This window comes from Amphiura filiformis, unplaced genomic scaffold (genome assembly GCF_039555335.1).
Source record: "Amphiura filiformis unplaced genomic scaffold, Afil_fr2py scaffold_39, whole genome shotgun sequence".
Taxonomy (NCBI): domain Eukaryota; kingdom Metazoa; phylum Echinodermata; class Ophiuroidea; order Amphilepidida; family Amphiuridae; genus Amphiura; species Amphiura filiformis.
This window is the reverse complement of record NW_027305503.1, coordinates 308,446-380,534: the sequence shown is the minus strand read 5'-3', so window position 1 is coordinate 380,534 and position 72,089 is coordinate 308,446. Positions and strand designations below refer to the sequence as shown.

The following is a 72,089-nucleotide window of genomic DNA, read 5'->3' as shown; positions in this document are numbered from 1 at the left end:
CAAACCGTCCCAACACTTATGGCCAGCATTGTCTCTAAGGTACAAAAAATCAAATTTTAAAATGTGTGTTTTGGCCCATATCTCCTCAACCATAGCTTGGATTTTCATCAACTTTTACATGAAAACGGAGAAACTATTTATCTTTTCACTTATATAAAAATTATTGCATTTTCCTCATGTGATTTAGGGATACGGTCACGTTTTATACGCAATATCATGTATTTTACAGTGCGTTCTGAACATTATTAGCCTATGCCAACTACGTATTTTGCGTAAAATGACGTTTTATTTTGAAAGAGTAGTGATTTAATCGCCAGAAATACATGATATTTGTTGACAGGAATTGATTGAAGTCTTTTAAAAGAGTGATTTTGGGAAAAAAATACTTAAAATTTAAAAAAAAAAGCTAATTTTTAGAAAAAACAACAACAAACTTTAATCATTTTCATCGTTTGCATCAAAAACGTATGTGGTATTTGCAACGAGTATATCGTGTAAATATAATCATAGTCGGCAGGAGTAGGCTTAACTTACATTTTATGACTGAAATTTATTAAAGCGCTTTCAAAGAAACTTATAGTAAGTATAGAAAGTAAAATATAGGTAGACATACAGAAAAAAAAAAGAAGGACGGACATTGGCAAAATTAATAGAACGACGAATATAATATGATGAAGGATATTGTAAAATAATAACAAAAAGAAAGAAAAGAAATCTAAATAAATTCAGGGGCTCGAACCCGTGTCCACTGCGCCTGTGGCAGATGCCGTATCCATTGCGCCACAGAGCTGTATAACTTCAACAGGCATAAACTATAATATAATGCTATTCAACATGCATGTATATAAATATACGCACTACACACGATATACAGTCCAAAAATACATTTTTACGGCATTTGTTTCATTAACTGAATATTTATCATATAGCAGGTGTTGGTTGACATTGTGCTCCACATTTAGTTCAGTTTTTGTCCGGGATAAATGACTACGGGACAAAATCGGACGGTATACACGTCTTTAAAGAGTAAAGTATTTTAATATAATATTATTTTTTTTTTCTTTTTACAAACGTGTATATCGTTCGTTTTTGTCCCAAAATCATTTTACCCCGGCCCAAAAACTGAAATATATGTGGAGCACAAATGTCAGCCAACACCTGCTATATGATAAATATTCAGTTAATGAAACAAATGCCGTAAAAGTGCGATTTGTTTGACTGTTTATCGTCCGTAGAGCGTATATTTATATACATGCATCTTGTATAGCATTATATTACAGTTTAAGCCTGTTAACGTAATACAGCTCTGTGGTGCAATGGATACGGCATTCTGCCACAGGCACAGTGGACACGGGTTCGAGCCCTGAATTTATTTATATATCTTTTCTTTTCTTTTTGTTATTATTTTACAATATCCTTCATCATATTATATTCGTCGTTCTATTAATTTTGCCAATGTCCGTCCTTCTTTTTTCTGTATTTGTTGCTTCATTTGTGGTAGACTGCGGTAAATTGGGAAAACAAGTGTGCATGGGTTCGATTCCTTTATTTGTTTTTTGATCACGAGATGTTGTGATAACTTTTATTTTCTTCTATAGCTGTAATGTAACATTTTAATTGGTGGAAACAATAATTTTCCATTTTAAAACCCAAGTTTTTGACAGTTAAAGTGACGAATAGTGAACTTAGACAGGGCCAAAATATCGTTTTAAGACATTTTAAGTGACCAGTCCCTAAATGTCAAATTTAGCCATCCAAAATTTTTTTGGTAAAGCCACATGATAAGATCTCTAACTGCTCCAAATTTGGTGTCAATATCATATTTACTTTTTGAGTTATAAGCAAAAAACTGAAATTAGATGATTTTTTTTCAACTTTTCAAATACATTGTCTCTAAGGTACAAAAAAAATCAAATTTTAAAATGTGTGTTTTGGCCCATATCTCCTCAACCATAGCTTGGATTTTCATCAACTTTTACATGAAAACGGAGAAACTATTTATCTTTTCACTTATATAAAAATTATTGCATTTTCCTCATGTGATTTAGGGATACGGTCACGTTTTATACGCAATATCATGTATTTTACAGTGCGTTCTGAACATTATTAGCCTATGCCAACTACATATTTTGCGTAAAATGACGTTTTATTTTGAAAGAGTAGTGATTTAATCGCCAGAAATACATGATATTTGTTGACAGGAATTGATTAAAGTCTTTTAAAAGAGTGATTAAAAAAAAAAATACTTAAAATTTAAAAAAAAAGCTAATTTTTAGAAAAAAACAACAACAAACTTTAATCATTTTCATCGTTTGCATCAAAAACGTATGTGGTATTTGCAACGAGTATATCGTGTAAATATAATCATAGTCGGCAGGAGTAGGCTTAAATTACATTTTATGACTGAAATTTATTAAAGCGCTTTCAAAGAAACTTATAGTAAGTATAGAAAGTAAAATAAGTAAAATAAAGAAGGACGGACATGGCAAAATTAATAGAACGACGAAAAAAATGAAGGAAATTGGCAACCCGTGTCCATTAATGGCAGATGCCGTATCCATTGCGCCAGAGGCTGTGTAATCAACAGACTTAAACTATAATATAATGCTATTCAACATGTATATAAATATACGCTCTAACACGATATACAGAAAAAAAACGGCATTTGTTTCATTAATCTGAAATATATTCAGGTGTTGGCTGACATTGTGCCACATTTAGTTCAGTTTTTGTCCGGGATAATGACTACGGGACAAAATCGGACGGTATACACGGCTTTAAAGAGTAAAGAATTTTAATATAATATTACTTTCTTTTTCTTTTTTACAAACGTGTATATCGTTCGTTTTTTGTCCCAAAATCATTTTACCCCGGCCCAAAACTGAAATATATGTGGAGCACAAATGTCAGCCAACACCTGCTATATGATAAATATTCAGTTAATGAAACAAATGCCGTAAAAGTGCGATTTGTTTGACTGTTTATCGTCCGTAGAGCGTATATTTATATACATGCATCTTGTATAGCATTATATTACAGTTTAAGCCTGTTAAAGTAATACAGCTCTGTGGTGCAATGGATACGGCATCTGCCACAGGCACAGTGGACACGGGTTCGAGCCCTGAATTTATTTATATATCTTTTTTCTTTTCTTTTTGTTATTATTTTACAATATCCTTCATCATATTATATTCGTCGTTCTATTAATTTTTGCCAATGTCCGTCCTTCTTTTTTTTTGTATTTGTTGCTTCATTTGTGGTAGACTGCGGTAAATTGGGAAAACAAGTGTGCATGGGTTCGATTCCTTTATTTGTTTTTTGATCACGAGATGTTGTGATAACTTTTATTTTCTTCTATAGCTGTAATGTAACATTTTAATTGGTGGAAACAATAATTTTCCATTTTAAAACCCAAGTTTTTGACAGTTAAAGTGACGAATAGTGAACTTAGACAGGGCCAAAATATCGTTTTAAGACATTTTAAGTGACCAGTCCCTAAATGTCAAATTTAGCCATCCAAAATTTTTTGGTAAAGCCACATGATAAGATCTCTAACTGCTCCAAATTTGGTGTCAATATCATATTTACTTTTTGAGTTATAAGCAAAAAACTGAAATTAGATGATTTTTTTTCAACTTTTCAAATACAACCATGGCCAAAATGTGTTGGGACACTTATGGAAAACGTACACTATAGTATGACCTTATTTCCGTTATTATTAACGTGATAAAGTGGAGGTTTCTTTGGTGTCAAGCCTAAACACTTTCCTAACACCCCAACCCTCCCCCTCCCCACCAATCAATGTTGGGTGCCACAAGGCTCGTGTGACCAAAAAAGTCGAATTCAACATTGATCGGGGGAGTGGGGGGCTTATTTACTTTACCCTATCAAACCATCCCAACACTTATGGCCAGCATTGTAGATCAGACTATTTAGCTGTATTTTTAACTATTTGTCACACTGATATTGTGAAAGGTAATGGTTATTGGAAACTGAACAATACATGGTTACAACATGCTGATTATGACCATGCCACTAACAAACTTATTGATGAATGTGTTGTTTATTATGGTGATGTATTGTCCCCTAAACATTTCTGGGACTTATGTAAAACTAAGATCCGGTGTTTTACAATTGATTTTGCAAAAGGCTCACAAAAGCAGAGGCTGAGTGTGCTAAAGCAAATTGAATGTAAACCAGGGCTGTCAACTCTCACTCATTGGCCGTGAGTCTCACGCATTGGGTCACTTTCACGCGGTCTCACGCCAAGGGAGTATAATCTCACGCCTAGGTAGTAAATTTCACGCAAAAAAATGAAAAATTAGTAAAATCTCACGCATCGTCATGAATAATTTGTTCATCCTAGCCCCCCCCCCACACACCCCCCACACACACACCCCCCCACCCCGCCCGCTTTTCACATTCTCGAGCGCGGTGGCTCAATCAATGAATCATGGTACCAAAATGAACATTGGAGTCGGCAAGTCCCGGTACGCCTCTGTCTCACGCGAAGCAATTCTCGCTATTCGCAATAAGGGCGCCGCCAGCGGTTTGCGATGTTATCGTGATGTATCATGGGAAAAGGTCGACATCCAAGTCCGCGCAATACGAATATTACCATGCTATTACATAGGAACACGTGACAATATTTTTTAGTTTGTCAAAATAAAGGTGTTACACGCGAATCGATACTCAATAATGCTTAAAAATGTGATTTGAAATGTGCACAATTAATTTTTTCTCTATCGATTTGCGTGTAATACCGTTATATTGACAAACTAAAAAATATTGTCACGTGTTCCTATGTAATAGCATGGTAATATTCGTATTGCGCGGACTTGATGTCGGCCTTTTCCCATGATACATCACGATTTTCCCATGATACATCACGATTACATCGCAAACCGCTGGCGGCGCCCTTAATGCGAATAGCGAGAATTCCAAAAAGTTGACAGCCCTGTGTAAACTACAAAAGCTTTATGAAAATTGCATCAATCAGACGGATGATGAGAACCTGAAATTGCAGTATAATGCTTGTAAACTGGAGTATGAAGTTATGTACAGTCATTTTATGAAAGGGTTACAAATAAGATCTAAAGAGAAATGGATTGGAGAAGGTGAGAAATGTACTAAATATTTTCTGAATTTGGAGAAAAAAAAATGCTTCTAAGAAGTCGATCAACGAACTTCAGTGTAGTAATGGTGTGATGACAACTGATCAATCTATTTTTCTGATTTGTTTAAAAGCAAAGTTGATGTGTCTGAAATAGAATTGGATGAGTTTTTTCGAGATACAATTTTTCCGACTCTGACTAATGAACAGAGTGAAAGCTGTGAGGGTATCTTGACAGCAGAAGAATGTGTAGGCGCGCTCAATTATATGGCAAAAAATAAAAGCCCTGGCTATGATGGTATCACGGTAGAGTTCTATCAGCACTTTTGGCCAAAGATTGGTCCCATTGTTGTTACGGCGCTTAATGATGCGTATCTTTCTGGGTCACTTACCACCTGTCAGAATCGTGGCATAATCTCGCTCATTCAAAAAGGAAAAGGGCTTCACCAAGATTCCCTTAATAACTGGCGTCCAATTGCTTTGTTGAATATTGATTATAAGATTAAAAAACATTCTTCAGTCTGTTGTGAATACTGATCAGAATGGTTTTGTTAAGGGTAGAAGTATACACGAAAATATCCGTCTTATTGAAGATGTTTTAAGATATGTTGATAATAATAATTTACCTGGTGTTATGATGTGTATTGATTTTAAAAAAGCATTCGACAGTATGGAACGTGACTTTATATTGTATGCGCTCAGAAAATTGAATTTTGGTTCAATGTTCAGAAAATGGATTTCAGTTATTTTTTCCAATACTACTTATTGTATTATTAATAATGGTCACATCTCAAGTTCCTTTGATGTAAATTGTGGCCTGCGTCAGGGTTGTCCGATTTCGTCTTTGATCTTCGTCCTTAGTGTGGAGTTGCTCGCTTGTAAAATTCGTCAATCCAAGCAAATCCAGGGTATTACTTTACCATTTGAGAACTATGAGCGTAAAGAAATTCGCGTCTCTACTTTTGCAGATGATACCACCATTTTTGTAATAGACCCTGAATGTGTTAAAACGGTTATGGATGTATTTGGTAACTTTTCAAGATTATCTTGTCTTTCAGTAAATCATGCCAAAAGTGATGCCGTATGGATTGGGTCCTTGAAAAATAATAATTTCGGCATCGGAAATGTTAACTGGAAATTAGCGCCAAATAACACTGTTAAAATCCTTGGTGTGTATTTCTCCCAAGTATCTCAATAAATCATTTGTCTTGTAATTGGGAGGATAAAATGAATAAGATCGAGTGTTCAATCCGTGCATGGAAGATGCGAGGCCTATCAATGGTTGGTAGAAACTTGATCGTAAAAACATTGTTGGCTTCACAACTTTCATACATTGCTCCAGTTGTAGACCTTCCTGAGAGAGTTGTAAGGAAATTAAACACTATGTTTTTTAAATTTATTTGGAATAGAGTGGAAGCGGTGAAGCGGAACACCATTATTGCAGATTATGAAAGAGGTGGTATAAACATATTTCAGGTTGAGATGTTTTTCAATGCTTTAAAGATGTCTTGGATCAAAAAACTAAACACTTCTAGTCCTGCTTGCTGGAAGAACATTCCACTTTACTATGTCAACAAGTTTGGTTTGGGTATGAATGTGTTTAATTGTAATTGTAGCTTCAACCAAATCAACACTGTATGCAAGAATGTTATTGACACCTTTCCTGTTTTTGTTTTTTTATAACAACATGTTTAAAGTCTGGTTCAATACTAAATGTACTTCAAATAAAGCTGACATACATGATGCAGTCATGTCTACAGTAGAATTCATCTCGACCTTTGCAGGACTTAAAACCCATTAAAAGCTATTAAACCAAGATAACACTCATTGAAACAGCTCAACTGATTACATCGGATCTTCTCTGGTCTGTTTTATATGTGCGATATCGCTATGAGGTGCTATAATACAGCTTCAGTTGGGTAACTGATTATAAAGGAAACGCAAGGAAACAATGGTATGTGGACCTTTGTTCGCAAAATGAGACAATGGCCTGCTTTTTGTAAACCAGCATTCTTGAAAATGAGCAACATAATGATTGTTGACTTAACACGGTTTGGAAATAATTTCTTCATATTTTTGGTGTTATCTGTCGTTTACATATCCTTCCTAAAACACAAAAGTGCGACCCTCTCCAAACACCTAAACTAGCTAAAAATTTAGGACATGTTACAAAACTATATTTTCTAGAATTTCATAGAATAGTTTAAATGTAGCTTGTACCGTTTTTTGTGGCATCCTTCAGAACGGAGCGGTCCGTTACCAATATAGCTCAATATTTTCGGTCAAACCTCCATTCAATTAACACGAGGAGTTGGCTAGCTATGAGCTAGCTATGCTTTGCCCTCACTCATATTCTACGAAAGTGCGACTATTTCTGAACATCTAACCTAGCTGTAATGTTAGTCATGTTAGAGAAATATATTTGCTAGAAGTTTGGAGAATAGTTTAAATATTGGCCGGTTATTTTTCACACAGTGATGTTAACTTGGCAAATGCAATATACTTCTAACATACACTATTTGTAAAGGTCGCGCGTCAATGGCGAGAGCACTGTGTATTGTGTATAGGAAAACGGACAGTAACTGCAGTATGATCTGATTACTACAATCAAATCATTTGGAACAATGATGCTGTAACTGCTAACAAGAAAACACTTTTCTTTAGAGACTGGATTGAAGCTGGCTTTATTTTTATAAAAGATCGTTTTGATGATGATGGTTCAATCTACTCACTTGAGTATTTTAGGCACCGCATTCAGCGCAATGGCAACAGTCTCTTTCAGTACTTCGCTCTTTGCAATGCTCTGCCGAATGATTGGAAGAATGCACCAATTATAGACCAAATTAGGACTGAATCAATTGTCTTTAATGCAGTCCCTATAGAAGCCTGTTCTTCAAAGTTTTTCAGACATGCCATGCTTAATAAGACTTATGTTCCACCAATTTGTATGAACTATTGGTGTAGAAGATTCCCCAATTACAATTTTGACTGGGAAAAGATTTGGGGTTCAATACCATGTTGTACCAGAGAGGCCAGGTTTATTTCACTTAATTGGAAAATTATTCATAACATTTATCCTACAAAAGTTTTATTATGTAAAATGGGGAAAGAAGATACAAATGTGTGCAATTCCTGTAATGCTGTTGATCATCCAGAGCACTTCTTTTTTCATTGTAATAAGACCACTCCTATTTTGGATTTTGCTAACAGGGTTATTACACAAAGGCTTGGTAAGAACTTTAGGCTTTCTGTTGAAAATGTTTTATTTAATTATCATAATGACATTACCAGTGATCGTTCAAAATATATCAATTATGTTATATGTGTTGGCAAAATGTGAATTGGCAAATTAAGATACGGGGGTCATCCTTGTCTTCTGTTCCTCTTTAGGCAGGAACTTCGTATGAGAGGTTTGGTCTGCGAAGACTTTAGCTAGTTGATCGCAGATGAACAGTTACTTGGATGACTTCCGTGTCTGTTCTTTGCTCTGTCATTTTGCTTAAAGTAGTTGTTTGATTTTCTTATTATATACATGTATGTAAATTTGTTTTATAACATCTACTATTATATATGGATTATGTGCAGTGCAATAACTTTTGTTGTTATAATATTTATAGTGTATTTAATGTGAATAAAAGGCATTTTGCCTGACATACTATGTCAAAAGATAAAAAAAATAATATTATCATTGGCCGTAATAAGAAAAGTAAAATTCAAACTCAATTCACAAGTACACAAGTACACAAGGTCATGTGATCTCTGATCCTCAAATGATTTCCGACGAATTAAATGACTTTTTTTTACAAGCATTGGGCAAAAATTAGCATCCACAATAGTTACAGATTGGAAGAACTATTATGATTACTTGAAAACACCATCAAATAGTAGCATGTATATGAAACCAGTCCAGTTGTAAGAGGAAATTGTAAAGATTATACAGAAGTTCAACCAAAATAAAAGTGCCGGGCATGATGATATAGGCAATTTTGTTGTCAAAAGGATAGCAAACGAAATATCAATACCTCTAACTCTAATTTTTAATATTTCCATTCCTACTGGAAAAGTCCCTGATGAATTGAAGATTGCAAAAGTAATCCCTCTCTATAAGAACGATAGTCATGACGTGTTCTCCAACTATCGACCTGTCTCTGTTCTTCCATGTTTTTCAAAGATTCTTGAAAGACAAGTGTTCAACAGATGCACGAATTACATTAATAAATACAATATTTTAAATGAAAAACAATTTGGTTTTAGATCTAATCATTCTACATATATGGCAAATTTGGAATTAGTTGATAAAATCAGTACTTCAGTTGAAAATAATGAAACTACAGCAGGGATATTTTTAGATTTGTCTAAAGCCTTCGACACAATTGATCACAGCATTTTATTATACACGTTAGAGTATTATGGGCTCAGGGGAAATGTATTAAATTGGTTTACAGAGTATTTGTAAAATAGGAAACAATATGTATATTACAATGCATGTAAATCCAGCTATATGAGCATTTCATGTGGTGTATCTCAGGGGTCGATTTTAGGCCCATTACTATTCATAATGTAAGTTAATGATAATATAAATTAACTTTACCTCTGTTCTACTACTATTACCTATTCACACCCAGATATTATATCTAACTTTGATCTCATTAAAAGGAATTAGAAGAGGTCAATAATTGGTTTAAAGCAAATAAGAGCTGTCTGTAAATGCAAGCAAGACAAAGTACGTGCTACTCGGTACAAGTCGTAAAACATGTATTTATAATGATAGTGTTAACATTGTATTGGATAACACGAATTTGGAAAGAGTTAAAAATACAAAATTTCTAGGAAAAACAATGGACGAGAACCTGACATGGAAAAATCATATCGATAACATTGCAAAAAATATGTCTAAGGGTATAGGAATCATTAACAAAATTAAACACTTCGTACCTGAGCATATTCTGTTTCCATTATATTGTACACTGATACTTCCTTATGTTAATTACGGTATTATAGCATGGGGCAGCACTTGTAAAACATACTTAGACAAACTTTTCAAGTTCAAAAGAGGGCACTTCAAATTGTATCAAATAGTCATTACCTAAGTCATTCAGCTTTTCTCTTTCAGAACTATAAAGTACTTAATGTCCACGATACCTGAATTACTTGAATTAAGTACTTTTATGTATAAACATTTTACTAATCAACTTCCAGAAGCATTTCAAAAGTATTTTGTAAGGCAGAGTATTCTGCACAAGTACCATACGAAAAATAATGAAGATTACGAGGTTCCTAAATCTAAAACGAATTTCGCTCATAAAACCTTAAAAAAAAGCCGGCCCAATTAAGTGTAATTCACTTGAGAAACATATAAAGACTATAAAGACGATCAAGCATTTCAAAACCAAAGTGAAAGATACTATTATTATTTATTACATTCAGTATTTTATCCAATTTCCTTGTACGGCTTAAGGCGTGGGGTATGAGCGACCTTGAAGTACAGGTATCTGGAGAAGAGAAGCAACGAGTTACCCCAAATCACAGCGACAGGTAGTGACTTGGCCGCCGAGTGTTAATATATATTTATTTTGGATGGTTCGTGTTTGTTTTAAATTTTGGGGCGTTTTTCCAAAATTTGATATTTTTGGTGATATTTCAAAAAAGCGACATGCCAAAGACAAATCTTTTTGCACATACTTTGTTATTGCTAATACAACTCTTTTCAGCATACCTACGTTACAATTCGTTTTGGTGATTTAGTAATATTATAAATTTTGTGACTGCATTTTGGCGTTTTCGATGCGATTTTAGGCTTACCGTGATTTAACGTTGATATCTGGTCTTGCTCCTTTTATAATTTCACTTTGATCGTCGGCTTTTGTAAATAACAGAATGTAGATTGGCTCTGAATAAGTCTCGTAGTCCTCTTGGTGGGTTTTTTCATGATATATTTAGTTTGTATTTGCATGTAACAACCCAAAACCGACCTCTGATTTCAGGGTTGAAGGCTGTTTTTGGAATGCCCGTGGACTCAAACAAGTGCACGAGTGGCGACTATGGTTTTATACTTCCCGCATTGATGAGTGCGTCTACGCCTAACAATATACTTCTTTTTATATGTTGACTGTAGCTGGTATATCACTGGTATACAAAGAATTGGTTACATGTCAATGACGATTAACTTCAGGGATAGACCCTTCGATTATGTATGCGCCTTTCTATCATGCAGTATCTTTACCCGCAGACACGTGCCCGTGTCATGTGACAATATTGCGTAACGTTAAAGGTTAATACATTTCTTTGACTTCGAAGAAACTGTGTGATTCTATGGCCTAGCTGTCTAAGGCGTTGAGGTTTGTAAGTTGTTGTTCTTGGCGTCGCTTGTTCGAAACCGTGCGTCTGTCACTTTTCTTATGCTGCTTTATTTTTCCAACGTTAGGGCCCAGAAAAACTTATTTATAATTTATTTATATATTTATTTATTTATTTATTTATTTATTTATTTATTTATTTATTTATTTATTTATTTATTTATTTTATTTATTTATTTATTTAATGACGTTTTGGGGCTCGAGAGAACGGACACATTTATTTATTTATTTATTTATTTATTTATTTATTTATTTTTCGATTGATTATTTGATGATTGAGTGAGCATATTTATCGATTGCTACTTTAGTTGTGCGATTTCTATTTGATTTTGAATGACATCGTACATTAGTATTGATTTTTTCCGTTAAGCATTATCAAGAATTAATATCACAGGTTTTAGGGAAGATAGATTTTAGGGAAGATAGAAAGTTGGCTTAGTGATACTATACGTTGATTCAGAACCGGAAGGTGCCGGGTTCGATTCCCACCTATGCCTATTTTGTAAAGACTTGGACAATTTCTGCAGTAAGTTTATTTGGCGCGCGATATCATTTATTCATTTTCTGATGACTGTGACTCTTACAGACACCCTCCCTCTGGAATCCAAACCACGGTTCGTTCATTACACCTCCCTTAAAGTAATTTAATTGTGTATCGTATTATCTGTAATACGCTGGCAAAGTTACGTAATAAATCGGATTAACTACCATAGCAATAGGTGAAAACAATTTTGAATATATCGCGCTTTATACCGCTCTTTTCAAAAATACTAATCTTACAGGTGCGAGTTTCAGCATGACATGGTTCAATGCAGAGGTACCGCGTGAACGTACCAGTGCAGCGCGGTATATTCAAAAATTGTTTTCACCTAGTGCTATGGTAGGTAATCCGATTATTACATAACTTCGCCAGCGTATAGAGTTATTAGTTAATGTAGTATTGAATTTATCACGGTAATTTCTTGCATATTCTTGATCACAAAACAGGCTTTTTTGGTATCTGTTAGGGTAAATATTATGTGTGTGTGTGTGTGGGGGGGTTATGTATTGACATTTTGCGGTATATTATGGTGTTGTTGTTATTTTGAAACTTTTTTTTTGGTTCGGACAGGGGGTTCTTAATACAGGCCATCCGGCCTTCGGAGAACATCCTCATTCAATATATGTGTTTAATTGTTGTGCTGTTATATTTTATACTTGAATGAAATAAAGAAGATGAATGAATGAATGAATGAATGAATGAATGAATGAATGAATGAATGAATGAATGAATGAATGAATGAATGAATGAACGTATGAACAAATGAACGAATTAACGAATTAACGAATGAATGAATGAATGAATGAATGAATGAATGAATGAATGAATGAATGAATGAATGAATGAATGAATGAATGAATGAATGAATGAAATGAATGAATGAATGAATGAATGAATGAATGAACCGCAATTATATTTATGTCATTCCTTCTGCAGTGGATACAATATAGTTAAAGCAAATTTACCATGACAACCTGTTGCCATGGTTAGCACATGGAGATATGGATAAGTTATTTCGTACGTACATTGTAGCATTGGCCTGTGGTTGTAGTAAACGTGCTTATTGATCCGAGTCAAAGCGAGCTTTATGACGTTTTCATTAACGTTAATATTAATTATACTGTAATTTCGATACTAATTATAAACCATGAATTTCTAATATATACAGCGCTTATATTTCAACTTTGTACAAGTGCAATAAAATAATATGTATACACAAATGTCGGAATGGGATTATATGGAACTAAATGTATTATTAGGCTAAAGTGTAGTGCATGTATTTTGCGTATTCATGTCATGTATATTATTGTTATTAAAATGTTTTGAGAAACACAATAAAAATAACAATACTACAATAATACTCTTTTTCAAACGTTTCATTAACATAGACTGATGCTATTGTTTTGGTTTTATGTGGATATTTGTTAATATTCAATTATAATATTTTAGCTGAACTAACATTTTTGTCGGAAAGAGCGTATACTTTATTATTTCATGGTACACAAGATGTTTTGCCTCATACGAATTTTAAAATTAAGCAACAATATAAAATATAACGTCAATGCAAGCTCCAATAATAACTTTAACACTTTCTTTTTTGAAACACGTTTACACACACATTGTGGTTTCACGACCATATCACCCACTCGTCCATACACATCAGTACACATTCATAACCTCATTAATATACGCAGCAAGTGCGATCCAATTAGACAATAATAACTGCGCACCATCTATTTTGAGGTCATTGTGTGAAATTGGAGGGTTTTGTTTTGGGCCGAGGTATTTTCCGAGGCCGCGTCAGCGCCCGAAGAAAATACCGTTTTTTGTACAAAATCCTATCTTTCCTTCGTGTTATTTACTGGAAATTTTTCGAATATTTCAATTTATTTAGTCGTCATCCCTCACTAATAATGGGCGAATCCTGACTACATGACGTCATTGGCGTGGATACAGAGCATTTTTGCTATCCATATTCCGGGGGCCCCTTAATTAATTAATTAATTTGACCGTTGACTAGCGGTACTGTTGAATTTTGCTACAGAAATGTATTTTTACATGAAACTTTATTTTTATATCGTGACATTATCTGGAGAACTATAGCATATATACTGTTGAATATTTGGCTATCGTAATTATGCATGTATGAGACGTGTAGGCCCTACGTGTGTGAAATTCATGAATTGGACGCTCACTCTTGCCCAAGATGCAGATTTTCTGAATGCGTGAATGAGTTGCATCAATCATGATTCATGTCATGATTATTGCACGCCGAGTTTATATTCTCATGTTTACAAGTGGACCTGGATATATTGTATACTTGGATTTAAATGGATGAATAGTTCTACCATTAGGGTTTACACCCGGTAAGTAGGTTTTATAAATGTGATTACAATTTTATTGGCTTAAAATCAGAATTTTCTCTTGACCCACCAAAGGCTGCCAATGATACCGTACGTACCGGTGGATGACAGTAAAAATAAGAGCTCAAGTTTTCCTTGCACTGTATCTTCAAATCTGTAGGCCCTATTTTTCCATATTGGCCAGCATGCTTATAATTGATATCATCACGATTACTACGCTTTTTAGCCTGGCTTGAGCATTTTGTTAAAGTCTGGCACTGCTGGCCCAACCAAGCATCATGCCTGCCCGGCATCATGAGCGCGAGCATGCAAGTGTCTCTGCACGGCGCGACCGTTTACCGAGCATGCGAGGACCGTTTAAACAAACTTGCAGAATGATCTGAGAAAAATAGAATGGAATGATGCTCTAAAAATGAATTTAAAAAACAGTTCCAGATTTAAATTACCTAGTCCGAGGTAGCCTACTCACATCGTCACACCTCCGTCACTACGATGACTGACGTTCTATGGTGAGGAACAACAATTGCTAGGCCTAGCTAGCATGCTAGGCCCCCTGTGCCATGATGTTTCGGCTACGTGATATTTGTTAGGCCTACCATTTACAAAATGATTGTGAATAAATACCTGAAGAAATTAAAATTTATATTGTGAGGAACATGGGAAAGAACAACCAGCATGCCCGGCCAGCATAACTATTTATATGGCCATGAATGATATTTTGAGCTTCAAATTACTATACAAAATAACAAATAGGCCGCAGTAATTTTCTCATCTGGATGATAATAAAAATCAAGATTCAGATTTTGTTAGTGGTTTTAAAGCCGAAAGCCGGACGTGTAATTTATTTTACAAAGAAAATCTAAGCTTTATTTTCCAGTTTTGTCAATAGTCCACCATGCACCATACTGCTGTTTTCCTGTTTTTTGGTGTGTTTTTTTTGGGGGGGGGGGAGCCGTGTTCCCGCTCGTCCACATTTGCCCTGCACACAGTACGACGATACTCTCGAAGAGAGTAATGTACTCATCGGTAGAAGAAGAAATGTTTCATTTCAAAAATATCTAATTGGTAATTTTAATGACTAAATATCCTTCAAGTACGCAATAACAAATTTGTATTTTTACACCTTCACTGGGATGTTTTTGGGCCTTAAAATAATTTAATTGTAATATCGTTTGGTTCCTGTTGTTGTTGCTATTTCTTGTTGTTGTGACTCGTCTATTCTTTTGTTTTTTTCCTGTTTGGGATTCCCCAATTGTATTTGTTTTGAGTCACGTCATACGATGCAATCATAATTATTGAGAGCAATAGATGCCGGGATCGGGAGCAGCTGAGACCTAGACGCAGGTCGTAAAGCTCACTCCGGGAACTCACTCGATCAACGTAACACAGGGACAAACATATTAGGAAAAATTGTTTATATTTATTCAATAATTCATTCAAAACAGGACCCTATTTTGTTTAGAATGTGTGTGCATATTTATTGGTTTACCTGTTGTGATCGGGGCTGCTTTTATTATTTTTTTTTTGAAGGTAGTCGCCATTTGAATTGGACGCTGCAATTCGCAATGATGCCAATTCTTTATCCATGTTCGGGGCCCCGATCACCCCGTGTTTTGATTGCTACGTCAGACGCGGAAGTCATTGTTGCGCGTCCGGAGTCAATTGTGAGATATTAATGACCTCGAATTGCGTTCGCGTTTTCACAAATAATAAAATATAATTGGATCACACGCATCATGCATATTCATGAGGTTATGAATCACAGATAATAACTTTTAAATACGCGGATGCAAATGCAGGTCAATGAAAAAGTATAATGACCGCGGATCGTGACGTAGCTAAAAGTACGCTCTACAATGACATACTTTTTCACCTTAATATTCAGTTGAATACTAAATTCCATGATTATTTATTACCAATTTGGTATCAGTAATTATAGCACCTAAATAATTGTGTACTTTGTGTAATGCCATCTCATTAATTAGACTAACGAGCACACTTACAGTCTTGACCATGTCTTTCTCCATAGACTTATATGTAAAACAGTTAATATTTAGAATAATTGTAAGTAATTCGTCTAAAGTGACAACGAAAGAGATGTTGTATTCTTTCTGCTTTGGAATGATTATCTATGACTGAAAGCAGTTACTGGAAAGTATTTAATCAGCTATTTAGTACTGATTTTGATAATTAATTAGGTCTGAAAACGAAGCACGTTTTTATCACCCTGTTTACATTGAAGCAAGCATCGCACCCCTATTATAAAGTGTATATTTTCTGGTTTTTTTGTTGTTGTTGTTGTTGTTTTGTCTTTTTTGTTTTTGTTTTTTAAAGCTCAGATTGATTTTGAGGTCCTCAGATTGAAAAAAAAAATACTCCTGAAAAGAGATGTTCATTAAAAGGTTAATTGTTACACCCTGTATATCTTCTAGTACACCCTTAATACTGCCTGTATGGGATTCCGGTGAATGTGTGGAGAGGGGATGGGGATGTATGAATATGTTAGAAAAACACTTTTGTGCTAATGTTTTCAAATCAGAACGAGTCTCCGAGTATATGTACTGGGGCCCGGGCACTGATGAGGAATGTCTCTTCCATTGCGCATTCGGGGTCCAATACGCATTCAACTACGTGTAAACTACTAGTATAGCGCTCATCCGTTATTTGGGGTTTTTGTGTAGAAATCACTGGTTGTCCTAAAACTATGTAGACTTAACTTGGTATGTAAGTTATAAATAGTCACCCCTGTAATATTTAGCAAAACCTCGAGGATTTTAAAGCAGAAATAACAATATTGGCCTATATTTTGCGTATACTTTTCCGGGATTTTCCAATTTCACGGGGGCGCACTCACATTATTAAGCCATATCGATATCATGTGGGGGAATGTTTGTACTTATTTTGGTATCACTGGATATCACATACAGCTATACGTTGGTATAAAATATATATGGCCGTGTGTCCTGAACTCGCCACCCTTAGCATTACATTACAAATATTATGAATTTTTACACCATTCGAGTTTTTAATTTGATTATCTCCGCAATTATCTAGCAAAAGTATACATTTTCGAAAAGCTGAAGGCCTAAGCAATTCAAATATACACAACTCATTATACCGTCAAGTTATACAGGGTGGAATAAAAAAGATTCAGATAAAAAATGGGTTACTTAATGCATTGCTTATTACCAACTTGCAGTAATAAACTGGAAGTAAACAACATTCATTTGGTTAGAGGACAGGGGGAGCCTACTGACTTTGGAAGAAACCAAAATTACAGCTGTTTGGTAATCTTGGAATACAGGGTGTGCCAAAGTATGTTATGATTTTTTACAATTCAACATATTTTGATTCCTCATCAAATTTCCCTTCAGAAAATCTATACTTTGACTATGATCAGTCCGGTCCGACTGCCTGATCAGGAAGTACTGCCGAATCAGGCAGCATGTTGCCGAGTTAGGCAACACAGGCTTTGGTAACCCTTCCGAATTCGACAGACTAAAGACTAAATTGTTCATGGTGATTTTATAAAAGATCGGGGTAAATCTTACTTTGACACACATGAACTACATGTAAGTTGACAATTTTTCAAAAAAAAAAAAAAAATTCCACCGGGAGAAAAATAATTTAAATAACAAAACAATTTCTAACGGTTTAAAAAAAAATTGATTTAAATATACAAATTAACTTTATTTTAACTAAAATTGATGAAAAATTACTACCAATTGTACATTCATTCATAATTTTATATATTTTACCTACTTCTTTACTCTAAACCAAGAAATAACGGTATATTAAAAGATGCTCTATTTGAAATAGAGCATTGCATTGTGGGATACCATACTGCCTGACTCGGCAACATACTGCCTGATTCGGCAGCACTTCCTGATCAGGCAGTCGAACCGGACTGATGATAGGATAAGTAATTAAAATTGTACAGTAACTTTTAGATCTTGAAGACATCCGCATTACTTACTACAGTGTTTAATATGAAAACAGGTAGTTTAGTGTGGAAAAGTTTGTATTTTCTAGCCTAAACCAATAAAAAATTATTATAAACAATTATTAGAATTGTTTAGCTGTAAGGTCAGGAGTCTTTTAGATGCTAAATATAGTTAAAATCAAATTTGCAGCCTTTACAGAAGCAAATTATGCACTAAAAATATCAATCCCATAGAGTTTGTGTGTACCACATCCCCCACCTCCGCTACCCTGCCCATTCGGAATTCTATGAAACACAGTGTCAGTATTAAAAAAGGCTGAAGAATTTCTTTTTAAAGGGTTGAAAGTGCATTTTATTTAGCAATAAAATGAGACCACAAGCATCCCAATAACTTCTTGCTTGGCAGATATATCATCATTTCGTCACGTTGGAAAAACGTAACATCGCCACTTTTTTTTTTTTTTTTTTTTTTGGTGCCGAGTTCAGGACACACGGCCATATATAGGACATTTAATATCGAAAATTCGGGGTTTCCAACTATAGAATACTATGGATCAACCTGATCTAAGTATACGGTTCGTCTCTTTGCCGAATTTATTTATTGCACTTAGGCGCGATTCGTCCAAATGAAAATTTCAATATCTACGTCGGGAATAAGATTTACAATTAATTTTTGGTGGCAATAAAAAATCTCCTGAAATATAATCATAAGCATACAATAACTAAATTTACTCAAAATTCTCGATTCGTCACTCTGCCGAATTAATAACGATTTAATTCGACATTTAAATGTTGTTAAAATGCTTTAACCAAGACCAATACACGATACTAACGATTCCTACCTAATTTGATACGTTGAAAAAGAAAAAAGAAAAATAGAGGGCAAACAAGCATGTTACTGGTAAAATATCAATCAGACGATTTTCTTACAAAATGATACCGCTCGTGGAGGATATAGGGTGTGGGTGCGGTGCATGATGGGCTGTCGTAGCTCATGGACTATTTGTAATTTTGCACAAATGATATTTTTAACCAGGTGTATATACGGAAATTATAGCAGAATGTAATTATCAACGCTAGGCTTAAGTCGAATAAAGCTCGCTTGGACTCGGGCCATTGAACACATTAATTTACAACAATACTAATTAAGTATAGTCAAACCTCCTGTCCAACCATGGCAACAGGTTGCCATGGTACATTTGCTTTAAGAATCTTATATCGAAAAGAAAGAACGGCATCAATATATTATTATTGTCATATTATTTTTTTATTTTTTGTAAAGAAATCTAAATGTATTGAATTCAAATGAATTTACCGTATAATGATATAAAGACTAATTCCTAATTGTTTTGTTAACAATTGTAACATCACCACGAGTTTGTTTAAATCATGATTTACAACAATCAATGGACATTACCACTTCCAGTTCGCTTGGCTATTAGCTTAGAATGTACAGGGTGTCCCAAAAAAGGACGCCCCTTATTGCGCCCTCTTTTTCTCCTATTTTTGAAAAGTTGACCAAATATATTTTGGTATGTAAAGAAACCTTGAGTCGTTAGCTTTAATAAAACAATTATACCAATCGGCTCACAACTTTTGAAGATATGCTCTTTTAAAGACATGTACCCGTTTTGCACTCTGTCCACGGAGAAGGTTTAGCTACTTCAAAGATTGAAAAGGAGTACATATACCATGCATGAATATCAAACATTCCTCAATGATAACTTTATAAAATAACTTTATTTATGGAATGGGCTTTACCGGTGGGTTTATGGGCAATGGATTTTGTTAATAGTGTCATTAATTTGTGGGTAAAATGGATGCCGAATGGGACTTCTTTTGCTTTACTTGCAATTACTTATTTTTTCTTGGTTATTTATGGCTTTTTGTTTTATTATGTTCCTTACTTTCTTACTTTGTTGTTTCTTGCTTTCTTTTTATTTTTTATTTTATACAACATAAGTCATTTCTCTTTTCAGGAAAAAAGGTAACCCTAAAAGGCTGTTTGGTTTGTCTTTGGTTCTTCTGAAGTGAGTTTACTGTGCTGCTCTGCCCTCTACCTGGTTGCCTCTTTGGCGAATACAGGTTTCAGCCCTGGTCCTCATTGCATCAATTGCGTTGCGTACCAACCTTGTGCGCCGGATACTTTCGAATGTATTCAGTAATACGTTTGCGAAGATCTTGGATTTTGCCATAAAGGAAAACATCAAGTGGTGTGAGGTCTGGTGATCGTGCAGGCCACTCCACAGCATGAGCCGTCCCAACCATTCTGTTTGCTATCCGTGGACAGAGTGAAAAACTGGTACTTTTATTCAAAAGGGCATATCTTCAAAAGTTGTGAGCCGATTGAAATAATTGTTTTGGTTTATTAAAGCTAACGATTAAAGGTTTCTTTACATATCAAAATATATTTAATCAACTTCTCCGAAATAGGAGAAAAAGAGGGCGCAATGAGGGGCCTCTTTTTGGGGACACCCTGTATAAACAACAAGCTCATGTTAAATATACGCTTTTGACTTTTCTACGTGTACTCCGACATAATCAAATCTCACGTAAAATGCACTTTTCAAGCGCCGCCGCAACATCGGAACTACAGGGTGTATCAAAATGATTGGTACCGGGCTATGTGACATTTTCAAAAATGTATCAAAAATATGAAATTGCTAATTAATATAGTTTTTGTACTATAAATAGAAAGGGGCATATGATAACTTGTTGATCTATTAATCTGAAGTTGATAGGTTGATGCATCTGGGAGCTATTGTCATTTAAACGAAGATCGACGTAATCATGGTTTGACTTACACAACACAAGATTCGCTGCTTGAACCATTTATTGCATACATACTCTTCAATATCTCGCTTCAGTTGTAGTATACATAACATAAAATAATGCTTTACACATGCTTTTAGAAAGATAGTTCCTGAAGTCCCTGCCTTACGACGCTGGCAGTGTGAGGTGAAGCCCTTTCTTGAAAGAACTTAACACTTGAGATGGGTCCAATCTGTAACTGCCCACATCAAATTTTGAAGCATTGCAAGTTATAGCATGTTTGCATGAGATACGCCTTGTTCTTAGAAACTGTCTCCTAAATCTTCTCTGCACTTCTCCATAGCCTCGTGCCGACCAGTAATTCTTAACTATGAATGCACACTGAAGTGTGAAATACTGTGGAGCCATTCCAATAACTTTTACCAGGTCTATACTATTGTCTGTCCAATTAACTTAGACACCCAGTTTTTGTTACTTATTTGAAAAAATATCCACTTTCAAAGAAAGTCATGAAAGAAAAGTGTTAACATTTGCTGAGACCTAACGGGATTTTTGTGTTTCCAAAGCATTGAGTGAGAGTTTACCAGAAATTCTATTGAAATTGGAAGGTTTTTCTCAACACTTTAAAAATAATCCGGTAGAAGTTGGGTACCATTATTTTGGAAGGTCTTATTATACAGATTTGTAGGTATTGTGATTTTGGATAGTGAATGGATGAATAGTAAATTAGTTATACTGCTCACCAAAAACATTTTATAAAAATGAAAAATATAATTCAGTTCATAAAATGCAGACAGTGTTTCTAATTGGGATATTTATTCTTAGTGTATTAACTCAGTGATCCCAGCTGTCCCTCAACCAATTACAACAATTCGGCGCGGTATTTGAATCTTGTTCTGTGCATGCTTTTGACTTGGCCCAATTCCAAGAAAATACAAATTGTATACCCTATGAATGTTCTGATGTTATTGGTGAGGAGTATATTTCACAATACACTCCAGACGCATAGTAACTTGCCCTATCATTTGTTATAATGCACCAACTGTGACATCTGTTGAGTTATGCATGAAATTATTGATTGGCTCCAAACAAAGGATTTGAACCTGTGTCATTCACCGAAATCATGGCACAGTGCAGTCCATTCAATCAAATATTGTCATCAACCTTTTTGATCGTAGTGTATTTGTTATGCGTGTGAAACGACCTCACGCGGTAGATTGCAAACATGCTTTTGTTGAATGCATTTGAGTAGACCGCCATTATTGTGAATTAGTAAAAGGATCAAAGAAAAAAGGGTGGCATCACTGATCAATATACATGATTACAATGTTCAAACACCCCTTACTGTAAATAGATTATCCCATCAAATGTTTCAAGTCATTCGGAATATTCGGCTGGACCCAGATATATTGCTGTAAATCGGTCAAAATTGAATAAAGTAGACAAAGAGGGATATTTTTCATCACTTTACTAATAATTTCTGTTAGGTCTGACCGTGTTTAACAACTTTTCTTTCATGACTTTTTGCCAAAGTGAAAACTTTTCGAAATATATCCTAAAAACCGGGTGTCTAAGTTATTTGGACAGACAATAACCTACACTGTCTACAGTTAATAGCCATTCTGCCACACCATCTACTTAGTAATCACAATATATAATTCAATTTAAATTACCACCCTGGATGTTGTTGATACACAAACTTCTGCCACCCCACCTAAATTATTCAAGTCAATAATATTACTCTCAAGCAATAAATTTGATAATAACATTCATATATATTATGAATGAAGAAATAGGCAAGGAAAATATTAAACATTTTCATGATTTTCAACATATCATCCTCACAAGGTATTTGCAGTAAAATAGAGCTTTGAAAATGGTGCGCTACTGATCCAGCGTTACGATGAAAGTGTAAAAACACCTACTTTCCTTTAGAATCATGTAACTTCTGAATAGAATGTGCTATCTTTATGATCTAAAATTCTTAGAGAATATAAAACTACTCTAATTACACATGTTTAAACAATTAACCCCAAACTGGCACAAATAGTAAAAAAAATCGGCAAAAAATGAGAAGTCTTCGGTACCAATCATTTTGATACACCCTATATACCAACTATCGAAGAAGTGACACGCATTGGCGACATAGGCGCTGTAATTTAATAGCGATTATATTTTTTTTGTCTCTTTCGATGGCTCAATATTAAACGGGGACAAATATATCAGTGAAAACTACATTATGTGGAACATAAAATACAAATCTATTTCTTAATATGGAAATGTCACAATGTGGCTTTAAAATAGATGCACCTTTCTTTCAAATACCGCAAACGTTCTCCTAATTGCGCTAACTGGAATATCATAACTGGTTAGACACAAACTAAAATAACCCTCCCATAAAAAAAACCCACCAGCAAATAAGGGCACATACCCTTAATTCTTGTTGGAAAAGAGAGCTCTCTATTTGTACATGAAATTTACCTCAAGGCAAAGGAGCAGAGGTGCGCCACTAGGCGAACGTTTACGGTATTGCTGGTTTTCACTATCAGATATGGCCGCTTTAAATTTCGAGTCGAACAAAAGAGGTAAAACATACATAACGCCCACTCTGTATATCAATGCGTTGGCGAATAAAGTCGGGATCCCAGTTTCATTATTAAAAATATTAATTTTACTATAATTAAAGTATTTTAGACTTAGTCTTTCACAGAGTATTTAAGTACATCATAGGGTATTACAATCGTGCATAAAGAAGAAATTCAAGATGTTGCGGCGCCGCTTGTAAAGTAAATTTTACGTGAGATTTGAGTACATGTCGGAGTACACGTAGAAAAGTCAGAGGCGTAGAGTTAACATGTTTTAACATATATATACCTAATTAATGTTTTACTTGATGTCAAATTGGTTGGTTTATGTAGCAAACCACTATGTCCCTACGCAAACCTAGCAAATTATCTTTAAATTATACTATTATTTTTTCAACGTTGAAAATTTATTTTTATAGGTCAATGAGACTATTTCTGTCAAGTAAGCTTAAGTTGTACGGGGGGGGAGGCACTCCAACTTTGGAGGTGACGGGTATGTAGGGCTGTTAAGACCCCCTTTTTCAGCATCGCTGTCACCTAAAGACCCCATATTTTTTTTACAAACACATGTTCTGTCACCCGAAGACCCCTTAATTTTCCATTTGATATGTCACCCAAAGACCCTTACAAGTTCAATTTGAACAGCAACCTCCATGTATCACTGATTTTGTTACTTATTTTGAAAAAACAAAGAAATTTGAAGCCATTTAGAATTAGATTTTCAAGGTCTCTGTGGCGCTGTTTCGGCTCTCCCCTAAAGATTCTATTTATAAAAAAAGGTCGTGTTCTCACCCAATGACCCCATATTTTTTACATTTTGCTCTCACCGAATGCCAAAATCATGCTCTCACCCAATGACCCCATATTTTTTACATTTTGCTCTCACCGAATGCCCCTTAGTGCAAAAGTCCCAGCCCTATATCCATTTCATATTGAAGTGCCCCCCCCGGAAGTTGTATAACTAACTTTTTAAGCAACACTAAGTCTTGCTATATAGTTTCATTTGCAAACATCACCTTTTTAAACTACCGTGTTTACATTTTAGCATTTAATATATTATAATTAATTACTGGGGAAAATAACGGTGATCACTGAAGCGATGACATATACCATAGTAACTAATGTATGCCACCATAGCTACCAGTCAAAGATGGCTTAATTGCACGCCATAGGAACGATATCTTACATTCCTTTATAATTTCATAAGCATGCATTTGATGTGCCACGAGGGACTTAAAATTATCCTTGGAATATTTGGAATTTTTGTTTGAAACATAACACTGTAAAGTTGTGAAGAAGTTGGTAAGTATGTTGTTTTTTTAAATGTAAACATACCATATATTCTAGTTATGTTTTTGGAACAAGGATGGTGGGTATTTACCTTGAAAATATACCTAAAACAGCATGATTTCACCGACGATTGTTCTTGTCAAGCATGTCACACGTCAGTGGCACCCCAACACTTCAATGTAGTGTGCAAACCAAATGTACGAATTACTTTGCGGGTTTATGCTCGTGAAACGCGCAAAAATGTGCGATTTCAATGTTTTTTTTTAAATGGGTGAAGGAATACAATGCACGTGTTTGTTTTAAAACACACTAGGCCGTGTTATGCAAAGCCTTGAAACCAGCACAGACTAACTTTGAATGTGACTACTAGTCAGGGGCTATTTTAGAGGAAAAAAGTCACTGCACGTTAGCAAACGTAAAATCTAAAAGATCAGCTAGCGGAGACAAGCTTTAGGGGAAGGGGTTGCTGGCAGAGGGTTGTCTCCCCTCGAGTTCTGTAAACTTTTACAAATCACGCATTTTACCAGGTGGTGTATGACGTGCAGTCCCTAAATTCAGTAAATTTTCATCGTCAACCGTGTAATTGAATGGGATTATTTTGAAATTTTAAAACGCTTGAAATATCACAAACAAATAGGCCTATGTTGATAAATAATATAAATACAAGCTAAAACCGTTGGGGTTCGATAATGAACCCCACAACACTAACCGAGGATATGGAAAATGCCATACGGCCGGGCGCACAGTGGTCCAGAATCGCCTCAAAGTGTGCCAAAATTAGGAACGGAACACAATCGTCAGACAAACATGAACAGATCAATATATTAGGGGTTTTGGGCAAAGAGCTTTTAAATAGAAATAGAGTCGCAATAGATTATATAATCTTTTGTTCGTTTGATGCCGATTAGAAGTTGCGACAGGCTATTCATAAAAGTGGTACCATTGTTTCGAATAAAGGGGTTCCGCAATTAAATTGGTCACTGATCCGGCATCATATTAACGCTCTACACAACAGGCGAGTATCAATAAGTGACCACACTACAGTCATGTGTAAGGGCAGTCATGTGTAAAGTGGTACCATTGTACTCAATGTATCCCAAATGTGTGCTTGTGTGGGTCTGAAGACTATAAGGAGGATTTAGCTGTCGATGCAATCATCTTTACCACCCACATGACGATAGGTGTTTCATTTAAATAAATTGAATGCTCTTGGTGATCGATTACACATTAGAATGTATGAAGGCTGCCATTTCCAGTCCATATATCTATATTACACTATAAAGGCCGGTTTACACGATGCAATTTTCCATGCAATTGCCTGTTGCACAGACCTTGGAAAAAGATTGCACCGTGTATTTTTGATTTGCAAGGAATTAATCCCCAAGCATCAGGCAAATTAATCCCCCAAGCAACAGGAAAAAAGGTAGAGACATGCTCTACTTTTAAGGTTGTTGCATGCAATCTAACCTCCTTCAGCCAATCAGCTGAATGAACACCGGCTGGTCACTGCATTCATTTGGGAATGTGTAGGGACCATCTTGATTCACCATCCACAACATGATAAATGTGTGCACATGCTACATTATAATACACTTATGTAGGCCTATGTTGTTGTTGGTGGTGGTGTTTAGCCCTTTTGATATTAGTTTTCCTTAGCCTTTTATTTATGGAAAATTGTATAGATATACAGGAGAGGATGGCAATCTTTTGCTTTCAGGACAACACATGAGCCATTTTGATATTAATACGAAAATCATTAACCACTACTTTTTGAGTATATCCCAAACCTATGGCCACGCTCAAGGAATTGCAAGGCCGAACATTGCTTCGTCTATTTTGATCAATTGCACAGCTTCATGGTCAGTGAGCACATAATCTCACCCACTAAGTAATGGGCCTTGCAATGGAAATTTCATCGTGTAAAGCCACCTTAATGGTAATCGCTATACGTATACATGTAAGTATAAGTATAGGCCTATAAAGGTTGTTTTTAAGAAATGTCCATTTAATTTTATTTTAAGAAGGAGATTGGTAAAGAAATAGTGGCGTACCCAAAGAGGGGAGGGGGTTGGGGAGGGACAGATTCACCTCTGTGAGAAGTCTTGGGAGGGGGGGAGGGAGGAAGAGGGGGGAGGGGATATGGAGAATGAGAGAGGGCTGGAGGAAGGGATAATAAAGACAAGTAGATAAATAGAAATATAAGGAAAATGATGGGAATGAGAGAGGGAGGGTGAGAGGGGACAATGAGAGCGAGGGAGTGATAAAATGTAGGCCTAGGAAAGAATAAGTACAGAGAAGGGAAAAGAAAGGAATGATGAATACATTTAATAATAATTATTAGGCCTATATAATAACTAAACACATAACAGCACTGGGCAGCCATTCGACGATGTCAATGCCTTTATTCGTTACGTAATTAAAACGCCCAGTCAGATGTATTTCACACCTACCAAACACAACTCACTCAATTTCGCAAACTGGACGTTGAATGTACACTCTCGTGAATATTGATTGGCAACATTTTCCAATATGTCAGCGCTCTAATCGGAAACAATAGAACAATAGACCCTGCAGAGCGTTGGTTTTGGGGACCGCAGAATTCAATGAAGCCATTTTTGAAACCGTATGACGTCATCAAATTGCTGAATTTTGATTGGTCGGTTGAATTTTCAATGCTAATGTACAATCTATGTCTACATCGAAAGGCGAAATTTTAATTTTGGAGGTTTCTGGGCCCATATAATCTAATGAAAGTAATTTTTAAAATGTATGGCATCATCAAAATGCTTAATTTTGATTGGTTGGTTAAATTTTCAATACTTAAATATAAAACATGTATAATTTTGTTGAAAGTACGTATGACGTCATCAAAATTCTAAGTTTTGATTGGTTTGTTAAATTTACACTGACAAAAGTATATATGTCCGTTTATTGACTGTTTATTGAATGTCGACTTTAGCAAAGATTATGAGAAGGTTTTTTAAACAATTGCACTATCAATGAATGTCACTACAATGGTGCATGTCTAAATGTTATAATATAACACGTTTTCTGCCAAACATTACAAAAATGTTGTGGTATATACATCGTGTACAACGTTTAATGAAACCTTATTAAAAACATAGTTTTTAAATAAGGGTTCATTAATAAGAAACCTTATTAAAAACATTGTAAACATGTTATGAAAATGATATAACCTATACCTGAATCGACATTTTAGTGTTTTCTGACAACCTTTGTGAACGTCGAACCCTTTGGATCCCTTTAAAAACATTATGATGGATTTTCAACCCAATTTATTTTCAGCCAGCCAATCAAATTGCGGCATTATAATGACATTTTCACAACATTCTTACATTGTTTTCAGGAATAACAGCAGAATGACTTCTGCACCATAACCCTAAACCTAATACATTATACATACTGCTACACAGTTAACATTTTACAGATATATAATAAGCTCATGTAATTTAATCATAATGGAGACATGTTTAAAACCATCAAATTGGTTGGCGAGTCTTGCTACACAGTTAATATTTTACAGATATATAATAAGCTCATGTAATTTAATCATAATGGAGACATGTTTAAAACCATCAAATTGGTTGGCGAGTCTTTGCCTTGATCTATTTGGAGACAGACTCTCAATGTACAATCAATGAGAGCCATATGACATGTATGAAGTCCACATCCCATTATTTTTCCAAAACTCACTCTTTTTAGGTGTTTTTTTTTTTATTCCAGTATGATGGAATGTCACAAGGCAGTCCCGGTCGGTCGGGATTTTTTTTTTAATTTATTTTTTCTGGAGGCTGAAATGCCCTTAAAAGATATCACAAAAAGCTTGAAATTTGGCAAAAGTTTTTCAATCAAAATCAATCAATGTTGCCCCCCAAAATGGCTGATTTTGCACGATTTTAGCAAAAAGTAAAAACAAAATACAATTAAGAAGATGCGTCATTCAAACGTGTTTTAACATTCATCAGAGCATAGACATTTAAGGGTGATTTACATAGTTAATGCAAGAAGTATTCACATTTTTAAGGTGTTTGTAGACCCAGCATTAATCATTTTAGTTTTTTCTAATTGACACTTTTTGACATGATAATACACAATATGACTTGCAAATTTATCAACAGAAACAACATAATCAAGTACACGCTATAGTAGAGCTGATGTTTTAGTCGAATATCTTTACTGAATTGTGAATTTTATGATAAAGTTTCGGATGATTCTCATGTGATCTCACCGATCAAAAGAATTGAAAAAGGGGGAAATATTGTTTTCTGAAGATAGCAGTTTCAATTCAGGGGCACTTTAATAACTTGCTAATTTTCTTGGGATGTGTTTAATGATAAATTAGGTATTAAAGAGAGGTTTCAGGCTATTTCAGACCTTTTTAACAACATTGTTCACACAGTTGTTCAAGTTCATTATCATATTTAAGCCCATGTGGAAGCTTTTTAAATTTTGCATGTTTTTTTCGAGTAGTTTTTTTGAAGCCCCAGTTGAACATTTTACCCACTTTTTGAATGACACTTTGAGGTCACAGTGGATTTTAATTAGTATTTGAACAAATAGCAAAACACTTTGCATAATTTAGAATTACACATGTCACAGTTTCAGAAAATAAAACGCATATTTTAGCGTTTATCATATTTATAAACGTTTAAACAGCTATCTGTCTATTTAGGAATCTTCTGCTTCTAATGAGTCACTGTCAAAACTATGGTTCTTCAGTATGAAAATGATTCTCATTAAGAGTCACTGTCCGAGGAATCACTGTCCTGACTAACAGGGCTGTCTCTGAGCATTTCTATGACTTCACGTGGCAGAGGTTTGGGTTTAGGAGATTTTAGTGATATGCAACTTATGGCAATGTCTCCTGTAACCATGAGTCGATGGAAAACGTCACTCATAGTGTCGACTCTTGAAGTCTTTCTTGCATGTTTACGTCGATACATCTTGTTGTCTTTGTTCCGTGCTTCCTGAGCTTCTTCACTCATCATTCCAATGGGTAGTACCGAGCAAGAAAGAATGATAGATCCATGAATAAGCAGGACATGTACGCTTACAGGCATTTTATACCATGGGTAAATTTGAATAAGGATGTCTGCTGTTGTGCGACAGTATTCACCAAATTGATCAGGGTCCAGAGAAGATTTGCAGGATATTGCTACCAACACCATATGAAACCTGTGTACTAGGTTTACATCTAATCCGCAAATGTCAGCGAATGTTTCCTCCTCCTGGAAAGCTCTGCGTGCAGTGTTCCCGTCATTTGTATTCCCTGATCCTTGTTTCGGCTCATCTACCTTCAGTCCAAGTTCGTCTTTAAATCGATCTTGTATTTCCTTCTTCTTTGCAGCAACTACGTCTTTGTCATTTTCAGTTGAAACACGCCATTTTTGTATGGGTATTCTGTAGGCAATGTGTAGGAACATCTCAAAACACCTTATCCATTTGTGCAAAGGCGAGAGTCCATAGCTGCAAGATTCCTCATTCGGAGGGGGAAGTTTCTCTATATCATTGAATTGTTTGGGAGTAGCCCCACAAATAATAGCAACGCATTGACGACTTGGTTTCAGTCAAAGCATTCAAGACCTTCTGGTCGACCATGGTTAGGTGTAAATCATACTTTACTTGTATGTTTTCTTTCCTATTCTCTTCACATGCTAGTTCATAGTCAATGTCTAAAGTTGCATCCAATGGTTGCAATTTCTTTATTTCATCATGGACAGATTTGTTCACTTCTTGACATAACTCGGTTGATTCTTTCTTGAATAGAAGGTGAATCGGTCGGCAAAATCTTGTCGAGGACGGAACGGGATTTTGCCATAAGATATTGTCTTTGAACTTCAATTGCAAAGGAACAAGAGTAGTACAAAACATGCTGCTGTCATCCAATGTACCTGCAGATTTCTGTTTATATTCACTTTGACCTGAGGAGCCGTCAAAGCCCCATTTACACACTAAGTCACAATTTAATTGTTCATCTTCTTCCAGATTTTCAATTACTTGCGTGATCTTTTCCTTCTCCTGTTGAATGATTCGGAGTGTAGTATGATCAAGGAGGCTTTGTATGGGTACTTTTGCAGAGTCTTCCGTGACTGAAATGTTATCGGGATAACATGCTTTTTTAGCATCCAGAACGTCGTTGTAAGGTGGATAGATATCAGCATGTTTGCTTTTTGCAGCCAATCTGACAGTTTGGTATGACTGCTTTGTCATATCTGTTTCAATTAAAAGTGACAAGGCTTCTTCACTTGTGAACTTAACTGGTTCAGGGTTTTTTTTCTGATATCAGTTTCCTTATTTTTGTTGGTCTAGATGGCGTTAACATTGCAAATTTCAATACGTATTTCAAGTTTGCATTTTTCTTGTATACGCCTTTAGAGGCTGCATAAATAAGTTCTTTTGGGTCTCTGTCTTCAAGAAGATGGTGTGCTTTTCTTTTCTTAGAGCGATCTGAGAGGGAGTCCCAATCTTTAGCTGGACGTCCTACATTGAACTCTCCCTGTGACGTGCCTGGTACCTCTGAAGTTGGCGGATCAGTTACTGTGTTGCAGTCCGGAGCAAGAAATGTTTCAATTTCCGTATTAAATGATAATTCCTTGTCGAGCCATTCTTTGTTGTGTGTGTTGAAATATTCCAGGTTACGGCTACACTCAATCCATTTCTTTCGTAATCGATAGACGAAAGTTTTAATAGTAGTTGAAGTTTTTTTGTGAACTTCTTCCGAAATGTTTGACTTGTCTATATTATGATATTCACACAAGGCATTAATGCATGCTTCGCACGCCAGGTCAACTCCTTTAACAAACCCACCTGCATGGGCAGCTTCAAAAAGGCGCCTTCTTGGTATTGATGCCATCATCTGATTTCATCCAACTTAGTTTAATAACTGTAGACTCCAGATTATCACCAGTGTTAAAGAAAATACGAATCACAATCCTCTGCACTGTTCAACATGTCCAAGTACTACGGTCGTTTGCGGTTAAGTGATATGCGTATCATGCAATGTGATGAATAGGTTGTGTACGTGTACCACATAATCATTAAAAATGGGATATATAGGGCGCATAAAACGTGGTGCTGTATGCAGTGTCGCAAATAGTCGCAAATTTCTTTAGTATCAATGAAAAGGTGAGACTTTGGTCGAAATGACCATATTAAAATTTTGGCGGAAATCGGTGGAAATCCTAACTAACATGCTAGTTTTATCCAAGAAAATCATTTTTGAGCGTTTTCGGCCAAATTGACTGACCATAACTAAAAAAACACACCAAAAAGCAAAATTTAAAATTCATATTCTAATTTGGTTACTTATGTGTAAGAATCGTATGAAGTAAGAAGTTGGCTGCATTCTCCTTGATAAAGTTACAATTCGTTTTTCAAAACTGCCACTTTGATCACTTTAAGAGCAGAATTCGCACTTTTTCATGTTCACGGAGGTAAATGACAATACCAGAAATCACAAAAAATTAAATAATGGCAGAAAAATATTCTTCATGATGTTTTCTTCTCCATACAAGTTAAAAAAGTTAAAAAATTTACATTCACCAATTAGGACTTTTGGCACACTTTGACTTTGCCCTGAACCACTGTGGGGCGGTTTCACGAGTTGCCGGCTCGATCATGTCATCCGCCGCCTGCATTTTACTGACTCATTTTTGACGTTAAGGGCTGAGAGCTGAGAGCACATCACTCAGACATACCAAATTGCATTCTGAATACGAGGAATAGCCTTAACTGATATCAAATAATTTTAAATTTTTGAAATTTGCGATATAATACAAATTTTATGACAACAAATTATATTTAAAAAAGACTTTTTTGACATCAACAATCCCCGAAGTAAAGTTTATCAATCTAATGATATGCACTTAAAGTTGAAAATTGATTCATGTCTGGTTCACTAATTCATTTCATTTTTAATTACCTACAGCTCCATGAAAGTACGCACTAGGATCATAAATGTTATTAAGTTTATGGTATTGATGGTATTGATATGCAAAAACGAATACAATCTCTGCAAAAATAAATAAAATGCGCACAGGTGCCTACAATTGCACAAATTAATATCTGTAAAATATAAAAATAATATAAAAATCCTTTTGATTTACTTAGAAAGGCAATAGGTTTCATTTAAAATGTCATTCCATTTAATTGAATTGTCATTATTGAAAACTCCATAAAAGTACACAGAACCTCTTTATTAAATGTTGAATGAAATGCACACGTGTCCCTACCATCTTTTAACCTGTCACACAGTAGCGTGAAGTTCTCAAAATGTGAATGTGATAAGATTTCTGCAACTTAAGTGATGCAAATATGCATAAGTTGTCGGCAAATTGCATAAAAAAGTTGAATACAAATTCATTACAAAAGATTAAGGGGTATAATACCCTGATTTTCATCAGTACCCCTCTTCTTTTTTTTCTTGCAAATTTATGAAGTACATTTATATGTTCATCATCTCATGTCCTCAGTGAACTTATAACATATCTCTACCTACAAAGTGTTTTTAAACCATTTTAGTATATCATTTTTGCCCTATATACTTTTTTGTTTACCTGTTACTATGGGATTATAGTAACTCAGTATGTGTGCATCACTCATAACAAAACATAATTTATTCTATTCAAGTAGTACTTGAATAGAACAAATTATATCCTTTGTTATACCATCTTCAGACTGTGATCAACTAGGCATGCTATATCTCTTCCTCAATGAATGGATGGTATAGCAAATTTAATACTATATAGCCTCTATCATGTGTTGTTTGAAAAAGAGATTCTATAAGGTTATAGGTCATCATAGGTCAGGTTATAATCACCTGGTTGGGGTCAAATTTAGGCATCCATTTTGAAATACATGTGATATATCAACATAGCTGTAATGAGGCATCAATTTTGATATTTGGTCTAGTTTGTCTTTTTACTGGATATATAATGCTATGATGGACAGAATAACATTTCTTGGGAATGGATGTAAATGGTGAGCACAATTTAGATTGTCTAGCTGAAATGGATTGGACAAACCAATCCATTTTAGGTACCAAAATCACTAAAACGAAGCTTACGAAAAACAACCTAATCTGATGGTATAGGTGAAGAGAAATGCAATTTTTTTCAACATAACTGTAGTTTGGTTGTGGAAACTTTTTACCTATGGCTTAATTAGGTTTCAGTGAAATAATGTCGCTAGTTAAAAATACAAAATATAGCTTAACATTGAAAATAGAAGCATTTTAACCAGTTCGTTTGTTGATAGGTGTGGAGCACTAAAAATCACAAAGTTCATGAAGTCATCAAGAACCACTTATTCCCATTTTACATATCAACATTATTTCTCTAATGAGTTAGCAACATGTATCCAAAATTTTAACGAAATCCGTTTATAGTAAGCTTTCCAAAATGAAGTGAATTTAAAACATCGGTGATGTACCACCTTTTGGCTTCTACCTGTAAAAGCATGTAAGCTACACATTAGACGGAGGCGCCGTATTTAGCGTTAGCTTTAAATATTTAATTATTTTCTTTATTTGTCACCCGTGTAAGTCGGGTGGAAAATAAAGAAAATAAATAAATGTCCAAAGCTAACGCTAAATAAAGCGCCTCCACCTAATGATTGATACCGATGCCACTCAATAGAACGAGAAGATTTGCCCCTTCATTTTGCATACAACTTTGTCCAATTTTATTTTCTCATTTCTTCACAAAATGCAAAAAAAATGTAAAAATAATGCAATGGGTGTAGTACCCCCTTAAACACACTCTTCATGAACTAAATGTCTATAGTGCTCAACTTAAAACACTAGATGCTCAGTCCATATTAACAGGGTGTTTATTTTCTACAAGCAATATACAGGGTGAGTCCAAAAAGTGCAAAGACTCCATCTTTATTTTATAACCAGATTGAACTTTTAGGATTTAAAACACATGATATACAGGCTGAGTCAAAAAGAAGTAAACTCATGTTTGAGGGCTGTAACTCGAGATCTGTAAGGAATATGCTAAAAATGAAAATGCCGCTGGAAAGAGCAAATTCTTTACGTCTAAATGAAAAAAGAATTGTTGCAATTGCTCACAGCAAACTCAAGTTATACTCATTTGAATACAACCACCCATTTTTGTAGCTGCACACGGATTCACTTCCCAAGTAGGGGCCTACCTATTATATTGATTGGTAAGGCGCGAAATTCAAATGCAAATAAAGTTCTGTGGCAGGTGTGGTTTCCATCAATAATTTCTCCATGTTATAGGGCTCTTTTCAATATGAATTTTACCTCATTGCACTACATTATAATAAAACGGGCCAATGACAACATGGCACCACAATTTACAGCATGGAAGCGCACGTTTCTGTCGACGAAGTATCATGAAACTAAGAGTCCCGCTGAAGTTCAGCGTCTTTTTCGTTTCCAATTTCCTACAGCTAACCGGGTTTCATGTAAGGGAGCAGTATATAAGAATGTGAACAAGCTCCATGTGCATGGGACACTAAGGAACAGACAGCCGGAAGCTTCAGGAAGACCACGAACTGCTAGATCACAAGTGAACATTGCTAGAGTTAGACATGCGTTACAGCAAGACCAAAGATCCGCTCAATCCTTTACCCAACATTCCCCAATCAAGCTCCTGCCGGATCGTTCGTAAAGACTTGAATTGGTATCCCCACAAACTATAGTACCGTCATGGACTTTTTTGAATATTGATTAAAAGCAAAAGTTGTCTTTTCAACAAAAAATCCTGTTAGCACTTTGCTGATTCGTCGAAATTGAAATGGATGAAAATCAACCAGCCGTGTGCAGCTACAAAAATGGGTGGTTGTATTCAAATGAGTATAACTTTAGTTTGCTGTGAGCAATTGCAACATTTTTTCTTTATTTAGACGTGTAGAATTCGCTCTTTGCAGTGGTATTTTTATTTTTAGCAGATTTCTTGCAGATCTCGAGTTACAGCCCCTCAAACATGAGTTTACTTCTTTTTGACTCAGCCTGTATATATTCATTAGTGGCCTTGTGTGAAAAAACGAAGTAATTAGTACTTGCCGTTATGTTTTTATGACACATTTTACAGCGATACCCAATTTTAATGCTTGTCCACGAGACATCTAAACTTTGAATGTCAGCACACTATACTATTATACTATTAGGAACAACTGCCATTTTCTTAACCTCATTGGCACTGAAGTAAAATGGAGCACCCAAAGTTTTATTGTCCCTGGTCTTGTATAAGTAGAGGAAACATTGCTTTTATTTGTTGTTATTTTCCTATTTACCCTTACATTAAAAATGTTCATTCTCTATAAAAGAAACATAAAAATATATGGGCGGGTTTTTCAAATGTCGAAAGGAATGTGTGCAAATTGAAGTGGTGTGAAAAATTGGAGTTGGAGTTAAGTGAGGTATGAAGGACTTAAGCAATATTAAAAAGTTAGTTTGAACCGAAAAAGGGAATTGAAAGAACACAAACAACAACCTTGTTTTAAGTTAAGCCTTATTTCGCAATGTGTGCTCTCATTCAAATTATGGTGCCTCGTTAGTTAAAATGGGTATCGCCGTAAAATGACTCATAAAAGTTTAAGGGTTCTCTTGCTTTTTTTTACAAGTGGTGTATACAGAGTGTGGTATTTTCAATAATGGGAAAGTTCAACATGGTTCTTACGTGAATATTGATTCGTTGACCTTTTTACTCACCCTGTATATACGTTTAATACCAAAATGATTTGATGTGTTCATCATTAAGTGTCTAGTTTAGCGTTGAAAGTGTTCAATTTAGTATTTACATCTATACGTTTACCTTGTAAGCACATAGAAGAGTTTAAACCGGCTGATATCACATGCATTTGAAAAACAATCAATTTTTAAATAATTATCATATGGTTAAGCAGTGCTTTTTTTACTGATCTGGACTCCTCTCTCCTAATATATCGCAAACAGGCCCATAACCAGGATTTATTTGGGGGGGGGGGGCTGGGCTGATTTTGAAAAAGTGGACCTTTTTTCAAAATTTGCACCTTTTTGGACTAGGACGAATTTTGAAAAAGTGGATTTTTTCCAAAATGTGGACATTTTTTGACCAAGAAGGCTTAAAAGATTTTCGCTTGCTACGCTCGCAAACGGGAATTTTGGGTTAAAAACGGGGATTTTTTTGGAAATTTTGGGATGGGGGCGTGTGTTATGGGCCTGATTGCAAATAAATAAATTATATGGTCTTTAAAGGTTTCCTTGGCCATAAGTATTGTAAATTTTGATTAGAAAAACTCCCGATATTGAGTTAGAGGGATTATCAAGCTGCCCCCGATACGAGGTCTGCTTGCCGTATAGGCTGCGCACTTGCTTTTTTTTTTATTGGTGTCCCCGGTGGCATATCAGCGGTGAGAGGCGATGAAAATGTTCCTGATGGTCATAATTTTTGGTCTGTTTTATTGGGACAATTGCGCACGAAGCGCGCAAAACCTTTCCATTTTACACTATTTTAGCACAAACAAAGGTGATATGTTGTGGTAATTTGCAACATTACACTATTTTGCCCCAAATTAAGGTGTTTACCGGTCTAAAGAAGAGAAGATGCACAGGGCAATTCTGGACAATTTCTGTCCGGTATATGGAGCTGCCCTACCCCTGTTGCGGATTTTCTCGTCCAGTGGCTTTGCACCACGGTGACCACAAAATTGGGAGGAGAGGGCGTTACCAGAGGCGTTGTTCTTGATTTCCCCTGCCAATTGAATGTTTGACTGATCGCCACAAACTATACAATATAGGATTTCCCGACTAGATCAGACTTACTTTGTGGAGGAACTTCTTTAATTTCTTAGTCATTTTTCGGGCTGAAACTAGTATAGAACTATTTTAAGCACGGATTTTTTATTCTCACTGCACGGATTTCTATTATCACTGCACGAACGTGCCAGGAGGCACGTTAAAATAGCCCCTGCTACTAGTAGTGTTATATTGCAATTTGGATTTGGGATACACCCCGTTAGTCCGAAACCCCGTCATTCCGAAACCCCGTCATTCCGAACCACCGCTAATCCGAATTTTAAGCTTATCTAACGATAACGCTAACGCTAACCTAATGCATAACTCTAACCCTAACCCTAACCCTAAACCTAACCCTAACCCTTACCCTAGCCTTAACCCTAAAAAATCGGACTAGCGGTGGTTCGGACTGACGGTCTTTCGGACTGACGGGGAGACCCCTGGATTTGCACGCAAATCTCCTACTGTTAATGACAATGATTAGCACCCTGAGCATGTCCCACACTTTAAGTATATTGGCGATTATTTTGACCAGCATTTGATTTACCGTATCAGAAGATGTTTAACTATTGATACCCTGAAGTTGTTATACAAGGTGTCCCATAAAAAGGTTACATGTAGAAAATGAACCGCATTTTGTTATGGTACAACATTTTTCACATACTATTTAATCATCCTTCTTGTAATTGTTTGCTAAGTTTCAACTCCGTATCTTAAAAGCAACTTAAATTATGGACGGATGATGACAGGGATGTCAAGAGTTCATCACCATCAAAATACCGTACAACGAAAGTTGAATAAAAGCACACTAGTCTTTTGTTTTCGTATTTTTTTTTCTGTATTACTTTTGATTTTCCCTTATCTTTTTTAATGATTGAACTTATTGCACAAAATAAACATATTGAATTAAATATTGATATTGTACACTGAAAATAAATCAGTTATAGAGCTTCTTGACCTTGCCGCTGAAGTTTTAATCGAACGCGACTTCGCAAACTGAATTTATGTACGTCATGATCACACACAAAAGTACGTACGAAGCTTGACGTTTGGAACAAAATAATATTTTAATCTAATTCAATCACTAACTTTCAACCACATGTGGTGTGTTTTTTACCCAAACCAAATTAGATTTCCAATAATATTGGTATTTAACTAGGTCTTTCATAACGGGTTATTTTTACAATCAATGAGGAAAGGTAGAAAGACTGTTCTTAAGGTTATTAATTATTTTAAACTGTTGTGATTTGGTAGTTCACAGCATCTTACGAATGGTAGTGAGCTTTGGCAAAAAATTGCATTGCTCAATTCATAGCGAGCGCGTAGAAGAATTAAAATATCACAGGTATACTTTTATAGGTGCTGCGGTTCTTGAGTTACGTTGTGAAGAGGGCTGAAACAACAACACTTTTGTAAAACGTACATAATTAATTAAAAACAATACATTAAAGGAGTGTTTCGTGATCCTAGCATCCTCTTTATATGACATTTTTCAGTACATATCCACGGAAAAAGCCTATTCCCAAAATTTCAGTTGATTCCGATTTTGCGTTTGCGAGTTATGCATGATTATGTGTATTACACTGCTCCATAGACAATGCGTTGTAATTTCGTTCTGGTGCACCAGAACGAAATTCAAATTTCACGATATCTTTGCAAAACGAATTAATCTGCAAGAAATATTTTGTGCATAAACACTATGTAGCCAGAGGTTTCCAGTGATATAAAAATCTCAACTTTTTTTGAGAAAAGTGGGGGGATGAGGCTGTGGATCACGAAATGCCTCTTTAAGCAAGTTTGCAGAGTATACGATTTGTAGAATGGAATTTTGCAAAACATCAAGGTGTTAATTTTGAATAACATATTGAACTAGATAATGAAAATCGATTTTTAGGTTGCTTCGACCAACAATACCTCGTCTACCCTTAAATTGGCGTATTTTCGTTTATAATATACTGCTCACTATAGATTTTCGCGTACACTTTGTCTTCTCGAGGCTTTCATGACATAGTGGTTTTGAATAGATAATCCTCTATTATTCTCTAGGTGTTGAAGTTTGTGCTTCTGAACTGCATTTCGCACACTCTCTATTGATACATTCATGTCGTTATCTACATCTCTTCAAGATTTTTCAGATGAGTCTCGCCATCTATGAGGTGCACGTCGTATATATGACAAATAATGTCAAGTAGTGGTAAAAAGGTGCATTTATCCGCCCACAATCCCTCATTTCAAATCTTTAGTTTTGGTTTCTCTTTTGTTCAGAAACCAAAAATCAAGGGATTAAAAAGTAGAGCAGATCTGGTCTGCGTTCATAACACTGTTATGCTGGGAGGACACAGTATAGGGTATATAACCAGAAGTATACAATAGCCTATTGTGCTAACATAATTATTATCATGATTACACAGCGAATTTGCAAATTCGCTGTGTTCTGTCTTTTGCCAATTCTTCTTCTTCTTTCTTTCTTTACCTAGCTGGGGGGGGGGTTTTCAACCCCCCGAGCTAGGTACTGTTTTGCCATCGGATTTTCTTTCTTTCTTCTTTCTGGCAATACATTTGAAAATGCTTCTCCTCCTACATGTTACACCCTACAATTACGTAACTTGCACATATGTATTGGCTATATCCAGCGCCCATAGGGTCCAAACAGAATTGGGGTAAATGGTCATTAAGGGGGCATTTCCTGTATTTAACCAAATACCTTCAAAATGCTTCTTCTGCCACATATTATAAAGTACAATGATGTCATTTGCATATATGCATCGACTATACCCCACGCCTAGAACTTGCTTACAGAATTGGGGTCAAAGGTCATTAAAGGGGCAAAATCTTACAATTGCATTATCTGGACATGTGTAAGGGGTATGGGGCTCAAACTCGGTGACAACAAATCTCATGACCAGGGGAACAATTTGCACGGGTCAGGTCAAAGGTCATGCAGAGGTCAAATTTTAGAAATGAATTTCCTGGACATCTGTAAGGGGTACAGGGCTCAGACTTGGTGACAACAAACTTAATGATCAGGGGGACATTTTGGAACACTTTGCAGGAGTCAGGTCAAAGGTTATCTGGGGTCAAATTTTATAATTTCATTTTCTGGATATCTGTAAGGGTTATGGGGCCCAAACTCTGTGACAGCATATCTCATGATCAGGGGAACATTTTGCAGGGGTCAGGTCAAAGGTCATACAGAGGTCAAATCTTATAAATGTATTTTCTGTACATCTGTAAGGGGTACGGGGCTCAAACTCGGTGACAACAAACTTGATGACCAGGGGAACATATTTGGAACATTTTGCAGGGGTCAGGTCAAAGGTAATCTGGGGTCAAATATCAAAATTGCATTTTCTGGACATCTGTAAGGAATACGGGACTCAAACTCGGTGACAACAAACCTCATGACCAGGGGAACATTTTTGGAACATTTTGCAGGGGTCAGATACCTCAACAACACCAACACGCCCCAGCTAAGTTTGTGGTCTATGACCACCATTTGCCACTAGTTCTTACACAGCGAATTTGCAAATTCGCTGTGTTCTGTCTTTTGCCAATTCTTTCTTTCTTTACAAGCCGACGACAAAGTCGGCTTGTTCTGTATTACGCCAATTCTTTCTTTCTTTCTGGCAACCAGCCTCTTCTACAAACAAAATGTGCTGAAGCTCTTATTAATGCATGCTAGTCAGTACTGGCATGTGTATTAAGGGTGTTCACAGCTTGACCATTGCTTGACCTTTGACCCTGTATACAATACAAACTAAATTTGAACAACAAGATATGTCAAGTCATAGTGCTGCATATGATAGACCTTAGTGGGACAAAACAAAAAGTCAATGGTGACCTCCTTGTACAATGTTTACTTTGGGGTCAAAAGGTCAAAATGTGTATAATTTGAAACAACACGGTATGGCAAATTTGAGTGCTGCATATGATAGACCTTAGTGAGACAAAACAAAAAGTCAATAGTGACCTCTTTGTACAATACTTACTTTGGGGTCAAAAGGTCAAAATGTGTAAAATTTGAAACAACGAGGTATGGCAAATCTGAGTGCTGCATATGATAGACCTTAGTGAGACAAAACAAAAAGTCAATGGTGACGGTCAAAGTTTAGGGGTCGAAGGTCAAATTTTGAAGTTGGTCAAAATTGACCCATTAATGTTATATTTACTGCCGGCGGCTTGTACTCAGAATCTATTGACTGCGCCGTCTTGTCCTGTCTTGCTTGGGATTTTACACAGCCGTGACGTTACATTTGCTCTAGCACTCACATGCTTACATCGATTTTGACCTAACTTAGTCACAATGATCATTGTCCATGCCCCTACATGTCACATGAAACTCGTGGGGTCAAAGGTCACGCAGGGGTCACAGGGGTCAAAAACGTGATTTCAACTAAAAATGCATCTTCTCCCACAATTTACGTAGGACAGCGACCCCACTTGCACACATGCATTGTTATTACCCAGTATCTATGTGGTGTACACATATTTGGGGTCAAAGGTCATTAAGGGGTCACTTCCGGTATAAAACGAAAAACCTTCAAAATTTTTTATTAGCTAAGTAAAACATAGCACAGTAACGGTATGTTCACATATGATCTGCAGTCATCCAATGTATATGTGGTATTTTTTTTTTTGTTTGGGGTCAAATCTTATTAAGGGGTCACTTCCGGTATAAAAAGAAATACCTTTAAAATGCATTTTCTTCCACAAATTATGTGGGACAGAGACGCCACTTGCACACATGCATTGTTATTACCCAGTGTCTATGGGGTGTACACAGATTTGGGGTCAAAGGTCATTAAGGGGTCACTTCCGGTATAAAAAGATATACCTTCAAAATGCCCCTTCTGCCACAAAAAGCAGAGCAAAGTGATGCCACGTGGACACGTGCATTGACATTAGCCAATGTCTATGGGGTTTTCATATATTTTGGGGTCGAATGTGATTAAGGGGTCACAACACGGCTGTGTTTGTGGTCTTAGACCACAGCTAAGTCTAGTTCTTTCTTCTTTCTTCTGTCAACCATTACATTTGCTCTAGCACTCACATGCTTACATCGAGTTTGACCTAACTTGGTCACAATGATCATTGGCCGTGCCCCTACATGTCGCATGAAACTCGTGGGGTCAAAGGTCACGCAGGGGTCACAGGGGTCAAAAACGTGATTTCAACTCAAAATGCATTTTCTCCTACAAATTACGTAGGACAGTGACGCCACTTGCACACATGCATTGTAATCACCCAGTGTCTATAGGTGTACACAGATTTGGGGTCAAAGGTCATTAAGGGGTCACTTCTGGCATAAAACGGAATACCTTCAAATTTTTTTATTAGCTAAGGAAAACATAGGACAGTAACAGTATGTTCACATATGAGTTGCAGTTAGCCAATGTATATGTGGTATTTTTTTTATTTGGGGTCAAAAGGTCATTCAAGGGTCACTTCCGGTATAAAACGAAATACCTTTAAAATGCATCTTCTCCCACAAATTACGTAGGACAGTGACACCACTTGCACACATGCATTGTTATTACCCAGTGTCAATGTGGTGTACACATATTTTGGGTCAAAGGTCATTAAGGGGTCACTTCCGGTATAAATCGAAATATCTTCAAAAAAATTTATTACCTAAGAAAAACATAGTAGAGTGTTGTTATGTTCACACATGAATTGTGTTTACCCAATGTATATATGGTATTTTTTTATTTGGGGTCATAGGTCATTAAGGGGTCATTTCCGGTATAAAGCGAAATACCTTAAAATGCATCTTCTCCCACAAATTACGTAGGACAGTAATGCCACTTACACACATGCATTGTTATTACCCAGTGTCTATGGGGTGTACACAGATTTGGGGTCAAAGGTCATTAAGGTGTCACTTCCGGTATAAATCGAAATATCTTCAAAATTTTTATTAGCTAAGAAAAACAGGAGAGTGATGGTATGTTCACACATGAATTGTGTTTACCCAATGTATATATGGTATTTTTATTTGGGGTCAAAGGTCATTAAGGGGTCATTTCCGGTATAAAACGAAATACCTTTAAAATGCATCTTCTCCCACAAATAACGTAGGACAGTGATGCCACTTGCACACATGCATTGTTATTACCCAGTGTCTATGGGGTGTACACAGATTTGGGGTCAAAGGTCATTAAGGGGTCACTTCCGGTATAAAACGAAATAACTTCAAAAAACTTTATCAGCCAAGAAAAATATAGCACAGAGACGGTAAATTCACACATGAATTGATTTTACTCAGTGTATACGTGGTATTTTTTATTTGGGGTAAAAGGTCATTAAGGGGTCACTTCCGGTCTGAGACAGAAACCTTCAAAATGCACCTTCTGCCACAAATAACATGGCAAAGTGATGCCACGCGTACACATACATTGGCATTAGCCAATGTCTATGGGGTTTTCATATATTTTGGGGTCAAATGCCATTAAGGGGTCACAACACGGCTGTGTTCGTGGTCTTAGACCACAGCTAAGTCTAGTTCTTTCTTCGTCTTCTTTCTGTCAACCACGTTCGTGCCTATAGCTCAGTCGTTGGTTAATGGATTGTGACTAAACTTGGTAAGGATAACCACTTACCTTGCCCGCACAGGTCATATGACTTTGACTTGCATCTGACCTTTGACCTAGCTACAATGGTCAAAAACGTGATTTTTTTGCTTTTTCTTAGCAAAACGTGACATTTTGCGTGATTTGCCACGTTTCGCCCTGGCTCTGCTATGCTTTGACCGATTTTGATCATACTTGGTCACAAACATTACTGACCATGTCCCCACATGTTACATGACATTGAACTCCATTTGACCTTTGACCTGCTCACAATGGCTAAAATGTCTATAGGGTGTTCACAGATAAGGGGTCAAAGGTCATTAAGGGGGTCATTTCCGGTCTGAAATCTAAAAATATTCAAAAAATCACTGGTTTAAAAATTACATAGCAGAGTGTTGTCATTAGCACACATGCATTGCTACATTGCCAGGATCTTTGTGGTGTCTACAGTTTTGGGGTCAAAGATCATTAAGGGGTCGCTTCCGGTCAAAAACCAAAAATCATCAAATATTTTTTTTTATCTCAAAACGTAGAGTGACATAAACTTCACATATGCATTATGTTACCTGATGTATGTACGGTATTTTTATTTTTTGGTCAAAGGCCATTTAGACGTCATTTCCGGTTTTAAGCTAAATAACTTCAAGAATTTTTATCTCCATAACTTAGCATAGTAGATTTTTTTAATTTAAACTGTAACAATGCATTTTCTCGGTGTATATGAGGGTTTTTTTTTATATTGGGGTCAAAGGTCATTAAGGAGGTCAAAACGTCAAATTTGCAAAAAAATGTTTAGAATTGGCCCAATCGAGCTCAAATTCAACAGGAACGATTCTTACGACATTCTAAACATGTTGAAATTATTTATGACCCCAAAGGTCAATGTTTACTTTGGGGTCAAATGGTCAAAATATGGTTGGCAGATAGCTATTCGCTGTGTACCCAGATTCTATTGACCCTAGTTGATATCGGAAATCTATCCCGCGGACGACAGTTTATGCTCTCTGTCGAAGGTGGCATATTACACTCACGAGTTCTAGGCCTAGAGATCATATACGCGCGCGTATATTGAAGAATGGGTGGGGTGGGGGCTTGGTTTGTTTGTTTGTTTGTATGAAACATAAATGATGCATGGATATGATTTGATTATGAATTAGTTTATTATCAACGGTAAGCACAACCCATTAAGAGGGGCTCCCCTCTCCCCCACCTATATAACCACCTCTTCCCTAAGTAGCCCCCTCCTCCCCTACATTCGATATCTCCTCTATCTCGATCTCTACTCCCCCTTCCCTTTTCACTTCCAATTAATGCTCTCTCCCATCTGTTTCACTTTCTCCCTGTCCTTAGCCCTTATCTCCCCCCACACACTCCCCCACACACACACCACTCACAATCTCTTCTCCCCTCTCACTACGAACTTTCACACTATACCGCTGTATCTAAATACTCGACAGCTTTGTAAGGTCAAACTTTTCACTGTGAGGTTACCGCGCTTGCGCGGAAGCTGTTTTGTGTGATCTTTATGCTAATTCAGTGACCCGTGTTCACTCACGCTTCCCTGCACTTCCCGCCGTGAATCAAATCATCCTCCAGACACGCTCCATAAGATATCACGGTTGTTTGATGGGATCATTTATTAGTTTTTCAAACAAAACATCATATACAACCAAATTTTAGGCTTAAACAGCTAAAAGTGATATCATGCTAATGTATACAGATGCTTTTGAGTCAGTCTCAACTTTAATTTCCCCCTCTTTTACAAATTTATTCACTTTATAAGTATGTTTTTAATGTTTTTAAAGCTTTTTCGGATATAAAATGTAAAAATAACAAAATTGGTGGCGCTATTTAGTTACTGGAAATTACTCTTGTAAGCTTTTAATACAAATAATTCCTTTTATTGTTTGATAGAATATGTTTATAAAATATCCTATTCCAACTGTTTCAATGGCAGTATTAATCACCAAACCCTTGCAAATAAAGAAATATGATTTAGGATAAATAGCGCCATCTATAGTTTGCATTTAGTTAATAATGAAGCCAATTCTATATACATCAAACAACCGTGATATGCTAATGCATGGAGTACAAAGAATTACTTTGATCAATACCAGTTAAACAGGTGATTGGTATTGTACTCCATGCATCTGTATGTCTTCTGGAGCGTGTCTGGGGGATGATTTGGCCGAGTAAAAATAAAAACATGTTTCTCGTCCGGGTTTTAAAAAAGGAGGAAGAGGGGCTTGGGGCCCTTCTTATTTTATTGTTCTGGTAGGTATGCCACAGCTAGTGATCACAGAACCATCCAGAATTGTTTCTTGCATATAGGCAAGGCTATAGAAAACATCTCAACTTCCAAGAAATCTTTCTTCAAAAGTTTGACTGAATTTGAAAAAAACTGAAAATAAATTTGAAGCGGCCTCAAAAAAGGAAGCGGGAGGGAATGAGAAACTTGTTTTATTTTCATTCGGCCTTATGATCTTCCGTGCAGTAGAAACGGGAAAATCCGAAATGTTACTCAAATTTGGTCCAACTTTGGCCTAAATGTAACACAAAACTCGAAAATGTAACACGTTAAAACTTGCACAGTGTTATACTGTGTAGTTTTCCGATGATGAAAAAAATCAAAGTATTCATCGAAAAAATGCAAGAAATTGTGAATCTTGCGATGAAATTTATACTTCAAAATGTTCCAGAATTGTCAACTTGCCTAAAAATTCCGAAGATCAAAAACATGTGCGCTGAAAAATGTCATTATTTTCCTTATCTCTTCACCGATTTTCAAGGTTTAAAAAACTTCGTGTAGATTGCCATTTTGTCTAAATGCGAGTAGAAAGTTGTCAGATTCAAAACATCATTCAGTCCTCAAAGACCTTTCTAAAATCCCCGTGCCGAACACACGAAGATTAAAAGTTCGGCAGGTCATTCGGCAAACATCGGCAGGATCTCGCTGAGTCGACTGTGATTGGTCCAGTGACTGGAGCATGCGCGAGTAATTTAACAAGCATTTGGATACGGTAATATTTGTAGTGCCTCTATCTTCTACTTTTTGCAGTAAAAATTGCTTCAGTAAAAGTCATTAGGTTATTAGAGGTCATATAATGGCCTCCCGTCGATTCTGGTACATGGGATTAAGGACATGAATCGATTTTGTTTATAGCACCTATACAATTACAATAGTGGCCCTTTTGTAATGTCGAATGCAAATATTTCGATGGTCTATATTTTTCACAGGTGAAATAGCTTAGGCTTATTCGGTTTTGTAAACCACGTCTTTCAATGTAGATTACCATGCTCGATTTCTCTCCTCGTGAATATTGCACTGCGAAATTAAAACATTTCTTTTGTATACTTAGAGAGTAGGTAACTTCAAATCAAATCACTATTATTAGGGGAGAAGAGATTGTGTGGTGTGTGTGTGGGGGGGAGGGGGTGGTTGGAGGGCAAGGGGGATATGGGCCGGGAGAGAGAGAAACAGATGAGAGAGAGCATTGGAAGTGAAAGGGAAGGGGGAGGAGAGCTCGAGATGAAGATATCGAATGTAGGGGAGGAGGGTAGAAGGGGTAATTTAGGGAAGAGGTGGTTAAAGAGGGGCTCAAATCATCTCCATGCATCGTTTATGTTTCATACAAACAAACAAATCCCCCACCCCGCCCCATCCTTCAATATACGCGCATGTATATGATTTCTAGGCCTAGAACTCGTGAGTGTAATATGCCACCTACCTTCGGCAGAGAGCATCAACTGTCGTCCGCGGGATAGATTTCCGATATCAATCATGATAATAATTATGTTAGCACAATAGGCTATTGTATACTTCTGGTTATATACCCTATACTGTGTCCTCCCAGCATAATAGTGTTATGATTGCAGACCAGATCATATCTATTTAATCCCTTGATTTTTGGTTTCTGAACAAAAGAGAAACCAAAACTTAAGATTTGAAATGAGGGACTGTCTTCATATTGACTATTTCTTTGACCAGCTGTTCATCCATGCCTCCGTTGAGGTAATTATGCATAGTCCCATACACATCTAACGAGTAGCTTGGCCTGTTCGTACCATTCTTGATACGTAGGATTATCTTCCAGCTCATCTACCTATCTCTCCAGGTTCAGAGTTACATTCTGTCACGGTTGTTTGATCATGAATTCGGCAGAGTGACAAATCGAGAATTTTGAGTAAATTGAGTTATTGTATGCCTATGGTTATGTTTCAGGTGATCTTTTATCTCCACCAAAAAATAATGGTAAATCTTACTCCCTGACATACCAACATTTTGATTTGCACGAATCGCGCCTGAGTGCGATTAATGAATTGGACCAAAAGACGAATCGTATACTTAGCTGTACAAATCAGGTTGATCAATAGTATTGTATAGCTAGAAACCCCGAATTTTCTATATAAAATGGCGTATACTATTATACTGCCCACCCATGACAAAAGGAAGTATGGGACACATTGATGTTATTGAGATATGGCGCAAAACAATTTTCTTAAAACAATGATTAATTATGTATATAAAATCATCACAATGTTCTAATTGTATGTCCCATACTTCATTTTGTGGTGGTTTTTCGCCAAATGCCCCATACAGGGTGTCCCAGAAACTTGTATTTGATTCGGTTGATTGGTTGCGAAGAAGTTAACGATTACATAATACACGCATCAATGCATTTCATTCCAAGTTTGATCAACAGGCGGTTTTTTTCATACTCGTTCACCGCTTCCTAAAGTTTGTGTATTTCATTAAATTTAGTCTAGATTATCTATTTTATAATCCGACGGTGTTATGTTATTCATGCTTTCACTGAAGATGAATAACAGTTTGTCCGATAAATCTTTGATTTCTGCGATTGGAAGCTTTCCAACTTTACTTCTTTAGGTTGTGCAAATATTTCAACTTTCCAAAGAACATTTGAGTCAAGAATGACAATGATCAAGTGCTTACAGCTTTACGTGTGATTTTGATACCCTGCAACGTTAATGTTGAAGTTTTAATAGATCTAAACTTTGCATTACGATTTCTTGGAAATATTCTAAAAACATTATTTTTTAAGCCAGCTGAAATTCTTTATGCAATTATTATTTACGCAAAATTTATATCTATATTAACAAAAAAGGAAATTTACAAGTACCGAGCATCATCTTACATGCAAGCTTTCAAATTTGAACAAAACCCAATTAAATGTTTTGTAAAAAACAGATTGTGAAGAACAAAAAGGATTTCACCAAACAAAATATAAAGCATGAACATTATATGGAATTAAGATTAAAATTTGTTCAAAATATAAAGCACATTAACAGTTAACCACTAGTGCACATTGTCTTGAATGATCTTTCTTTCAAACTTGGAATGAAGTGAATTGACGCATGCGTTATGTAATCGCTCATTTCTTGGCAATCATTCAACCGATTCCAGTCAAATTGGCGTATAAGATGCAAGATAAGATGAGCTACACGCTGATCATGCGGTTGTTTAGATTTTTGGATTCTGATGTCTATTTCTCGACTTACGTCCAAATTCATTTGCCCGGTAATATTTTCTGGGACATCCTGTATTTTATGTGTACACATCTGAGGAAGCAAGTATTATTTTTGCGATTTACCTACTTTTTGAAGATATAACTTATAAACAGTTAATTTAAGCCAAAAATGGCGTTTTGAAAAAATTGTCCCATACTTTTGTCATGGGCGAGCAGTATATTACATCTAGTGATACCAATATTATAAGTACAAACATTCCCCACATGGTATGGCTTAATAGTGTGAGTGCGCCCTCGTGAAATCCCAAAAATTATACGCAAAATATAGATCAATATTGTTATTTCAGCTTTAAAATCCTAGATGTTTCGCTAAATATTACAGGGATGACTATTTATAACTTAAAGGAGTATTTCGTGATCCTAACATCCTCTTTTTAGGACATTTTTCGGTAGATATCCACGAAAAAAGCTTATTTTCAAAATTTCAGTTGATTCCGATTTTGCGTTTGCGAGTTATATATGCATGATTATGTGTATTACATTACTCCATAGACAATGTGTTGTAATTTCGTTCTGGTGCACCAGAACGATATTCAAATTTCACGATATCTTTGCTAAACGAATTATTCTGCAACAACTTTTTTGAACATAAACAGTATGTAGCCAGAGGTTTCTAGTGATATAAACATCAACTTTTTTTGTTGAGGAAAGTGGGGGCTGATGCTATGGATCACGAAATTCCCTTTTAAATATCAAATTTAAAGTCTACAGCCTTAGGACAGCCAGTATTATTTTTACACAGATCAAGAATGCGTGATATGGCTTACACGTAGTTTAATGCGTATTCGACCTCGTATACAACTCTGTGCGCAGCGATAGAGACATTTTGGATTTAACATAAAGCCGAATAGCTTTAAATACCCGTTTTGAAGGATGATATCGATTGTTTCAGACATACAAGTATTACAAATAAGTCGTGCACATTCACTTCTAAAATATATACATTTCAAATGAGTGCTCAAGAATGTTCTCAATTTTTAGAAGGACCAAAGGAATGGTAGCAAGATTTTCAAACACCGTTCAAGTTACTCAGAACAGCAATTTTACGTATTCGGCACTCTGCCGTATTCATAACGATTTATTAATGTTTCTAACAAAAAGTTACATCATTCTCAATTCTATAAACTGTATATTTGTGTTCAAATTGATGGCGTTATTTACATATATTTTAAATTAAATTTAGCCCAAAACTATGCGTTATTTCTTTCATTTCATGATAAAAAGTAGTTTGAAAACATGCTATATGTTACTCATTATTAATAAAAATGATGTTTAATGCCAATATACAAACGTTTGTAAAGATGACCTAGATACAAACAAGATTTAAGATAAATAGCGCCATCCGTGTTCAACTTTGTTTTAGAAACAATTGCCAGCACCACTGAGAGCATTCTGGGTGCACTACACTAAATCGTTCCGCATTTGGTCCTTCATAGTTCCGGTAAAAAATAGCGCATATGCGAAATATATCGGCGTCCGAGGGAACCAAATTTGAGTGACTCTTGGTTGTTTTGATAAAAACAATAGAATAGGAGCTCAACATTACATATCTGTTCAGAAAATTTTCTGAATCGAATGTGTATGGGTAATAGGCCCTCGGAACAATATCATGGCCGGAACTGGTAAGGAGGCGAGCGTGTCGGCTGAAATTTGGGATGGCGCTGTTCAGGAGTTCGTATCTCTCAAATTTGTCTTAACTTGTCCTAAAAAATTAAATTTAAATAAAAGTTTAATCTTTATTTGAGACATTGGTTTGATCAAAATATTAAAAATGTTGTTACATGGGGTAGAAAAACAAACTTACTTTCTTGTATTTTCCCGTGTATTTCAATGGGACGATTATTTAGTGGTGTGTGCCCTTCGAAGACTCATTTTTAAATGCTATGGACATGATTAATACCTGATTTTAAGTGCCAAAATGTTGAGATTTTTGACTGAAACTGATGTCTTTGCAAAGAAAAAAAGTATGTTTTTCTATTTCCGTCTACAAATACGCGATTTCATTCTTAAACGCACGAGAAGTTTGCTTCAAAACGCAAGTTCCCGTCGAATTGACAATTTAAGACCGTGCTTGAAATTGAGCTATTTTGGCCCCAATATCATAGAAGTGGTCACTTTTGGTTATCTCGGTGCTGAAAAAATAAAACATCTTTGGAATTATTTTGATGCAAAATGTAATTATAAGATCAAAACTCAATTATAACCGTTTTGAAAATAATCACTGAACCTTTAATTGGGTCTCAATAGACTAAAAGTCAAAGCATACTATATTATGACCTAATAATGACAAAATAACGGCATTTTTATCTCATGACCAAATGTTCAATTCCCAAGAGAGAAATGTATCAATTAATTCTAATGATAGGGTTTCTTAATTTTAGATCTTGCAAAAATAATACACGCAACTTGGAAATTTAACATTTTAGAGTGTCAAATTGACGTTCTATCTACCCATAACACCCCCAACTTAAGGCATATGCCTATTTACACGTCCTTATATTGTGCATGATCTAAGAGTGGAGGGGGGGAATGATCACATGTCGCTTTTCGGTCATGTTAAATTTGTGATTGTACATATATTTTTGTAAACAAAGTCACTTTCCTGATGTTAATGGGATTATAAATACAGTTTAACATGGTCAAAATGTTGCTCTGGCCCTTGAATGCTGAAAATTGCGAAAAGTATCATATTTTCACTCAGTCCGAGCTTGTTTGGAGCCCTGTTTTATAACTTTGGAGTGACTAGCGACAAAAAGCAATCACACTTTTTTAGGATGTTGACCACTGATGCCAAAAATAAAGAATATCTATTTTTTTTTTCTTATAAGGGTGCACTACATTAAATCATTCCGCGTTTGGTGTAACCCTTCATAGTTCCGGTAAAAAATAGCGCCTCTGCGAAATATATCGGCGTCCCGAGGGAACCAAATTTGAGTGACTCTTGATTGTTTTGATAAAAACAATAGAATAGGAGCTCAACATTACATATCTGTTCAGAAAATGTTCTGAATCGAATGTGTATGGGTTATAGGCCCTCGGAACAATATCATGGCCGGAACTGGTAAGGAGGCGAGCGTGTCGGCTGAAATTTGGGATGGCGCTGTTCAGGAGTTCGTATCTATCAAGTTTGTCCCAAAAAATTAAATTTAATTAAAAGTTTAATCTTTATTTAAGACATTGGTTTGATCAAAATATTAAAAATGTTGTTACATGGGGTAGAAAAACAAACTTACTTTCTTGTATTTTCCCGTGTATTTCAATGGGATATATATACCCGAATATTTCCATCTCAACAGCAACGAGTCGTCTATCAATGATTTTCGAGGCTTCTTTTGGCACTCACCCAAAGACAACATTAAAAAAAAGTCATATTCTCACCCAATGCCTTCCTAATTTAGATCCAAGCGGTCCCTCTCTCACCCAATGACCCCATATTTTGTACACTGATTTTTACTCTCACAGAATGCCAAAAATCATGCTCTCGGTCTTGCAATGACCCGGGGCTGAAATGTAATCGTTTGGATATTTTTTTTGAAACAATAATGTAACATTAGCATAGTAAGCAAAGAACGATTAGGAAAAGTAAAGCATATTTATTGCAGTGAAAGAGTTGTAAAATCGTACTGCATGGGATGGAAGAGGTTGGTTGCAAATAAAAAGGAATAAAGATCTTACCATTTCGGTTACTATTGTTAGGAAATCATGTTATGGAGGGTTGTTGGAGCTGAATTATTTTATTTAGAATACATACAGGTTTGCTTCTTAAGGATTGCTTTCCATATTATGATATAACTGTCGGTTGTAATACCTGACAATTATTGCATGCCTGGTTATTGAATTAACGGAAAGTCGCCGCGGATAATTTAAGGGCATTCGAACTCATGATCCAAACATCGGTGGCTCATTTGTTGTCATGCAGGTTCCTAGTCTTTAATACAGACTGCATCAGTTTGGACTTGAGTTCACAACGTTGAAAACAGCTCGGCCATTATATAGAAGCCCATACTATCTGGCTACTGCAGCACATTCATTTTTTTTACTCATATTTCCTTCAGAGAAGACGATACCAAGGTTGACGATAACAATGTTGGAACAGCAAAGCAACTACGAATTGGATCGTATTGGAATTAATAAGTTAGGCATTGACGAGCTGTTACTCATCTTCAATTTACTTACTCTGTACGAGAGACTTATTGCTATGAGGTAAGCTAATTATCCATTCTCCATGTGCATGATATGCACTATAAATTACTATTCAAAGCATTTGAGTAGACCATGATACCTTACCATAAAATGAAGATAGACTTCGAGTAACCAGGCAATAACTAGAGGTCATTGAACTTTGTACAGGGGTCAAACTCCAAATTTGCTTTCTCTCTCTCTGGGTCAGATGGCGCAGGATTGCGCTGCTGTGGTCTTCACAAGTCACAAGAGTCACAAGAGTACGCCATCTACTTCCATCAAAAGCCAAACGTGTTGCACCATACATTCCGTGTGATGAAACGTTCTTCACATCTTTTTTCCCATGATGTTGATGAACGTCCCCTTCCACGATGGCCTTCCACATCTCCCTGAAGAATATTCTTCTCAACTCCACCATCCTTTCTTACAATGTGGCCAAAGTAGCGCAATTTCCTCTCAATGATGGACTTTCTGATGTTTAAGTCTGTGCCAATCTTATTCAGGACCCAGATATTTGTCTTCGAATTGTCTTTCCAAGATACTCCCAACAGCCTCCTATAGCACCACATCTCAAATGCATCTATCTTCTTCCTGTCATTCTTTGTCATTGCCCAGGATTCGCACCCGCATGTAGCAATTGAGAAGAGTGTTGCACGGAGTAACCGTACCTTGAGGTTGATTGATAAACCACGACTCTTTCAGATCTTTGACATACTCTGAGTTGTTGTCCTTGCCATAGCTAATCTTCTTTTGATCTCAGATGTGCTATCACCTTTGTTGTCTATCATTGAGCCCAGGTATTCAAATTGTTTAACCTCCTTGATCTTTTGACCATCTATCACAAAGTCCTCTCCAGTTCTATTTCTATCAATAACCATTACTTTAGTCTTCTTGGCATTTAGCACAAGGCCTTTCTCCTCACTGGCTTCCTTGATGCATTTCAAAAGGGCCAGCAGTTCCTCTCTACTGCTGCATATTAGGGTGGTATCATCAGCATAGCGTAGATTTGTGATACGGCTACCGACAAATTTGACTCCACCAGTAAACCCGTCCAAAGCTTCTCTCATGATGTCCTCTGAATAAATGTTAAACAGGTTTGATGACAATATGAAGCCCTGTCTCAGCCCCCTTCCAATTTTGAGCCATTCAGTTACTCCATTACTTGTCCTGACTGCAGATTCCTGGTCCTCATATAGTTGACTAATAAGGCAAAAAAAAATTGTTGTGTTGCCCTCAACCGTCCTACCCTAAATCCTGAAAAATCAGGGTCGCAATTTTTTTTTTTTTTTTTTTTGAATGACGATTTTTACAGATTTGTTCAAATGTTTTTCACTTAAAATTAATATTTTATTGAAAGACTAGTCATTAATTGATGTCTAACAGGTATCCAGAAGTCAAAATTGACAAATGTCCCCTAATTGAAGAAGCGTTATTTAATATTTGAGGGGATTTTTAAAACTGAAGGTTTAAAAAACAAAACAAAAAAAGAGAAATCCGACCATCCGACGACCCAAATTTCCCATTTTCCCACTTGAGGGCAACACAACAATTTTTTTAGGCCTAAGATCAATAATGTGACCAGGGAATCCCATCCTTCTCGTTGTTTTCCACAATTGGGGATGGCTGACACAATCAAAGGCCTAGATTTGCTCCAAAGCCAACCTATTTTCCATCCAATTGAAAGAAAAAATGAAAAACCATGCCATATGCCCTCTGACACTAATAGTAAAGACCAACTGCAGCCTTGCGGCTCGGTGAGTGGACTTTCGCGGTTGGTGGGTTTTGCAGACCAATATCGCAGGTAGACAGTGATCTTTACTTCATAGTGGTCCTACTACATAGTGGTCCTACTTACTTGTTGGTGACTTTATAGTGAAGCTTGCCTTCGGCAAGCTCTGTACATGTACATGTACTGCTGGGAGTGGTATTATTTTTTTACAGAATGGTCTAAACCAGGCAGGGATTGGCCTATATACATTTTCTTTACTAATACTAGTCACTTGCTTGGGTTTATTTTACTTGAGATCACTGGATCTTCTAAGGTACTGCGAGGGCTCTGATCAAGAGCTATCAAAGGCCTTGCTGTAGTCAATGAAGCACATATAAAGTGGTAGTCTGTGATCTTTACACTTCTCAATTATATTCCTGATGTTTACGATCTGGTCTCTAGTCCCTCTTCCTTCTCGAAAGCCAGCCTTTAATTTGCTTTATTCATGTTAAAAGTATACCAAAGTATTCCATAAGTCATTAGGATTCAGAAAATGTATAGTTTTGACATATCTAGGATGCACCGTTCTCCTGAAATACACAGGAAAGAAGCATTTTTGGATCGCGTGTTGGCTCTTGAAAAACGTATTGCACAGGCGTTCCACAGCGGTGCTTTTTTTTCTTACAGGATCTTCTTTCTTACACATCCGTGACTTAGTCATCGCTGTGTTCTTTTTCTTACAGATTCTTTACCTAGATGGGACACCGTGTAGGTCTTGAGATGCTATCGGATCTTTCTTATTTTGATATAATTTGCTCTAGCTCCTTCATTATTTGACTGATTATGACCAAACTTGCCCAAAAGCTCCACTACTTCAGCTTTTACATTTGACATGACCCATTTGGGGTCAAACGTCACGCCTGAGTAATTTTGGCTAAAATGTGATTTTACCCATAATACTTCTTCTCCTACAGATTACATTGTACAGTGCTGAGATTTGGACATTTACCTTGGCTATAGCCGAGACCTATGGGGTCCTCACATATTTCATTACTCGTCGATACTCGATAGATTACCCAATAAAGCGGACTTAGTCACCGGCCAGTTACAAAAAATGCTTAACTAAAGGCCTTATGGAGACAACCAATCCTTTTGTGACATGTCCATTCACCCATATAATAAAAGTAATCATTGATTTGAATAGGTCGACCTCGATTTTCTTTTCACAGGACTCGCTAGTAAAATTGAAATGACTGAAAATTGTCTTTTCAATTAGTTTTTATGTGTCTTTGAATGACAAATTGGTTGAAAGAACTACATGTTTCAGTAGGTAAAGGACCATTACATCTACATATCATTAAATTATTTGAAAAACTGTGAATTTAAATGGTAAAATGTGTAGTCGAAAATTAGCAAATTTTACTGAACTTAAACCTGAATAAAATTTCTTCCCACCAAAAAATAAAGGGCATCAGATGAAAGCTGAGCCTTTCAACTAAATAAAGTTCTGTCTACGTGAAGTCCAATTTGGCTTAAGAAAGTCAAGACCACGCAAAATATAAAGCTTCTTATTATTATATAGAGCCTGACAACGGGTCGTCACATCATGGAAATAGTAGATGAGAAGGAATCACAACGAACCATCCCCAAAGTTCCAAACACATTGCCGACATGCACATTCACGTTTCTATACACTTCAACCACTATTGTTATATCATAATCCTCGGGATTATATCCCAACACGATGGTCATCGGTTAATTCTAAGGCTGCAGTCAAACGACCATTGCTTATGGACTAAATGCGGCCTTGTGAGCAGGAAAGGGCGGGAAATATGAATGAATTATGGGACAGATGGGATAACATAGCCAAAATAATGCCTTGCATTATGCAGTCATGTCTACAGCAGAATTCACCACGACCTTTGCAGGACATAAACCCACTAAACCAAGATAAACCTCATTGAAAACAGCACAACTATGTTAAATCATGGATGTGTCTCATAGCCCTGGTTAAATCCATAAACACATGTTTCTGATTTACCTGTGCGATATTCAATGTGCTGTGATGAAATAGGTATTATAATTTCAGTTGGATGCACCATTACAAAGCAAATGCACAGTAACAATACTGAGCGTGGCATTTGTTTCCGAAACGAGAACAATAGTCTGTGTATTGTTATCCAGCCATGTTGATGGTACAACTCATGTCAAACTTGTCACAGTTATTGTGATCGTATCACACAAGTAAATGAGAAACATGTGATTTCAGACTTAACACGGTTTGGAAAAAGTTTTTCCATTTTTTAGCTCCCTATCAGGCAGTCAGAACTCTATATTTGGGAGGGCTCGGCAACAATATTCCCAAAATCGCATTTTAATCATTTTTAGATGACCATAGAGGGAAAGAATTGAAGTTTATTTACAGCTTCTATGGCGACAATTGATCAAACCAATCACACGGTGGTGCTCGTCTGAAGTTTGGAGCTGTCGCAAGTCAGGTGTTGAGCACAATACATGTCCGACTGTTATGAAATTTTGGAAGACCCTCTTCGGGAAAACAGCTCGACAACATCTTTCCCGTGACATTTTTTTACTTCAAATTGTAGTATGTTGAGGATGAACATTATAATTCACATGTGAGCTTCTATGGCTATTATTGGGTGAAGGGTTTTCCCACCAGCCCACTAACTAGTCCATTGCCTTAACCTGCAATACAGTGAGTGAGCTAGAGGTCAATCATCAATTGGAGCGCTGTATGTGCACTGAATAGGAAAAACGGGTAGTAACCGCATAATGGTGAGATGCAGCAGCAGCTTGTCTGTCCTCTCTGGACTCGATAAAGGTCATCAGGGTAACATCGTCAGCATACAAGATGGAAGTATTTGTCAGCCTCTGAGAGATGTCATCAATGGATATTATAAACAGGAGAGGACCAATGATGTATCCTTGTGGGACACCAGCATTAATCCACTTCAGACTGGACGATTTGCCATTCAGTATTACCTTCATGGAGCGGTTCGAGAGGTAGTCAGCTAACCATGCTAACAGCTTTCCAGAGAAGCTAAGAGCAGAGAGTTTCTCCAGGAGTCCACGGTGCCAAACTCGGTCGAATGCTTTGCTGATGTCCAGGCAGACAACACGAGCTTCTTCTCTGTTTTTCAAGGTGTTGGTGAGACGCTGGGAAACATAAGTGAGGGCATCTGATGTTGAGTGGCCAGCTCTGAAACCAAACTGCTGTTTGGATATCAGCTTCTGATCGTTGAGATGTTTCCACATAGCCTTGTTGACCAACTTCTCCATGGAGAGAACAGGGAGGAGAGAGATGGGCCAATCCATCACGGTTTCCAACCGCAGAGATTCTGCTGGCAATCATCCTAGCCTCCAATTCTTTAGTATAAAGCTCCCAGAGGCAAATAGTGTTTAACTCCTTGGTCTCACCCTCAGCAGAGATTTATCTTGGAATCCTGTTATAACCAAGATGGCAAAGACAGCGGCCCAGCGCACTGGTCTCCTCCGTCGTGCTGCACCCTACTTGGTGCCACCTCAGAGAGCCATAATTTATAAGAGTATGGTCAGATCTAAGATGGAGTATGCTAGCACAGCATGGCATGGAGCAACTCCTACATCACTGTCAGAACTAGATGCAGTCCAGAGGCGTGCTGCTCGCATCATCGATCTCCCTGGAGAAGAACTTTCCTCTCTTCAGCCTTTGGCTCACCGTAGAACAGTAGGGGCCACCACTATGTTCCATCGAATTTTCTACGGGAATGCCACTGAATTACTATGCCAACTACTTCCGGACCAGCTCCAGACTGACCCTCGCCTTCGCCGCTCAGTTAGATCTCACGACTTCGCATTTCAAATTCCAAGATCTAACATTGTTAGTCATGAGCGGTCTTTCATTCCATCTACAGCCCGCACATGGAATGCACTCCCGCCTCACATTCCTGGAATTGTGAAACGGAACAGCTTCAAAAAGGAGCTATCTAGGCGCCAACCCGATAATGCCTTGATTAAAAACCTCTCGTCGAGGTTTTCCAAAGTTTAAAAAATAACGGTTAGTTAACGAAATAACGGTTAGTTAATGAAAAACAAGAAGTGAAATTTAGGTTGATTTACCCGTAATAGAGTTCTATTGTATCCGCTATTGTATCTGCTATTGTATCCGCTATTGTAGTCTATTCATAAAAACTACTGCAAGAATCGCGGCAATCCCTGATGTTGCTGGTGTCTACCGCCGGCGTTTCGCATTTATTAACATTGAAAATGATCGGATACTCTTATATTTATAGACTTATTAGTGCTTTTTATATAATATTCAGAAATTGCAATTATGAAAACTACAAACTTTGAAAGTGAAATATATTTACAATCGAAAATATATCATACTTAAATTCTATAGAATCTATAGATACCTTACGGTCATTAAGAGGTCACTTCCGGTATAAAAAGAAATACCTTAAAAATGTTACTAGCTAAGGAAAACAATCATAGCACAGAAACGGTTAGTTCACACACGAATTGTGGTTATCCAGTGTATATGTAGTATTTTTTTTATTTGGGGTCAAATGTCATTAATGGGTCACTTCCGGTATAAAACGAAACACCTTTAGAATGCATCTTCTCCCACAATTTACGTAGAACAGTGATGCCACTTACACACATGCATTGTTATTACCCAGTGTCTATGGGGTGTACACATATTTGGGGTCAAAGGTCATTACAGGTTCACTTCCGGTATAAAACGAAATACCGTCAAAAATTATATTAGCCAAGGAAAACATAGGACAGTAACGGTGTGTTCACACATGAATTGGTAAGTTCATTGTTATTACCCAGTGTCTATGGGGTGTACACAGATTCGGGGTCGAATGTCATTAAGTGGTCACATCCGGTATAAAACGAAATAACTAATAAAATTATCAGCCAAGAAAAACATAGTACAGTGACCGCACATTCACACATGAATTGATCTTACTCAGTGTATACGTGGTATTTTTTTATTCGGGGCAAAATGTCATAAAGGGGTCACTTCCGGTCTGAGACGAAAGACTTTCAAAATGCCCCTTCTGCCACATATAACATGTCAAAGTGATGCCATGTGCACACATGCATTGACATTAGCCAATGTCATTGGGGTTTTCATATATTTTGGGTTCAAAGGTCATTAAGGGGTCACATCACGGCTGTGTTCGTGGTCCTAGACCACAGCCATGTCTAGTTTCTTCTTCTTCTGTCAACCATTAAATTTGCTCTAGCACTCACATGCTTACATCGATTTCGACCTAACTTGGTCACAACCTTCATTGACCATGCCCCTCGATGTCACGTGAAACTTGTGGGGTCAAAGGTTACGCAGGGGTAAAAATGTGACTTCGACTCAAAATGTATCTTCTCCCACAAATTACGTGGGACAGTGACACCACTTGCGCAAATATTCGGAATTGATGTAAGGGGTCACTTCCGAACTAAAGATCCGTTCATACTACCACCGCATTTGCGATGCGTTGCTTTGCGGTGCCGATATATCGATACATGTTTGCCGCAACTCAACGCAACTCGTCGCTTTTCCAAGTTAAAATGTATTTAGCTTAATTACGATATCGCAATGCAGTAGTTTGCAGTACGATGCAGTGCATCGCAAAGCAACATAGTACAGTGACCGCACATTCACACATGAATTGATCTTACTCAGTGTATACGTGGTATTTTTTTTATTAGGGGTAAAATGACATTAGCCAATGTCTATAAGTTTTTCATATATTTTGGGGTCAAATTACGTAGGACAGTGACGCCACTTGCACACATGCATTGTAATTACCCAGTGTCTATAGGGTGTACACAGATTTGGAGTGAAGTTATAAAACCAACTAGACATGTACATAACTATGGTCTAAGATCACGAACACAGCCGTTGTGTGACCCTTAATGACATTTGGCCCCAAAATCTCTGAACACCCCATTGACATTGGCGAATGTCAATGCATATGTGCACTTGGCATCACTCTGGTATATGTTATTTGTGCCCGAAGAGGCATTTTGCAGGAATTTCGTGACCCCTTAATAACCTTTGACCCCAAATAAAAAAATACCACGCATACACTGGGTAATAACAATTCATTTATAAACATACCGTTACAATGCTATGTTTTTCTTAATAAAAATGTTTGAAGGTATTTCGTTTTATACCGGAAGTGACCCCTTAATGACCTTTGACCCCAAATATGTGAGAACCCCATAGACACTGGGTATTAACAATGCATGTGTGCAAGTGGCATCAGTCTCCTATTTAATTTATGGGAGAAGCATTTTAAAGGTATTTCGTTTTCGGATAACCAAAATTCATTGATGAACATACCGTTACTGGCCCATGTTTTTCTTAGCAACTAAAAATGTTTGATGGTTTTTCGTTTTATACCGGAAATGACCCCTTAATGACCTTTGACCCCAAATCTGTGAGAACCCCATAGACACAGGGTAATAACAATGTATGTGTGCAAGTGGTGTCACTGTCCTACGTAATCTGTGGGAGAAGAAGCATTTTGAGTTAAAATCACATTTTTACCCCTATGAGCGTGACCCAACAAGTTCCATGTGACATGTAGGGGCATGGTCAATGATAGTTATGACCAAGTTAGGTCAAAATCGGTGTAAGCATGTCAGTGCTACAGCAAATATAAAGGTCGGCAGAAGAAAGAAGAAGACGAAAGAAGAAGATCATGTAAGAAAAAAGACACAGCCGTTGTCAACGGCTGTGTAAATATCTTCAAAATGCTTCTTCTGCCACAAATTACATAGTACGATGATGTCACTTACACATATGCATCGGCTATATCCAGTGTCTATAGAGTGTTCACAGAATTGGGGTCAAAGGGATTATTTCGGGTTAATCTAAAAATCTTCAAAAATTCATATCTGCTACATTAACCATTTTAATATTTATCCGTTTCTTACAGAGTGTCTAAAACATGGTATTCCATATTAAGAGAGAAATCTTCTTGGCTCCGTGTTGATTTCACTGAAAAGGGACCCATCGCTGAAAAGGTCGTACAGGCTGGGGGAAGTAAACTACACTACAATGTGCAGTGGCGTTTTCCCTCTACGGAAAGTGACATACTACTGTTCTTAAGACATTACGGTGGCGGGTGCCTGAAAGAGATCCGTATTGGGTTTTTCACCAACACCATCGTCAATTACCTTCGTGAAAATTGTCCAAATTTACGCTCCATTTGTGGAGGTCAGTTACTCTTAAATAAGGAGGACGTTTTATACTTTCCAACGAATATTACAAGATGCGAATTGGAATCTCCTCCAACATTGGGATATTTTGCCCACCCGGATAATGATGAATATATTGAAGGACTTCAATATCACGATGAGCAAATCTTAGGTCTGCTTTCGCAGCAGGCAAGGCTACGCTATGTAAAATTGGACAGATTTTGGATGTCAAAATCGGCCATGATTTCTTTGGCAAGTAAAGAAAAGCCTTTGCGAGAATTCCAGATTATTAATCCGATAGTTTCCTGGAAAGAATTTGGTTCCGAAGAATATCTTGATGAAGTTCTATCAGCCTCTGTTGGAAACATAGTAACATTAAAATGCCTACGAATTGACTGCACTTCACCTTCTAAGCGATTTGTTAGTCAGTTATATCATCTTCCACATTGCATTGGCCATTTTGAAAATCTGAAAACATTAGCATTAGCAATGTTCGAAAGAGATGTTTGAATTAATGCTACCTGGACTGCTGAATTTGGAATCCTTGGAACTGGAGGGAGCATCGATATCGAGCACAGCTGTGGAGCTGATTGGAAAGTGTGTAAAGAAACTAAGATATCTTGAATTAGGAAATGGATCATACGATGTCGAATGTTTGCAATATTTACAATGTCACCCAGCCTTGGAGACAATGTGGATTTATAAAGATTACATTCATAGGAATCATATCAAACAAAGTTGGCTTAGCGCTATATTTGATGTAGTTTTGACTCTGTTAAAAGCTAGGAATGTAAAGATAGAAGGTTACAGATTGTCTGGGATTATTGATGAAGAGAAATATCCGAAAATACCACAATGGGTTGGAATTGAAATCAATGACCTACCGGAAGAATTGATGTGTGATTGAATGCAAAAAACGGCGTCTAAAAACAATGAGATCATTCAAGCATGATTTAAATATACAAAGGTAAAATCAGCGAACAACTTATATAAATTGCTACTAAAGCAGGGTAAATGATCAGTACAATTTTTATAAAGAATATCTCACAAACACAGATGATAAATAATTAGGATGCTTGCGTTCTGGTTCTTGGATATGCTGGGTTAGACCTGATGTTGCTCCAGCTTTGGCCCCAGATACCTTATGGTGATACATGCAAGACACATGTCAAATAGTGGCAAAATGGGCATTTTTAGATTATTCCATTAACAAATATATACACTTTAAGCTCCAATGTGCTTGTTATTTGGTTCAAATCCGACATCCGGTGCCAACGCTACAGGTAATCAAAGTAACTTGGGTAACGCAGCAATGTGAACCTGTATTGTATTGTTTTTACCCTGTGACATTTGAGGTTTTCACGAATAAAAGTCAATAAAACATATGACATCATTTGGACTTTTTGATTTATTGGTATTTTTGACTAAAATAATAATTATGTTAATAAAATTATGATTCGATGACCCGTAATTTGCATAATTAAATGCAGATTTTGCACATTTGTGCAAAATGATGTGTTGTCACCTAGCGCGCAGGTTTTGAAGGCCTTCCAAACATCAGAATATATTGACATTTTGCAGGGTAGTAGAGGACCCTTCATTAATAAATCAAATTAAGATTTTTGTCCTATTATTATTTCTTAATTGTACAAATTTCGGCTTTTCCCACAATTTTGTTTTAAAAGCTCTTAATTTGAGTTTGAAGCTAGTCTAACACAATACACATGTCAAATTTCATGGAATTTGGACCACAGAAAGTGTAAAAAAGAATGCGCGCAAATTATACCTGTAAATCCAAGATGGTCGCCGTTTCCATGGCAACCGATGTCTGATAACATATATTGAATCCGTTTTTCAACATTATGTTACAAGAGGAACATTTTGACCAAATATGAATATACTGTGATCAATATTTCTCAAAGCCACCCTTGTCTTGCATGTATCACCTTAACCCATGTGTCTTGTCATAAAAATAAATCTCTATTTGTTATTATGTATATTACCTTGACGCTTTTGATGTAATGTGCAATCATATGACCTATGTCCTAAATGATGTTTTTATTGTATTACTCTTGATGTAAGTTGTTGTAATGTGCAATCCTATAATATCATTTTTGATATACCGTTTGCGCCACGTGGGAACCAAAGGAGAACAGCATTGATTGGTCACCCCAGGTTAAATATGTTAAATAATAAATAATTAAATAGAGATGAAAATCGAAGTCTCACTTTAAAAGGTAAATACGTCCCCGTGTTTGAGAGAAGCCGCGCGCAGCAAGCATCGATGTTGATGATAAGTGATGTAAATAATGCGCGATAAAATTTCGATAACTAACGATTGCGCCCAAATTTTGATTGGACGTGTAATACGAGCGTAGCGTGCGAAAACATTGATAGTCACAGCCAACCAAGCCTAAAAATAATCTTATGCCCCCCCCCGCCCATATTTGTGTAAAAAATTATGATCCCCTACTTTTGGTATACAAACTCTATGACCGCCGTGTGAAGAAAACAATGACTCACAACATGAGCCTTAGACAGTGCAACAAGTATCAAGTCCCAAGAAATACAAAAAGATATGGGAACAACTCAATACCCTATCTCACTCATCTTCTAAATTAGTGTGCACAATGAACTGGTGTGTTTTAACTGTGATTTTATCACAGCACTTTATCTTGATAAATCCAAGGTGTCCCTTATATTTTGGCTGATCCAATTGCTGCGCAATATTTTGTTAATTTTATTCATTAATGACTGTTTTAAGGCCTGGTCACACTATGACGGACGATAACCAACAAATCACAAAATGTTGACGGCAAAGCGACGGCAAAAAGAGGAAAAACAAGATTCGCCGACGAGTGGGAACGACCTTCAGCGACACCACGACGGCAAGGGACGAAAGGCTGCGACAGGAAACGGAGACTAGCGACCAAAACCGGACGTTGACTGGGCGGCGAGTGACGATGTCTCGACGAAGCCCGACAACAACCAACGAGGTCAGAGGCTGGCAGCGGATTTGCTTGCGGCAAGGAACGGCAGCTGACAGCGGTCGACATCAAAGTCGTTGTGTGTGCGGGTCGTATAGTGCATTTAAGCGTTCCCACTCTTCACAGCGTTCTGGTTATCCACTCAAAAATATCAATATCAATAACAATCAAAAATATTAACCTCAATATCAATAATAATCAAAAATATTACACATATCAATAATAATTATTTACATCAATATCAACAATTATCAAAAATATTAAAATCAATATCAATAATAATTTAAACTATTAATATCTATATCAATAATAATCAAAAAAATTAACATCAATATCAATAATAATCAAAAGTTTGCCATGGTGGACCATGTTATTTGCACTGTGTAATGGGAAAGTTGTCAGTGTTTTGTTTTGTCACTTGTCCTGCATGTTTGTGTGTGGGGTGTCTAGGGGGGATTTGTGTTTTGTGTAGAAAATCCCTGGTCTAATTTTTTTGATGCACTGTAACCAACATGAGTTGCTTGATCTTATTATGCATGTTGTATGGTGCTGATTCTGCCCACCCATGGCTGGGGGACCCAACAGTTGCCTTTGTGTTTTCATGCTTTTGCTGGGCTACCACTTCTTTTTTCTGCTTGCCTTTTTCATCACTCTTGGTAGCGTAGCATTTGCTCTTTTTTTTAAATAATTTTTAACAGAGGTATTGGTTGGGTCCTGTTGTCATGGTGGGGCGGTATTATTTAAATCTCATTGTCATAATCTGATTGTATCTTTGCATCTATCTTGGTTACCGTAATTAAGATGGGGTCTGGTGGACCATGTCTGTATGTTCTTTTTTCCCTTTCCACCAGGCCCAAGTACAGGTGAATAAAAATGGAAAAACAAAAAAAAAATAATAATCAAAAGTATTACACATATCAATAATAACAAAAATAATATAAATATCAATAAAAATCAAAAATAGTAAAATCAATATCAATAATAATCTAAACTATTAATATCTATATCAATAATAATCAAAAATATTAACATCAATATCAATTATCATAATCAAATATATTAATATCAATAGTAATAATAATAAAAAAAATATTACACATAAATTATCAAAAAAAATTAAAAAGTTAATATAAATATCAATAATATTCAAAAAATCAATATCATTAAAAATCCAAACTGTTATATCAATATCAATAATAATCAAAAATATTAACATCAACATATCAATAATGATCAAAAATATTATCATCAATATCGAAAATAATTAAATATCAATATCAATAATAATCAAAATACACATATCAAAAAAAAAATAAAAAATAAAAATTAATATAAATATCAATAATAATCAAAATATTAAAATCAATATCATTAAAAATCCAAACTGTTATATCAATATCAATAATAATCAAAAATATTAATAGGGGTTCATTCATATATTTTCATGATTAAACGGTTGTTTATGCCCGAGGGGCCGCTTACGGCCCGAGGGCATAAACAACCGTTTAGTCATGAAAATATATGAATGAACCCCGTTCATACATACCACAACATTTTGTGATTCTTATTTCATCAAAATAATAACAAAAAGTGCAAGTAACATCATTAAAAAACATGATTTTGCTTCATTTTCCCTACCCGGCGATCTCACATCCGGGATACCGGGCATAAACGCTGTTTATGCCCGGCTCTCGACCTATCACGTGCGCCGTTACATAGCGTGTATGTATGAACATCAATATCAATAACAATAAAAAATATCATTATTTTTTATTACTATTGATATTTCTTTTTATATGAAATTCAAAATTGCATCCTGCCGGTCAAAAAATGTAAAAAAAAATGGCACACAAAGTTTTAAATCGTGGACCATCGTTTAAAAATCGTAACCCATCGCAGACCACCGTTTCAATGCCGCAGGTATTCGCAAACGACCCGCCATCAACAGTCAACATCCGTCACCCTCCGGACAAAATTCGCAAGTCACTGCCGCACCAAGATCGTTACAATTTCGTTACTTGCCACAATGTGTCGTCAGGGTTCGAGATGTGAAGTCACTTGCCGTTGTTTTTTCGTCAATGGTCGTTGACAACGACTACCAACGAAATTGTGACGACCTCAAAACGACTAAAGACGACCTCGCACAGTATGGAGACGTCAAAGTAATGAGGGTTGCGGTCTCCAACGAAATCTGAACGAATCACAACTACTTATTTTGCCGTCACAAAATGTTCAACATGTTGAAAATTTGCCCACGAACAAGACGAATAATTTCTGCCGCCTGCCGCGGTCGCTAACGGATTCGTCAGTGACAACTAACGGCAACACACGATGAGTGGCGGTAAATTCAAAATTGCAATTCGCAGCTTAACGTCACTTGTCGTTCACCCCTATTCGTCACAGTGTGACCGGGCCTTTAAAAAAGTATTTATTAGTGTCTACGTGGTGTGTGGGGGTGTGTCTGCGGAGGGCTGATAGTCTGGGCGTGGGTGTATGTGAGGTATGTGTTGGGATGGAGGGGTGTGTGCTCTATGATTTTGCATCAGCAAGTGCAATTAACTTTTATTATTATATTTTATATGTGTTTTTTATGTACTTTAGTGTAATCAATGAAATGTAATATTTCGTGTAATTTGGCCTACGGGGCACGAATTGAAATAAATTTAATGTGACACTAATGTGTATAATTGACCGACTTGACCGACTCTGTTAAGTTAAATCATGTCCATATCTCTGATTTTAACATTAATATATTCTACAGACGATACAAAACTTGCACAATATCGGTTATCTAGTTGAAATCCATTGGTTGGTATGAAATAAATTAAGCAAAATCTATAGGACCGGGCTGTGCACACTAGACTCGAAATTAAACATTACAACTATAAACTAGATCTCCTCTAGTTTTGAACCTAGCCGGGCACATCGTCATCATCCCTATATCTTCGTGTTAAAAAATTGCCGGGATAGTAAAGCGAATCCTCTCGTTTTTCAACAGCTACGCATGTCGATTTTGTTCGAGATATGCCGAGCGACTCAGGCTAAGCACACCATGACTATCATATGAGATACCACAGAATTTCTATATTCTACACATTATTACGATTTTTGTATGCTCTAGTACTCCATATGATGTTGCTATTACAAGAAAGAAGATCGATTTATTTTCAGGTAAAACCCAGGTTTTGTTTCCAGTACACTAACTTGAAATGCAATACACTAATTAGCGGTGACTGCTGTTTGTTGTGTATATATTTTACTGCATTTTATCCGTAAAGATTTGTAAATCGCCGTAGAAATTGTGATATATTTAATTTTGAGAATTACAATTATACATTATAAATGAACACGTTTAGCCCATTCAGTTAAGATCCTATTGCTTGTATAGATTATTCAATCATAAGTCCTATAACACAATGCGTATGTAAACTTTCTTTATCTGTGTCAATAATAGAATATTGATTGCAACGGAGTTTGGAGCTGTATGGAAAAAATATTTATAATACAGTGAGTTGAGACTGTGCCGGGCATACCGGGGCCTGGAATTTCAATCTTAAAACCAAAACTCTGACATTTAGGGTCATAGATATTTTTAACATGCTTAGAATGTCGTAAGGATCATTACCTAGCCGGGACACCGGCTAGGTCTTGAAATCTAACTGTTTCTTTCTTTCTTTCCCTACCTAGCTGGGACACCGGCTAGGTCTTGTGATGCTATCGGATCTTTACAAGCCGACGACGGAACGTCGGCTTGTTCAGTCTTCTTCCATTTCTTTCTTCTTTCTTACAGCTTGTACTGTCTTCTTCCAATTCTTTCTTACACAGCTTGCTGTGTCTTTTTTCTTACAGGTTCTTTCTTCTTTCTTTCTTCTTTCTTCTTCTTCTTTCTGACGACCATTACATTTGCTCTAGCACTCACATGCTTGGACCGATTTTGACCTGTCATAACCATCATTGACCATGCCCCTACATCCCTACATATCATATCAAAGGTCACGCAGGTGTCATAGGGGTCAAAAACGCGATTTCAACTCAAAATGCTTCTTCTCTCACAGATTACGTAGGACAGTGACACCACTTGCACACATACATTGTTATTATCCAGTGTCTATGGGGTCCTCACAGATTTGGGGTCAAAGGTCATTAAGGGGTCACTTCCGGTATAAACCGAAAAACTTTTTGTATTTGCTAAGAAAAACATAGGACAGTAACGGTATGTTCACACATAAATTGTAGTTACCCTGTGTAAATTTAGTATTTTTATTTAGGGTCAAATGTCATTAGGTATAAAACGAAATACCTTTAAAATGCTTCTTCTCCAACAAATTACGTAGGACAGTGACACCACTTGCACACATTAATTGTTTTTACCCAGTGTCTATGGGGTCCTCACAGGTTTGGGGTCAAAGGTCATTAAGGGGTCACTTCCGGTATAAAACGAAAAACCTTCAAAATGTTTTATTTGCTAAGAAAAACATAGGACAGTAACGAGTATGTTCACACATGAATTGTGGTTACCCAATTCATATGTGGTATTTTTTATTTGGGGTCAAAGGTCATTAAGGGGTCACTTCCGGTCTGAGACGAAAACCTTTAAAATGCCCCTTCTGCCACAAATAACATAGCAAAGTTGTGCCACGTGCACCCATGCATTGACATTAGCCAATGTCTATGCACACCACTAGCGAACAAAAAGACGATTTTTCCCTACACCTGCCTAAAACTGACATTAGACGCGCCCCACGTCACGAGTCGCGCGCGTGCATATGTAAATTGCAGTTGATTGACAGGTTCAGCATCAGCGCGGGGATTTTATGATGTAAACAATCCAGTCAACAGTAGTAGATCGTCGAAGACAGCTTTGCTGTGTGGAAATCTGGGAAAAATGCTTCACGACACTATCTATGAATAATACCCGGGGAATACTACTGATTTTGGATTTTAGGACACACTAACAAATAAACAAAGTGAGGTGAGGAACCTGTTCAAGAAGTCGTACCATAGAGTCAATAATATAAACCTCCACATGAAATTTTATTCATCAGAGCAAAGGGTGCTATTTCTTCTAAATTAGTAAATGATAAAAGAGCGCAATGTGCAACATAGACATTAACAATTAAATAGAGAATGACTACAAATAGTAAAATCAGACTTTGTAGAAAATGACCATGCTATATACAAATTTTTATTCAGCCTCTTTTACTGGTATCTAAAGATTTACATGTATACTTTACATTATTGAAGGAAAATGACATTTTCTGTCAACTTGAATCTGATTACCCCTATGCACTATAAAAGTGGAAATTTTAGCATGATACATTTTTCGGGTTTTGCAAATTTTAAACTGTTCCCTGTTTTTTCAATTTGCGATTCGCTTCCTTACATTGGCCTATGCCCTATACACAAAAGCAATATTTTTGCGGTGGCAGCTTGGAATGCGAAAATAAATGTAGCATGAAAATTTTCCCTTTTACAGTATTGCATATTTAATATTACTTTAACACAAACAAAATGTTTTAACTTGAAAACAATAATAAATTACAATCATCATTATTTTAACAGAATTTATTCTCAACACGGACTCAAAAATGTCCAGATTTGAAATCAAAACAAAAAAATTACCTAAAAATTGCAATTTATTTTGATCATATAAAAAATGAAAAAAGTTTATATTTTTAAAGGACAGACATGTAATCAGCCTAAAACAGGCTTGTCGCAGTCTAAAAAGTTCATTGCTTATTGTAAAATATGTAGACTTGGCACAACTCTTTGCAATTACTCTAAAGAATTTAATGGTGTGCGTAACGTATTAAAAGCAAGTGAAGGGGGGGGGGGGTGAAATGGGCAAGCTTCCACACCGGAAATGCAAAATTGTGCAACTCGTATAGTGCAGAATTTAAACTCATTGAATTGAAGCACAATCTGCATTTTGGTGATTTTGTTTTGCTTTCAAATATAATGCATGATTATAATTATTTGCAATCAGACTGACATAATATTTTTCAGTTGGAAAATTAAAATTTATTTTGATACGGTTGTGGAGGTCGCGGCTGCCGAATTCAGCTCCATGACAAAGTGTATGAACATGGACGTGATATCAGATAGGATAACCATTATGATAAAAGCCTGTTAAAATCCATGTTC

At 36.4% G+C, this 72,089-nt stretch overlaps 2 protein-coding genes across 2 annotated transcripts; one reads left to right on the top strand and one right to left on the bottom strand.

Annotated features, from left to right (window-relative positions):
* The first annotated feature begins 24,899 nt into the window (after positions 1 to 24,899).
* LOC140144099 (uncharacterized) lies at positions 24,900 to 64,343 on the top strand. Its single transcript, XM_072165935.1, has 3 exons — positions 24,900 to 24,975; positions 53,906 to 54,053; positions 62,697 to 64,343. The coding sequence occupies exons 2-3, from the start codon at positions 53,935 to 53,937 to the stop codon at positions 63,466 to 63,468; spliced, it is 891 nt and encodes a 296-aa protein (XP_072022036.1). The 5' UTR covers positions 24,900 to 24,975; positions 53,906 to 53,934; the 3' UTR covers positions 63,469 to 64,343.
* LOC140144083 (uncharacterized) lies at positions 30,490 to 31,837 on the bottom strand. Its single transcript, XM_072165919.1, is given in 2 exon segments — positions 30,490 to 31,251; positions 31,253 to 31,837. Coding segments are annotated over 2 exon segments (1,347 nt in total).
* Positions 64,344 to 72,089: the final 7,746 nt, after the last annotated feature.

What these genes read in the sequence shown, in the direction of transcription:
- LOC140144099 (XM_072165935.1), top strand. Translation starts at nt 53,935, where the DNA reads ATGTTGGAACAGCAAAGCAACTACGAATTGGATCGTATTGGAATTAAT. An exon ending in GAGAGACTTATTGCTATGAG is followed by an intron (nt 54,054 to 62,696) that starts GTAAGCTAATTA and finishes CGTTTCTTACAG; the next exon opens with AGTGTCTAAAACATGGTATT.